This window comes from Aethalodelphis obliquidens, unplaced genomic scaffold (assembly GCF_003676395.1).
Source record: "Aethalodelphis obliquidens isolate GAN/ISIS:26980383/991018 unplaced genomic scaffold, ASM367639v1 scaffold111, whole genome shotgun sequence".
NCBI classification, from domain to species: domain Eukaryota; kingdom Metazoa; phylum Chordata; class Mammalia; order Artiodactyla; family Delphinidae; genus Aethalodelphis; species Aethalodelphis obliquidens.
In genome coordinates this window covers 1,442,826-1,503,773 of record NW_020838055.1, presented here as the reverse complement: position 1 = coordinate 1,503,773, position 60,948 = coordinate 1,442,826, and the positions used below count along the sequence as shown (strand labels likewise).

The 60,948-nt window shown below is 54.7% G+C and overlaps 3 protein-coding genes across 19 annotated transcripts; 2 read left to right on the top strand and 1 right to left on the bottom strand.

The window, feature by feature from the left end:
* Positions 1 to 8,106: 8,106 nt before the first annotated feature.
* Positions 8,107 to 14,471, top strand: PRSS50 (serine protease 50). Its single transcript, XM_027096997.1, is given in 9 exon segments — positions 8,107 to 8,146; positions 8,212 to 8,403; positions 9,718 to 9,811; positions 9,813 to 9,878; positions 10,864 to 11,016; positions 11,018 to 11,142; positions 12,383 to 12,479; positions 12,481 to 12,550; positions 13,059 to 14,471. Coding segments are annotated over 9 exon segments (1,059 nt in total). The 3' UTR covers positions 13,281 to 14,471.
* A 110-nt stretch (positions 14,472 to 14,581) lies between these two features.
* Positions 14,582 to 23,438, bottom strand: TMIE (transmembrane inner ear). The gene is made up of 4 exons (XM_027097062.1): positions 22,925 to 23,438; positions 19,601 to 19,718; positions 16,191 to 16,340; positions 14,582 to 15,886 (listed from the first exon to the last, which is right to left on the bottom strand). Exons 1-4 carry the CDS (start codon positions 23,018 to 23,020, stop codon positions 15,786 to 15,788), a joined length of 465 nt encoding a protein of 154 aa, XP_026952863.1. The 5' UTR covers positions 23,021 to 23,438; the 3' UTR covers positions 14,582 to 15,785.
* A 1,783-nt stretch (positions 23,439 to 25,221) lies between these two features.
* Positions 25,222 to 57,117, top strand: ALS2CL (ALS2 C-terminal like). 17 transcript variants are annotated; one of them, XM_027097049.1, is made up of 28 exons: positions 25,222 to 26,498; positions 27,993 to 28,101; positions 32,141 to 32,266; positions 33,035 to 33,233; positions 33,565 to 33,630; positions 34,079 to 34,244; positions 34,753 to 34,884; positions 35,586 to 35,705; positions 37,150 to 37,208; positions 37,352 to 37,418; positions 37,839 to 38,035; positions 39,110 to 39,175; positions 39,608 to 39,706; positions 39,797 to 39,958; positions 40,698 to 40,809; positions 41,908 to 41,985; positions 42,839 to 42,969; positions 44,168 to 44,341; positions 44,497 to 44,593; positions 44,759 to 44,916; positions 45,506 to 45,574; positions 46,496 to 46,669; positions 47,896 to 47,938; positions 48,537 to 48,566; positions 48,766 to 48,827; positions 48,934 to 49,083; positions 49,373 to 49,469; positions 49,888 to 57,117. In XM_027097049.1, exons 2-28 carry the CDS (start codon positions 28,074 to 28,076, stop codon positions 49,945 to 49,947), a joined length of 2,922 nt encoding a protein of 973 aa, XP_026952850.1. In that variant the 5' UTR covers positions 25,222 to 26,498; positions 27,993 to 28,073; the 3' UTR covers positions 49,948 to 57,117. The 17 variants fall into 17 exon arrangements, 14 of the variants coding, with proteins under 14 accessions (XP_026952850.1, XP_026952845.1, XP_026952854.1 ...); XM_027097044.1 differs by lacking the exon at positions 25,222 to 26,498 and adding an exon at positions 28,926 to 29,047 and having other exon boundaries at positions 27,995 to 28,101; positions 33,013 to 33,233; XM_027097045.1 differs by lacking the exons at positions 25,222 to 26,498; positions 27,993 to 28,101 and adding exons at positions 28,215 to 28,275; positions 28,926 to 29,047 and having other exon boundaries at positions 33,013 to 33,233.
* The last annotated feature ends 3,831 nt before the right edge of the window (positions 57,118 to 60,948 follow it).

Genomic DNA, 60,948 nt, shown 5'->3' with positions numbered 1-60,948 from the left:
TTTATTATTAATTAATTTATTTTTTACTGCATTGGATCTTTGTTGCCGTGCGTGGACTTTCTCTAGCTGTGGCAAGCGGGGGCTACTCGTCATTGCAGTGCGTGGGGTTCTCATTGCAGTGGCTTCTCTTGTTGCAGAGCACGGGCTCTAGGTATGCGGGCTTCAGTAGTTGTGGTGCATGGGCTGTTGCTCCGCAGCATGTGGGATCTTCCCCAGCCAGGGCTGGAACCCGTGTCCCCTACGTTGGCAGGCAGATTCTTAACCACTCTGCCACCAGGAAAGCCCGACCCATTGGTTTTTTAGTAGCGTGTTGTTTAGTCTCCAAGTGTTTGGGTTTTTTTCCCATTTTCTTTTGAACAATCTCAGTATAATACTAAAAGGAAAATCATGTGGTGATTTTGGGAAAATAGACTCTATTTTGCTCTATTTTATTTGTGTCCCTAGAGCTGGAGTTTATATAGCTTTCTCCATATAATTACTGCATGCTGCTTCTTAACTTTATTCCTAGATATTTTATATTACATCTCTATTGTAATATAAAATGTTTTTTTCAGTGTATTTTCCGTTTGTATTATATATTGATTTTTTGTGTATTTACTTTGTAATAAGCAAAATTCCTAGATATAGTGGATATAATGGATTCTCTTTAATTTTGAGACATACCATCTACAAACAATGGTAAATTTGTCTCTTACTTTTCAATATGTATGCCTCTTACTTCTTTCTCTTGTTTATTGCAATGTCAAGAATCATATTCCAGAACAATTGCTCTGTCTTCCAGGAGACACTGTGTTATCTTGTTTTAGGTATGTCTTTTAATAAACAGTGTAATGCTCAGTGCTATATTTTTCAACACATTTGGGAGGCTTTCCTTTAATTCATTTACCAAGAAGAATGTTTCTTTTTATCCCCCTACTTTATGTATTGGTTTGATTTTTTTTTCCACTCCACTTTTCCCCTGTAGTGGTTTAAAAGTTGTCATATCTCAACGTCATTCTACTACAGATATTTTCCACACATGTATTTAAACTTGACTTAACACCTAGAGTTAATCAATGTCTACTGCTTCCTCCTTAGCAGGACAAGAGCCTTCCTTTTCACTTGCCTCATTTCCATCCCCCAGACTCATCTTGTTGAAAACATCTGGGAGTTCAGCTCACTGAACCCTTCTATTATATCCAAGAGTTTTTAATTCACTCTCTTGGGCTTTCCAGGTTTATGCCCATATGAGCTACAATTAGTGATGATTTTGCCTCTTTCGTTTTCATGATTTTTACTTTTTTCATTATTTTGGGTACTGCTCCCCAAAAGCAACCTGGAATTGTAGCTCTACTTTTTCTTGTTGCTTACCTTCCTGGAAGTTCTTCCCACACTTCATCATGAAGCATGTTGCTAACATGGCATATCATCTGTCGAGGAGAGAGCCATTCCTTTGTTTCACTGTGGCATTTTATTTCAGGAATGAATGCTATGCTTCGTAAAATGTGGTTTCTGCAGCTATCACGATGACTCTACACTCTAACTCAGCTAGAGTGAGTTAGAGATATGGTTGACTGGACTCCATATCTAGAGTGCTGAGTCAGTTCCATGAACAGATTCTTCATGTCCATTTACCCTGCCTGCCAGGATTAGCCCTCCCTGGTCATGGTGTGCTTTGGTTTCATTCATCTGTTGGATTCAGATTTATAATACCGTTTTTTAGAATACATTTAATTTATTTGTTCATCCAACAAGACACCCCGTGCTGGGCTCTGGGCCAGGCACAGGATAGTGTTGGTGCATGGCCCAGGAAAGGTACTGGCCCTGGAACAGCAGTCCTATGAGACACCCTCCACGCAGCCTTTGCGTTTTGTTTTGTCTTCCTCCAGTGAGGCTGGGCTCCACCGAAGGTGTGTTGAGGAAGGCACCCACTTTGTCAAGTTATAGAATCACAAATATACTTCACTTGAAAGCACAGTCTATGTTCTGGAACATTTGAAATAACATAAATTATCTGCTCCTTGAATGCTGGATAGAAGTTGCTTGCGAAACCACATAGGCCTGTTTTCCTTTGAAGGGGTAGTTCTTGAGCAATACTTTAAGTTGTTTTGTCCATGATTATTGGATTTTCTTAGAAATTATTCATTTCATCCAGATTTTAGATCCATAAAGAGAAAGTTATAAATAGTCTTCAGATACTAGAAAGTGTACTTTCCCTGGGTCTGATTCTAGTCTCTTTTCTACTTATACCACAAAGTATTTGAATTTTCCTTCTCTTTGAGTTTTTCTTGGTAGGACTTACAAGATATTTATTTTGTTGTTGTTTTTTAAGTACAATTTATTGATTTTATTCCTCAAGTCTATGATTTTTTTGCTTTCTAATGCATGACACCTGCTTTTTGTCTTTATTAATTCCTTTTCAAGTGTCTTCAGCTGAATGTGCAGTGATAAATAATTGATGATGACAATAAATAATTTATTTTCATTCTCTCTTGTTTGGTATTAAAGTATTTAGACTAAGACTCTTCCGTGTGAAATTCAGGCCCGCATCCCATGGGCTTTGCAATGTATGGCCTTCTTATCTTTCTACACTCTAACTGTAGATTTTAATTCTGTTTTTACTTTAACATTTTTGAAAGTTAATTTTTTTTTCTTTGATGGGGGTGGTTCACATTTTGTTACTGGATTCTGGCTTAATTTCATTGTGGTAAGAGAATGTCCACTTACAAGATCTTTCTCTCTCTCTTCTATTTTCTCTCTCTCTCCCTCTGAGTTCTCTTTTTCTCTGGATTGCCAGAGTCCAGTCAACCATATCTCTATCACTAGCTTGATTATCACTGGCTTGATTTTCCCCTTCATCTTCCATTTTCTCTCTCCACAAAAGGCCCCTACTGAAATCTGTTTAATACATGTCTTTAAAGAAGTCTGTATCTTTGAAAAATGCGTAGTGTTGCTATGTGTATATTTTACTTTGCATAAATGATGTTGTGCTGCAGTCCTCTCCTGTATTTGTTTGTTGAGGAATCTCAATTTGTTCGAGAATCCACATTAAATAGTTTTATTCTTTCCAGTCATTGCCCCCATATGCCCTGTGTCAAATCTTCTTCCCTTCTCCAAACATCATTTTGGGCAGAGCTCATAATTTTCAGTTACTTTCAGTTATTAAATACCTTGTCATATTATAAGTCTCAATTTAAAAATCAATTTGATTGGAACTTCCCTGGTGGCACAGTGGTTAAGAATCCGCCTGCCAATGCAGGGGACACGGGTTCGAGCCCTGCTCCAGGAAGATCCCACATGCCGTGGAGCAACTAAATCTGTGTGCCACAACTACTGAGCCTGCACTCTAGAGCATGCGAGCCAAAACTACTGAGCCCGCGTGCCACAACTACTGAAGCCCACGCGCCTAGAGCCGGTGCTCTGCAACAAGAGAAGCCACCTCAATAAGAAGCCCAGGCACCACAACGAAGCGTGGCCCCTGCTCACGGCAACTAAAGAAAGCCTACGTGCAGCAATGAAGACCCAATGCAACCAAAAAATAAGTGAATACATAAAAGTCAATTTGATTTAAACTTTGCCAAGCCCTACTCCATCTCCCTCCTCTGGAGCATGGGGGTCTGGACACTGGGAGCTGACAACTGGGTCAGCCTAGACATGGAAACCTTCAAGTCTCCCTCAACTCACTTTCTCTGCTTGTTAATTTTCAGGGTTTCCTTAGATAGGCTAAAATTGACCTCTAGTTGGTTTTAGACAGAGAAAATGCCCTATCTTAATTCATCATCTATCTTCAATGAGATTTGGTGTCTTTCATTGAACAGATGGTCTTAACTTTGATGTAATTAAGCCTAACACATTTGCCCTCTTCAGGTTTGTGGGGTTTTATCTTATTTTAAAACATGTGCTTCATCCCAAGTCATAAAGTCATGGCCTTACATTTTTAATTAGCTTTATCTTTCTCACTTTTCACATTTAGAGTTTTATTTCCTCTGGAGTTTTGTTATGGCAGGGTCCAACTTCATTTTTCTCCATCAGTTTCTCCACCATCTACAGCAGAGACCTCCTTTCTCAGTCATGACACTTTCTGGAGCATGTGCCAAGTTTCCTCCACCTGCAGGCATCTGGCTGGCTCTCCATTGCCCCATTGGTCTATTTTTCAGTTTCTATGCTAGTACCGTGGTTTCTATAATTATAGCTCTGAAATAGATCTAACTCTGTTTAGATGTTTCTCCAGTCCCCAGCCTCTCCAATTTGCTCTTTTTTTCTCAAACCTGTCATAGAATTCATGGACTATTATCCTTCAATATCAATTCTAGAATCAGATTGTCAAGGTCCTGAAAAAATCCCGCTGACATTTTATTTGGAATCGCTTGAACTTTAGAGGTCAACATAAGGGGAACTGACATTGTTATAATTTTTGACTCTTTCACTCTCTGTTGAATACAGATAAAAGAATATTTATAAAATGTGTATGGAGAATAAAGAATAACACAACCAACACCAATACCCTCAGCACCAAGCCTATAAAATAGTGCATTACCAGAAACTTGGAGGCTTCCACGTGATGATTACTGAATCTCAAACCAGGAAGGCTCTGATGCTGCTTTGGTTTTTCTCTGCTGGCTGGCATTTGCTCTTGGTGCCTCAGCTTCCCTGTGTGCAGGGTGATGTTCTAAGAGGACATGTTCTTTAGAGTGTTTTTTTTTGTGGGAGTTCGCTGAAGCATGGCTTGAAAGTGGTTTCCTTCAGTCAGAATCTATATTTGCTTCTGCCAGATACCTGGACATAAAACCAACCCAGGACCTCTTTAAATGACATTCTTGGCTCAAGTTTTTTTAACCACCCAGACAGTGTGAATTCAAGTTGCAAGTTCACATGAGGGCAGGTGTTCCTAGTTTATCGTCACTCGGAAGGTGTGGTCCTTTCTGGGAGGTATAGTTTTTTGCAGGAGGTTTCCTCTTGGGCTCTCCTCCTTGGGCAGGCCCTGGGTTTTGCCTTTCGTCTTCTGCACCCATGAATGAGGCTGTGAAAACCAAAGCTCAGTTTCACTGGGTTTGGCCTATGGCTTTGGGGCAAAAGTCATCTTCTGGGCTTTGCTGATGGCTCTGTGTTTTAGCCCTCCCTTGGGTTTTGCACTCTGAGGAGTCTATTTTCTTGCTAGCTCACCCATGCATTTAAAATCTCACAGGTTTAGTTATCTTCAGCAAGGTGGGAAAGGGGATCTAGTCTTCCATACTGTAGGAAGCCAAATGTTGAGAACTGACTTTTTTACATTGTTTTAAGTTGCCTCATCTAAGAACAACGGTATATCTGTACATTAATGTGGGTCTTCTTTTGTGTTCTTAAGTATAGTTTTATTATTTTTTCCTTACATGTTTTATGCACTCTTCATTAGATTATGTCTTATAAATCTTGGTTTACACTACAAGAAAAAATATACATATATGTGGGGGAGGGAGGGAGGGAGGGAGGGAGAGCATGAGCTGTTTTTCAGATTTATAAAACTTTTCAACAATACAGAAGAATGTAAGAAAGTTTTAAGAAAATCATAAACCCACCATCAGCAGAAATAACAGCTACTACTTTTTGATGTATGCTGTTGTAAACATTATTCTTATACATGCACCTGCTTTGCACAAAGAGAGAGGGGGCAGGTTTGCATTTCAAATGGCTCATTCTGTAAGCAGGATTGTAGGAAAGAAGAAAGTCAAGGGCAACACCTTGGAGGCCCACCACGATTTAAAGAGAAGGCAGAGGAGGGGACCGGCAGTTATGGTCAGAGAGTTAGCAGGAGAATGCAGAGAGAGCCCATTGTGATCCTGAACTTGGGCCCCAGTGCAGTGCTTCCATGTCACAGAGCAAGTTCATAGCCATGCGTTGATATCAGGGACAGCACGGGCCTAACACAGCTCGTGCTAAGGATATGGCCCCGGAAGGTGCAAGTTATTTGTCCAGGACTTGCAGGGAGGCCTTCCTGCTGCCTCCTTTATGCCTCTCTTCCTCCCCTCCACAGGGTAATTCTGGCAGTTCCCTTGTCTGCCAAGTGAACCACACCTGGATTCAGGTGGGGGTGCTGAACTGGAGCTTTAGCTGCAGCCGGCACCGCTTCCCGGGCATCTACACCAGCACCTCCCACTTCACCGACTGGATCAAGAAACAGATCAGTGATGTGAGGTTCGTCAGTAGGGCCGGGCCAGGCTTCCTGAACCTGGTCTTCCTCACTGGCTACATTCTGCTGGTTTCCTTGGGCTCCCCGTGGCTCCTGTGAGTGATGTTTCCAGGGCAGTCCCTCCCGGAGGCCACTTCTTCCTCCCCTCTGTCTGTCCTCAGGAGAAGTGGAGGCTGGAGGAGCACAGGACATCAGGGCAGAGTACTCTGGGGGAGGGTCCCAGAGCCACTGTTTTTTTTCAGTTGTTCAGTGAAGATGCTCTTGAACTTTGTGTCACTGAAGTCATCATCTTTCTTCTTGATTATGGCCAGACCCTTCAAAGCCTCCCCTCCCCCAAGAGGCCTGGCTGTCCTCTCAGGGGAGCCTCCCTGATAGTCCTCCTTGTACTTGTGCTCATCATGTTCCCCTCTCTGGGCTACAGTTTCCTCTTCTGCCAAATATGGAGCTGGACTTTGTGATCTCACTCCCTGCTTAGTCATCCCAGCACTCCAGCAATTCCCAAGTCCCCATGACTCTCTCCTGGGTCTCTGACCCAACAGTTTTCCCTCAGGCCTTACTGTGAGGGTTGGCCTCTTCCCAAGAAACTCACAATGACCAGACCTGCACTTGTGGACCTGGTTCCAGAACATGTGGGTCTCTCCCAAGCCCTCATATCACCCTAGGAGTCTACAGAAACTGACTGGTTCCTCCTCTCTCCCTGGCAGGGATGGGTGATGATGGGGGGCAGGGAGGGGGGCAAGGCAGAGTGCCTGCTTAGGTGATTGTGTGAGGTGACGGCACCCTGAGCTCCTGAGCTGCCTTAGTCACCTCCATCATACTCTGAAGAGGAAGGACAGGCACAAGCTAGCCAGACTGAGAGGGCAGAGCTCTGCCACCCTTGTGGAAGGTAGCATGGGCACCCCCTCAGACCTGGTAGGCCTCAGGTTCACAGTGGCCAGCTACCCTTGCCCTTGGGGTCCAGAGTGTAGTAGGTGTGGTTTGCAGGAGATTGGAGTCCTGAATGGCCAGCCCCATCGTCTCTCCCAAGACAGCAGGACCTGGCAAATGTTAGACTGTCCTGGCTTGATTTAACTTTCACCTTACCTTTCATTAGGCTAGAATTTTCCAACAGCTTTGAACCAAAGCTTCTCATAGGATTTCCCCAGACTATTTTTTAATTGTATTATCCATCTGTGTCACTGAGCCATCAAAATGCTCCCCAAATTCCAACATACCAAGTGGCCTTCTGCTCCAGAAGGGCCCAAGGGTTACTATCCCTCTTTCTCTGTTTATGGAAACCTCACCTGTGTCATCTTTCTAAGCAGATGGATCTGTAAGGGAAGGGCATTTGCTGAATGGCGACAGTGCTTAAAATTATGCACTCTTGAAAAATTATTATTGAAAACATTTTAATCTGCTTAATTTCAGTGCCCTGGGGCAAGGCCCCACCGTAATTACCAGGCTGGAGGGCAGGTGGGATGGCTTGGAAATCCCGGATGCCAGCCCCAGGGGTTGGGCCTTCATCTCACCGGGTAGGGATGGAAGTGGGCTGCCGGAGGAGGAGGTGCAAGAACCGGCCGAGGTGAGGTTAAGGGACTCCAGGAAACTGCTGGGCCAGGCCGACTGGGAGACACGGGGTCCCAGGAGGGCAGAGGCGTGGCCAGAAGCCAGGCAGTCCTGAGCACCAGCAAGCCAGACAGAGGGCGGCTGGGACACCAGGAGCACCATCGCGGGGGGGCCACTGGGGGGCGCCGCGCGGACGGGGTCGGGAGCACCCGCGCCCACCACACCAAAGAAGCTGCCGCTGGCTGCCAATGGGGGGCGCCGTCGTGGGGCCAGCCCCGGGAGCGGCATCGCAAGAGGAGCGCCGAGGCTTATTCGCTGCTTCTCGGGGATGGAGCTCTGGTGTGGGGCGCTGGCCGGCTGGCGCAGTCCCCCGCAGCCCCCGAACGTCCGCCCTTGCCCACGCCGGGCTCCCGCTGATGCTACTGCTGTTACTGCTGCTGCTGCTGCGGCCCGCGGGTGCCGCCCCTCCGCTCCTCCCACAGGCCTGGCCTCCACCTCTGATCCTCTGCGTCCTTCCACAGGTTGCTTGGGCGCTGGCAAAGTGCCGGGGGCACTGTCCACGGATGCCCCCGCCGACCTTGACGCCCCCTGTGCCCCCAGTGCCACCTGTCCCTCAGGCGGACGTCGCTTCCCCCGGCAGGCTGCCACTAGCCAGCCGCCCAGGACCCTGCAGTACTCTGCTTCTAAAGCCGACGAGGATGAGTTCCTTTCCCGTGAGTACTGGGAGGAGGGTGCCCAAGCAGCCTGAGGACCTTAAGGGGCAGCGGAAGAAGGGGCACGGAGAGTGAGAGGGGACCTTCCTTTTACCAGTGCTTATTGAGCACCTGTTGTGGGCCAGGCCTCCCATGCTGTCGAGGTAGGAGGCAAGGAAGGTGGGGGGAGCCTGGGGTGTGCTCATGTCCTGCCTCCCTGATGGTCTATGGGGACAGCACCTCTCCATCCGGCCCAGTCCCTGATCCAGGCTCCCAGCCAAGGCCTTAGGGGGTCTCCAGCATGGCTTCAGGGAGCCTTCCCTTGTGTGTCTCGGGGCACACCCACAAGGCATTCTCTCCATCAGTGGCTTCCAAGCATGTTGAAGTAAGACCCACATAAGAAATACTTCTCATCCTGGAACTGAGTGCACAGAATTTAACTGTCGCAGAAAGTCACACACAGGACCCAGCTGCACCCTGCTGTGCTATTCCCTCTCCTGCGTTAGCCTTTACAGCCGCTGGTGACAGCCCACTTACATTGATCTCACGATCCTCTAGTCCATTTGGAACACGTAGGAGCGGGACTGCTGTGGTGTTAGATATGTGCATCTTCAGTTTAAAGAACTTTTTCTGTAAAATCTTTTCCAGGGTGACTGCACCCATTGACCTTCCCTCCAGCAGTGAGTGAACAGTCTGGGGCCCTGCTCCTCACCAACACTTGTTATCAGGGATATTTAGTTTTGCCTGGCAGGTGGTGGTGAGCAGAACCTCACTGTGACTTAAGTCCACACTTCCCTGAGGACTAATGGGGCTGAAGAGCTTCTGCATTTGTTTGCTATTGGGGTTTCGTCCTCAGATGTATGTGTTCTTGCACACTACCCATTTTTCTCTTAGGTCACCTGCCTTTCTCTCACTGAATCACAGGAGAAGGATCCTAGAGGAGGGGGAGGGGTCTTCCTTGGCTGAAGTAAGGGAACCAGATGGAAACACAAATGGGTTTGTGAAGGGCCTGGCCAGAGCTGATGTCTGCTTGACCAGGACAAAGGAGCTAGTGGCGCACCAGGCTGGTCAGCTGGGAACGCCCTGGGGCCTAAGCTGTGGGACCAGAGAGAGGGATACCTGGGGAGTGCTGAGGCCCTTCTGAGGCTGGAGACCCCAGTCCTCATGTGAACAACATCATTATGTGATGACCAATGAAGAAGGAGAATCATTGGATGGGTGCAGGCCATCTAGAGAGGTGGGAGATCAGGCTGAGGGGAGGAGGAGGGAGAGGTGCTGTGGGATGTAGCTGGAAGGGCCCATTCGTTATCAGGCTCCTTTCGTTTTCCTCCTTAGCCTGTGGCTTCTCCTATGAGCGGGACACCACCCTCAGGGATCCGGAGGCCATGGCTCGGCGGTGACCGTGGATGGTCAGTGTGCGGGCCAATGGCACATATCTGTGCAGGCACCCTCATTGCCTCCGAGTGGGTGCTGACCGTGGCCCACTGCATGATCCAGTGAGTCGGGGCCTAGATGGATGGGTGGAAAGTCATTGGAGCCACCAGGGCCCCAGTCATCTTGCCAGCTGGCCCATCAGTGGCAGACACCATAGTCCTAGCCCCACCTCACCCTAGCTCTGAGCAGGTGGGGGATGAGTCCTGCAGATTCCTTCCTGGGAGCTGGGGGTTTCCTCCCCTCACCTGGCCCCCTCCAGTCCTGTGCAGTCATTCCATAGATAGGAAACGGAGGCTTGCAGCCACTGTCTAGGCCTCCTTCCTCCTATCCGCAGAAAGAATGTCCTAATTCTTCTGCTCCACACCCTTTGTTTCACTTACTCATTCCTTCCTTCATTCAGCCAACAGCCTTGGCACTCTTTGAAGCCAGGCCTGGCCTGGGCACTGGGGGCAGAAAAGGGCTGCACCACTCCTCTCAGGTTGCTGGGGAAGACAGACAAGAAGATAGATGCTCACAGGGGAGTCTGGTCAGGGTGGGAATGAGAGAGTGGGCATGCCCATGTTCTGGGGCCAGGGAGCGGCCTGAGGGTCACATCTGGCCATGAGGGCTGACCAGTGGAGAAGCGAGCTCCAAGCCTAAGGGACACGCTGAGAAAGTAGGCTGGAGGGCAAGGCAGCGCTGATTGCACAAGGTCTCTGTCACTTCCAGGGCCCAGCATGGGATGCTGGACAGAGTCCAGAGTTTGGAGCCAGAGAAAACTGGGTCCACGTCCCAGCTCCACACTTCTTAGCTGTGTAGCCTTGAGTCAGTCACTTGAGCCCCATTTTCCCTCTCCATAAAATGACGGGTTGTTGTGAGGACTGGACCACACAGTGTGTGTGCAGGGCCCCCTTCACATCTGTTGTGAGGAGTGGGCTCTGGGGCTTGAAGCAGGTGGGTGGCCTACCTGGATTTGCTCAGGGTGCAACAGTGTGGTGGAGGGTAGGGGGTGCAGGCTGGGGTGGGGTTCTTGGAGCTGATGGAGGACTCTCCTTGCTGTTCCCCTAGGAGTGATGTTACCTATTCAGTGTGGGTGGGGAGTCCATGGGTTGACCAGATATCCAAGTCTACTGTCGACGTCCTGGCGCAGCATGTCATCGTGAACAGCCATTATCGGTCCCATCGGTACTGGTCCGGGGTCGGCCGGGCCAATGACATTGCCCATTAAGCTTGAGCGGCCACTCAACTACAAGTATGTCTGGCCCATCTGCCTGCCTGGCTTGGACTCTGCGCTAAAGGACCACGCCCTGTGCACCGTGACAGGCTGGGGACTCCCCAGGGTTGATGGTGAGTCGGAGCCTCCCCACAGCAGGGTGGGTGGTGTGGGAGAGGACCTGGGTGCAGGCCAGGGTCTACCGTGGGCAGATATTTCTGAGACACCTCCCCCAGGGACCCCATCCCCACCCCCATCAGGCTCTCATCTCTGAGGTCTCTTTCCCTTTGAGGGTCTCAGCAGTGAATGTATCATGGCCATTTAGGCCTTAGGGGACCCAGATTGCCCTTGAACCCTCAGGCCCAGGCCAGGGTTGTAAATAGGACTTCCTTGAAGGTAGAGGGGGCACAGAGTAGTATCTTGCTGTCTGCACACAATCCCAGGGCATCCGTGTCTTGAAGCAGAACAGCCAAGGTGAGAGGAGCAGGATTCTGTGTCTGTAAAAGGCTCCCCAGAAGATCCCATGTGGCTGGCTAAGGGCAATCTGCACCCAGAAGGTGGGAGTCACTGAGGGTCCACTCATGGCTCCCTCCCACAGCAGTGGCCCTCAATCCCTCATCATCCCAATTTAGGAGCCCAAAGGGTAGGAGTGTTGTCCCAGGGCCGTCCAAGGGACCATTTCCTTATGAGCCCTAGGAATGTCCATTTCCTTCAGGGAACCCCTATTCTTTTCCCACAAGAGAGGCGCCCTTCCTTGTGGCCTCACAGAGCCAGCTTGCCTGAAAGCACCCACAGGGTCTCCAGCCTAGGGTGGGGTGGCTTTTTGTCATGCCTTCCATGGCCTATCTGAGGAATGGCTGGGAATGGTTGGAAGTCACCTGTCCCCTAGGAGCTCAGACTAGGGACAGAGATACAATTGAGAGAACAGGGAGGGGAGTAAAGAGTGCCTGAGATCCACGGAGGGGAGTCTAGGGAAGCTTAGAGAAGGAAGTAGGCCTTTGGGGAAAGCTTGAAGAAAAGGCAGGATTTGGACCTTAGATGGGCCTGGTAGGCTTTGGGGATAGAAGGAACACAAGAGCCAAGATGCTGAGATCAGAATGGACTCAATGGATAGTACTCTGCAGGATGTGAGACCAGGTCCAACAAGGCCAGATCATGGGTAGCCTGCTCCCAAGGTCTCTATGTCAAGGGGCCCTTGGGAGGCATCAACTGGAGTGGTGGGTGGCCTATGCCTGGAGAGATCTCCAGAGCTGCTGTGTGGCAAGGAGAAGGGGCTAGAGGAGTGGCGAAGAACAAAGGGAAGATGGACACAAAGCTGGCGGCAGTGGGCAGGAGCGAAACCGCCAAGCCTGAATGGGGGCCCCTGTCCCACAGGTGTGTGGCCCCAGTTCAGGACCATCCAGGATAAGGAAGTCACTATCCTAAACAGCACGGAGTGTGAAAGCCTCTACCACAGGTTCTCCAAAATCCCCTCTGATTCAGATCATCAACTCCCAGATGATTTCTGCAAAGGACGTCAACAGGAACAGTTTTGCTATGTGAGCATCTCTCCCCCTTGCTCACTTGCCTCCAAGGGCACCTGGCCAGGAATGGGGCTGGGGGAACAGGGAAGCCAGGACCTGCGGGGAGGTGGGGAAGGGGATGGGGATGAGCAGGGCTGACTGAGGGGGAAGATAGGAAGATGGGGGAGGGGAGACTTGATGAGGAATGGAGATTGGGAGGAAAGAGATGAAGGTTGGGGTGAGAGAGATGGGCAGAGGGGATGGAGGTTGGAGATGAGGGAGAAGAATGGGAGGCAGTGGGAAGATGGAGGGTGGGTATTAAAGAGATGGGGGATGGAGAACTGGCAAGAGAGAGATGGGAGGTGGAGCCCTTTGAGGAAGGTCTCCTGGGTCAGGACCTCAAGGGCACCCCCTCAGCTATGTGACACTCGGGGGCTGCAGGGAAGGTCTGATGTGAGGGCACCCTGCTTCTTCCTGAGCTGGATTAAGTCTCCCTTGGACTACATCTGGCCTCCTTTTTTTGTTTCCCCCACCCCTCCCCACAAGAGATAAGTGGTGAGCCCTTGGCCTGTCCTGTGGAGAGCATATGGTACCTGGTGGGAATGGTGAGCTGGGGCCCAGGCTGCAAGAAGAGCAAGGCCCTGCCCATCTACCTACACATCTCCTCCTGCCAGTAGTGGGAACGCCTCAATGGGCAGACGCTGCCAGCCCCATCCAGGGCCCTGCTCCTGGCACTCCTGCTGCCCCTCAACCTCCTCGCTGTCCTCTGACACTCGTGCCGTTGTCTCTGGGTGCACCCTCCCTTGCCCAGGCCCCTCCTCACCCTCTGTGCAGCTCTCACAGCCTCATAAGGCAGGGCAGAGACTAGGTGCTCAATTAAATGTTTCTCTTCCCCATGCTTCCTCCTTCCTGGGCCTGCTACAGTGGGAGATGAGAAAACCAGACAGGGGTGGGATGGGCAGTTTATACTGAAAAGTACAGAGCCCCAGGATCTGCCTCCATCCAAAGGTTCAGGGTGGCTACCACAGAAGGTGGAGGGAGTGTGTAGGGATGATATTGGGGTCCGATGATGGAGGGCCTAGATACTGGGGTCAGATGATGGAGAGTCAGGCTGAAGCTGGAGCTGCCAGGACGCAATGTGAGGCTGGGAATAAGGGTGCAGCTCTGTCTGGGCTGGGGAGGTAAGTGTGTTCTCCTTGACTTTGGCCCATCTTCTGGCCGGTGGCTAGAACATACCCTGTTTTTGCCCTGAAGCACTGTAGTGGACTTTGACCTTCCAGCCCTGTCCCCTGTCTGGAGGCTGGGGCAGATGCCCACTGGGATCAGATATTATCCCCACCATCATCAGACATGCCTGTCCATAAAGGGCTAGTGGAGGCCCAGGTCAGAGGTCAGGGAGGCAGCTGGCAGGGCAGATGTAGCCCGGGCCTGGACTTACCCCAGGCATTACCAGCTGCTTCTCTGACTTATAGTGGCTCCTGCTCCTCTGGGCTTCTGCTGCCCAGCCAACAGGAGGGCTCTGGCTTGTATGAGTAGAATGATCTTTGCCACAGCCATATGTATGAGAAGCCCATAGGCTGGAGCCCAAGGGCAGAGTCAGGGTTCCCACTTGGTGGCGCAGTGAGTACTCAGCTTCCACAGCAGGGCCTTCTGTAATCTCTCTGCTCCCTCATGGCTGTAAGACCCCATGCTCCTTCCCCCATGCCAGCCTGGTTCCCTCTTCTTGTGTAATAATGGTCCAGGTCCAGATCAGAATCCAGGTTTGACTCCTCTGTGTCCCAAGCACCCACTTATTGAAACCCAGGGTGTGGAGCAGAGGCAAGTGGAGAGCAGGCAGCTTCCTCCCTGGTCCTGCTGCCCTGCCTCAGGGCTAGGCCCCACTGGCTGCAGCTGACCCTCTGCCTCTTGGCCACCACCTCTCCCTCCAGCTCATCTGAATTCAGGCTGGGAGAAAAGTCAGGAGAGGGAACGTCAGCCTGGCCTACACCACCTATCATCGATCACTGCATCACCCTCCACATAAGTGCTCCAGGGATGGGGCATCCTGAGGGGTCATCTCAGGTCACTCGGGTATGAGAAGGCACTCAGCTTTATTTACAAATCTCTGCAGGCTGCAGAGTCAGCGTCAGCTTTGCCAGCAGCTCCCCCTGGCTCGGAAATCTCCGGTGTCTCCTTAGTCTCCAGGCCCAGGTCTGAGTACCTCAGTTGATGTTCGCTGCCATCTAGAAACCCTTCTCTGCATCTGCCCTCCCCAAGGATTCAGTCCCCAGGTCAAGTTTGAGCCTTCACCTTCTGGCTAGCAGTGCTTCTTTTAGGCACCGTTGTTAAGAATGGAAGAGGAAGCTCTGGGCTGTTATATTCAGCACGTGGAAGGCTGGTTGCTACCTCAATCCCTAACTGCCCCCTGCGGTGATCTCCTGGGGTGCTGACACCTGCTACCACAGCTGAGCCTAGAAAGGGCCAGCAGAAAAACCCAAAGTCCCCCTTGGCTTCTCAAATTTTCCCTGTATTCCCAAGATGGGGCCCTTCTCTCTCTGGCCCACTGGCCTCAGCCTTCTGCACCCCTGCAGCCCCTAGCCCTGAGCCCATGGGCCTCATGCTAGGCCCTCCAGCAGCCTCAGCTGCATCACAGCGTGTAAGACAAGTGTACCCATTGCTTAGAGCTCGGTATCTGCTATGCTGGGGGTTCTGCTTCTGGTCTCCCTCTGCTCACTGCCCTGGGACAGAACCCCTGCCAGGCTTGGGGCAGCCCCCTCATCACCAGAGCTGCTATCCAGCTAAGTTCGAGAACCTTCTGCTGCCCCTGCTTCCCCCAGTGACCCTCTCTCTCCTCATGGCCAGCCTGGTGTGGCCTCACATCTAGCCCATCCGGGTCAGCCATCCCCTTCCAGAAGGAAACCCACATCCCATTACCCCTTTAGCCACTGCTGTGCCTGGCAGAAGAGGGGACAGAGGCATGTATGGGTGGGTAGAGGCCACTTTGGGTCTACAGAGGGACAGTGGCCCAAGACCACCTCTGCTGAGTGGCCACTTGGATGGGGTGACAGGAGTGGAGTCCAGGCTGGGAGGCAGCACACCTAGTGAAGTCATATCCTTGCCCCAGTAGGCTCTAGGACAGGGTCCTGGGCCTCAGCAACCCCCTCTGAGCAGGGAGAGGGTGTTCTGCAACCTCTATGGTCCATGTATGCGCTTGGAGTCTAAGATGTCCGGACTCTGGCCAGGACTATGAGCCCCAGGGCCAGCTAGCCCCAGCCTCCACCTCCAGGAAGCTCTCTTCATTTCTCTTCTTTCTTCTTCTTGGCCTCATTCTTCTCATCCTCCTCTACCTTGATGGCCACTGTATCCACACTGTCCTTCTTCTTCTTCTTCTTATCACCTGTGGAGCAGAGGAAAAAGGGTGCAACAGGAGTGAGACAGGGTCCTAGGGCCTGCACCAGAGCCTCCCAGTCCAGCCCTTCATTCCTTCTTCCTTCCAAACCTCTCCTACCTGCAGAATAGCTCCTTGTTTTCCCTGCCTCACTCTGACCCATTTCTTTGCTCTGGTCTCCAAAAACAGGGCTGGGTCCCCTCCCTGAACCAGGTGGAGGGGAGGAATAGGGCAACTCTGGGTGGCAGGATGGAGGAACTGGCCAGTGTGGCAGAGTCGGAGGGTGGCGGGGCTGGGGGCCAGGCCTGCTCACCTCCAGGGACTTCTGTGAGCTCATCGAGGGGTGGCACAGTCTCTAGTTTGTCCGTGTATATCTTGGCTGCCTTTCGCTGTAGGTACCGGGCTTCAATCTCCTTCCGGGTCCGTGGCACGCGGCAGTTGAAGACACAGCAAAGAGTGATAACTACGGGGAAACAGAGCAGGCTTGGCAAGGGCCAGAGCTCAGACACCCCAGGAATGGTTCCCAAATTTCAGGCCTGTCTCCATCTACCTATGTGTGTCCCACCCAAGAGACCCTCTCAGGAGGCTCCACATTTTGACAAAACCCCTGTGGGCTCTGGGATTTTCAAAATATCTTTCCTGAGCCGGGCTGGCTTCACATAGTAGGCCCACTTTCAGGAGGGCCTTGTGCTTGGTTTGTTATTCTGCTGTCACTTCCTTGAAATTCTTAATGATTTTTGAACAGAGGAGCTCACAATTTCATTTTGCACTGGCCCCGTATATTGTGTTACCAGTCCTGGTTCTGGTGGGTCTTTCTGACTAGACTGAGAGGTCCTGGAGGGCAGGCAGTGGGCTGGACCATGACTCAAGCTACAGCCTCCTGGAGGGTGTCCTGTGCTTCTAACCCAGGCCTCTGGGCTCCTGTGCATCCTAGTTTTTCCTCCCCAGGCTCCTGAGAGCACCTCAGACCCTGGAGGACATGGCTGCATCCTCCTCAACCTCCCTGAGGACAAGCCAGGGCTGCTCCTGGCTGTGAGAGCGTGAAAGAGGGCACAGACCTTGCCCCGGCGCGTTCACCTTAGACAGGGTTATTCCAGGAGTGGTTTTCTGGCTCAGGGCAGCTGTGCCCACGCAAGCTGGCCAGGGCATGGAGCTGGCCTGTCTAGGGATGGGCAGGGCAGGGCTGCCAGGACCCGGCTGGACTGAGTTTATTTTTCTAAGGCCCCTACAGTCTGACCACCTTGGCCCCAGCCTCAGGGGAGGGGATGGAGCTGCTTCCTATTATAAATCAGATGACCAGACATAACTTCCTGACAGACTCCTAGGGGCAGGAGGGCCAGGCGGACAAGTCAGGCCTATTTTGGGGAAGATAGATCAGACCCATGTGGCCTGGGCTGGAGCACCCCTTGGGGTCATCTTGTGCAACCCCTTCAGCCAATGTTGTGGTCCCACTGAGTCTCCCCCAGACTCACAGAATGAGAGAAAACAAATGAATGAGGTGGTTTCAAAGCCTTTGTGGCTGAGGACAGGACTGGACTCCTGAATAAATGGATGGGGTGTCAACAGCATCCAGGAACACATGGTGGGGGGTTAGTTGTGCAAGGGTCCCAGCAGTAGGTCTGCCTTTCTTACCCAAAAACCTGGGTTCTGGTCCTCTCCAGACCCCTGTATGCCAGAGGTCCAAGGTTGGACCTCCACCCTACTGGCTTGGACCACCTCTTCCAGCTACCCCACCAGGTGCCTCCTCAGGACCATGCCCATGCTCTCTGCAAAGGCTGGAGGCCTGGGCTTTAAAGGGAGCTCAGCCACAGCTATTGGCAGTCAGAGCAGGACTCCAGCACTGCCCCTCACTCCAGGCCTGCCCCACCCAGCCTGGCCTGTTTGCTTCTCTTCAAAGAGGAGAGAAACAAAGTTCCTTGGATCGAGTTCCAGGCCCAGGCAGGGGCTTGGGATAGGAGTCCCCAGGCTGGAGGGGACCCCAAAGAGGTACCCCATCCAACTCCAGCTCTCTCCACAAGGTTCTGGGGGTGATGCTCCACAAACAGCTGTACCACCTAGGCCCAAGCAGACAGGGAAGTGGGAAAGATGTTTCCTCCCCAAGAGATGGCGTTCCCTACTCCCTAGAGCCCTGAATAGAGGGTAACAAATGCTAAACTGTTGCTCAGAGGCCTTTGGGACTATCCTTTACCTTTCTCTAGGAAATGGATTTAGGAGAGGAAGTCAGTCTGTGTGGTTGAGGTCCAAGTGCCTTTTTGGGCCTGACACTGCAACTTTCCTATGTGGCCCCAGGTACTTCTACCATCTAGGGCCAAGCAGAGCCCTGGAGAAACCATTGTGTGTCTTGAGGCCCCATGGTGCCCTCATCCCTGCTTCTTGGGGTGCCCCAGAGCTGCTCCTTGGACCTGCACCCTGGATTGCTCCTGTGGCCCCTGCAGGGCAGATACCTCCCCCAACCCTGCCTCTTGGTACTGGGGGTTATTCCCCTCTCTGGACACATGAGCTGGGGCTGCAGCCACAGCTGTTTCTCTGTGGGGCCTCCACTCAGAAGCCTGACTGATCATTGGCCGTGGCTAGGAACAAAATGCAGGCTCTTGCTCTCACTCCAGCCGGGAAGACATGGGGGCGTGGAAGGGCACTTCTGGTGCCAGGAGAAGCACATGCAAATTAGAGGTCCTTGCCTCCCCTGGAGCCCCCGCATCTGGATGGGCCCTTCTGGTCAGCCCTGCCCCCAGGCTAGCTCCAGCTAGGACTTAAATGCTCCTTTAGCCCCTGACCCGGGTGCACTCAGTAAACGTCTTATGGGGGTTACCTGAGACCTGTGTGGAGGCCATTTCCTTGCACCTCTGCCCACACTGTACCTCTGCCTGTAATGCCTTTCCAGCTGCCTAACACAAAACCACTCATCCATCCTACCTATCTACAGCTTGGAGGACCCCTCCTCCATGAACTCTTCGCTGGGGGAGTGTGTTTTCTTTCTCTTTACTGCCTGTGCCCCACTCCTCCCTTTGGCCTGTAGGAACCTCTGTCAGACTCTGCTGTGTACCTGGCGGCCTCTGCCATCCAGTTGGCGTTTCTCGGCCCCCTTTTCCCCAACTCCAGACCCCAACTCTGGAAGGACAACTGAAGGGAGCATGCCAAACCGGCTTCTGTTGCGACTTCGCATCAAGCAACTCCCAGGTCCGAGAGAGGAAGGGGGTCTCCTGCTTTTGACTGAGGTAGGTGAGTCGTTCCAGGGAAATGGTATTTGACAGTGCAGGGTTTGCAGCCTGGGAGCCACATTTGCTGGTGTCTGGGGAGCCTTTGGGCTGAGCTGCAGCCAAGGGTGGCCTTGCTGGGGCCCCTGGGTGTGGGTGTTTTAAGCTGGCCAAACTGCAGAAAAAGCATGAGGAGGCCAACGATAGGGAAAAATGACACGTCTTCATCCTGGTTCAGTGGAGTCCCCTGTAATTACCATAATTGCCGTGTGGCTGCATCGCTGGTCAGGCAGAATACTTCAGGTCACCACCGGCCTGTCAGCCCTCCACAGGGACTTTGTGTGGATCAGGAGGTGCCAGAAACCACAGCGGGCCTCCTGTGGGCGCCTGGCCTGCCTGCACTGCCCGGAATTGCTGCTCTGAGCCCCTGGGGGTGGAGCGGGGGGGTGGAGGGGTGATGAGGTGGTGCCGGGCTCCTGCTGTGTTGTGGCAGCGGCAGGGGGCGGTGATGGGGGGAGCAGCTACTCACTGATGGACAACACGAAGAGCGAGAAGATGCCCACCACGTGCCACAGGCGCATATCCCAGAACACCACCGTCTCCTTGGTCAGCGGGGGCGGCTTGGGCTTGGGTGGGGCCGTGCTGGGCTGTGGGTCAGGAGAGAGTGGAATGAGCCAGGCAGAGGCCAGGGACTGGGACGGGGCCGAGAGAGGCCCAGGTCTCAGCAAGCACTCACTCAGTCCAAACATTTCAGAATCTCCTAGAATCAAGTGTCTTAGACGTTCATAAACAATGCCTCAGACCTTGGGAAGTTCCAGATTTAGAACGGGAAGAGGGTAAAGCCCCAGAACCATGGAGCTGGGAACTTGGAGTGCAAGGGTTGATGCTTGAGGAAACCAAAGCCCAAGGGGCAAAGGTGGATGGCTTGTCCCAGTCAGGTTCAAGGGCCCTTCTCTCCTCCTGCTCTGGCCCTGGGCTCTTCCACACTGGCAGATGGGGTCTCAGGACCAAGGCCAGAGACAAGGCGAGTCCTGTCCTGTGGGACTTTGTTCACATGTACCTCCAGTGTGGGGTGGGGTGTGGAACTGGAGTCAGGGCTCTGTGACTCTGTTACTTGACCAGGACTCCCACCAGGTGGCCTCAGCAGTCACCTGTCCTACCTGAGTCACCACCTCTGACCAGGCTAGGCCAGAATCCTCACAAAACGGGTCTAGATAATATGTCTGAAGTGCAGTAGCGACACCTGGAGGCCAAAAGCTGTAAGCACGGCTGGAGCAATCGTGAGCAGAGCACAGCGCGCCACTTCCCACCTTCCCAGTAGGACACCACCCTGTCCTGGGAGTCTGAGGGGACATGGCCCTGCTCTGGTGGGTGGGAGCAAGACCTATGCATGACCTGTGGGGCTGAGAGGGATATGACCCTATCTCTGTCACCAAGTTTGGCTGAGGGGTGTGGATGGGGGTTAGTACTTGGAGGGAGAGGGGATCCTGGGGCATCTGTGCAGTGCCTTGTTCCCTGATTAACCAAATAAGGACAGACATGAGGAGTCTCTTCCAGCTCTCTGGGAAGGAAAAGCAACCCGCAGCTCAACCATCTGTCCAGTCTTTCCTCTGGTGCATAAGCATGGATGGGGCACCTACCAAAAGCCACGTACTTCTTCATCTAATGGACACCACCCTTCGGCATGTATTGGGGACACTTGGAGAGGATCAGCAACCTGTCCCAGGTAACCCAGAGGATCTGTGTGCCCAGGAGTGGTACATGATTCCTGGCTCTTTTCTCTTAACCAAGGCAAACTGGGGTAGGAGACTTCTTTTCTCTAGGCCTCGGTTTCTCCATCTGAGTGGGATGGTTCCAGCAGTGTCTGGGAAGCTCTCTACACAACCTGAGTGGTAAAACTGACAAGCTATCCTTCCTCAGCATCATCCCAGGGGCCTGGACCCATTTGCGGGCTCAGACACATGTCTGTGGGGTCTGGCCCATGTGTGTGGGGTTGGGGCACACATATGGGGTTAGGGCTGGGCACTGTGGGTATAGGGCACGTGCGGTTGGATACACATGCATGTGGTTGGGCACCCATCTGTAGAGTCAGGGCCAAGGTCTGGGCAGTGGCAGGGTTCCCTGAAACTAAGGCTCAGTGTGTTGGCCCAGTTGGGTTATATAACTGGAAGATTCTGAGGGCCACGGTAAAGGTCTCAGATTCAGAGCCTGGGCAGCCAAGAGCTCACTTCTTACACATTCTTGTTCCAGCTTTGTTCAAGACACCCTGATAGGGGTCGTGGGTAGAGGGAAACACGTAACAGTTGGGCATCTCCTTGTGGGCACTGCTAGGGGTCTGAACTCAAGCTTGGAGGCCTGGCCTCCAACAGAACCTCACAGGCTGATGGAGGGTGATGCCTGTGGGTGGGGTGGGTGGTGCCATGGACCCTAGCCCTGCTCATCTTTCTGGTGCTTCCCTGGATCGCCTGGACTCAGCCAGGGCCTCGTTCAGGCTGTAGGCAGATGGCAGGCAGATGGACTGGAAATGCAGTTTCCCTTGATGGGCTGGGAGAAGATGTTTTCCTGGGGGCTGAGGGAAGAATCCTTGGCTCAGAAGTGAGTTGACCCCCACGCTCAGGCTTCTCCTACACCCAGACCAGCTCAGTTTCTGTGCCTGAGGCCTCAGGGCAGCTGGTGAGGGGACCAAGTATACTCCATGGGGCTCAAGCCAGCCTGGCTCCCCTTACAGGGACACTAGAGCTGACATCTGACTCCAGCCCAGCCTTCTGATCACACCCCCTGGTCAGCAGCAGGAACAGGGGGTGCAGGGCTCTGTCTCCATGTACCTCAGACCCACCAGTTCAGGGCTGTGTCCCCTCAGACCCCACGGAACAAGTGCCCTGTTCTCCCTCTCCCATCTTGTCCTCCAGCACCTGCCCCTTGCGGGCTCTCCTGGGTGCTTGGCTGTCTCTTACACTTCTGTTTCCCTGCTGTCTCCACTCTGCCACTGCCTACAAGGCTCTGACCCCACTCCTCCCTTGTCCTGCCTCTTGGGCCTTCTCCCTCCAGCCTAATGCTCCAGAATTTTGGGTCTGGTCAGCCTCTTTGACTCCCCTTCCTGGCTTAGCAGGAATGGGGTACAGAGGGGCCAGCCAAGGAGGCTGCAGATGGCCCCCACCCTTCCCTCCCTGGCCCCAGCCAGGCTCCTGGCCAACCCCCCAGCCGTCCTCTTCACCTCTTCCCGGGCGATCTTAGCAGCTCCTTACAGTTCTCCCAACTGTGTGCCCTCTTCTGATTTATTCTCCTTCCAAACCAGGACTCATGACTCTTGCCCGCTCAGAAACGTTTGCTAGCTCCCAGTTATCACCAGGACCAAGTGAGACCCTGAGTCCTTGGGCCCTGCCCTGCTTGCCCCTCCCCTCCAGGGCCTAGTGTGCAGCATGGAGTCTAACTCAACACATGGCTGCTCTAGGAAGGATGTCCTCACCCTCCTGCCTCCCACCCACCACCTTCGACCTCACTAGACCAAAGATTAGAATAGGGGCTGAGTGTCCCCCATCAGACACTCGCTGATGCCCGGCTGTATCTCCAATCAGACCGGGAATCCCTAAGGTCAGGGTGAGTCTCCCCCATCAGAATAATGTTCCTGAAATCAGAGGCTGTGCCCTCCCATCCGACCAAGGACACTAAGATTGGGGGCTGGGTCTCCTCCACAGCCTGGAAGCACGTGGGATAGAGCTGTGTCTCCCCATTAAGTCAGGTCCTCTAGGGCAAGAGGAAGGGAAAAATGAGCTGCTGGTCAGTAAGGCGCCCCCCAACCCTCTGCCTGGAGGGTGACAGCCACCCCGAGCCCCTCCGCGCCGCCCCGCCTCACCTCCACCAGCTGCCCGGCGACCCCCGCGAGGCAAACCCCCAGGGCGGCGCCGCCCAGCGCCCAGAGCGGCCCCACGCCTAGCCGCTGCCCCGCCATCTTCGCGCGCTCCGCGCAGCTCGGCAGCAGGTCAAGGGGAGCCGAGGGATGCCTGCCGGGCCGCCTTGGCTCGGTGACTAACCCCCGGGCCAGCCGGCGCTCGGCGGTGGCGATCTGGTCTCAGGCAGGCTGCGAGTGGGCATCATTTATTCATTGTCGGTGTCTGGTTCCTGTGCTGCCCGCTCCCACACCACTCTGGGTGGAGGGCCCGCCCCGCTGCGGAGATCACACTCCAGACTCCGCACTCCCCTAACCCGACCGAGACCGACATAGGGCCGGGAGTGGGTGGGAGGGAGGGCAGGATGGGGTCAGGTCCTTGAACAACAGGTCCCACCTTCCCTTCCCCACTCCGGCCTCAGTTTATTCATTTGGGACAAAAGGGAGGGGCTGGAATCTGCTGATCTAGGAGGCCCTTCCCATTCTGACGTTCTGAATTTGAAAAACTGTACTGGACCCAGATTGGGGGTGTTGGGAATGGCATGGCAGGCAGGTTGCCATGGTGACAGGTGCTCGGGGATATCCTGGGCTTTCTGGGCTGGCTTCCTGCCCAGAGGCAGCTCTGGTCACCCTGGACACCAGAGCAGGGGGGAGGGAGAGGGGGAACAGGGGATGGCATGGTCAGAGTAGCCAGCTGCGGGTGTGATGGAAGGTTCCTGAAGGAGCCAGCATCTGTGACCCCACAGGACAGGGTGGGCTCACCCTGGAAGGGCTGGAGGACCATGTTCTGTTTCTGATTGATCCTCAGCCTCTGCCCCAGCCTGAGCTCTGACTCTCACTCCAGTCTGAGCCATGACCCTGACCTCACACTGAACCTGGCCCTCACTGCACTCTAGTCCTGACCTCAGAGTGAGCCTTGACAACCCAGGGACTGAGGGAGGGAGGCTTGGAGGAGCTGTGGAGACCTGGGGAGGACTTTGGAAGAGGAGTGGGGAGGCCTGCGATAGGGAGACTCCTCTGATCCATCCTCCCCCTCTCTCCTTTCCTTCCTTCCTTCCATTATTATTAATCTGAGAAGCAGCCCAGGTGTTGGACCCCTGCATTCCTCATCACCAAGGGCACCAGTGGAGACCTGTGCAGGCTGGGGTGCTTTGGGCCTTGGGCCTGCCCTCAGAACTGGGGACCCTGTAGATCCAGAGTCTTTTGCGGCTCCTGCCTGGTGGTGCCGTAGATGGGCAAGGACCAAGGCAGGCTGCAGCAGAGAGGAGAGGGCCAGCTGCGGACACCTACAGGCGTCAGGGCTAGGAGATGACAGGGCAGGCAGGAAAATGAGAAAACCACTGGCAAAGGACAGCTGGTCCATCGAGAAGACCCTTGACAGTGGGTGGCAAAGTCTGGGGACTGGGTGGGCTGGGCCACCCCACACTCCCCAGGCTTGCCCTCGTCAGGCAAACCACTTGCTGCAGCTCTCTGCCCGCCATTTCTTCAGGCCATCTGTTAGGAGAGCCACACTGACCAGCCAGGGACAATGGGGTCAGAGAAGCCTGGCTGGACTGGGCTGAGGTTAGTGAGCCTGACAGTGGCCTTGAGTAAACCATTACTCCTCTCTGCTTTGATGTCCTCACCTATGGAATGCAGAGGGCAAGACTCTCATCACAGAGCTGATGGGAGGATTATATGATCTAACGATTATGGGAGTGATGAGTACGAGCTGGCTCTCCTTGATGGGACAGCTCAACCCAGGAGGGGAGGGTGTCGTTGCTTCTTTCCATCCAAAAGGTAGGGAAAGCCCAGTGAAGAAATCTGAAAGGGAATACAATCACGTGTGTCCGCAGTGTCCCCTGATATGGCCTCTGCTCCAAGTGTGCTTTACCTCTCAGCAGGCTGTTGAACACAGCTGAAATGTCACTGTATGCTATTTATCATATACCTTTTTCCCAATACAACATCCTAGATCCCCACATCCCCCAAACACAGTGTCAATACTGTCATGCAGGCTTTGGAGTCAAACTGACTTAAAATACCAAGATGGCCCAAAAGGCTTAGTGCAGTTTTAAGCTTTAATAACCTCAGAAGTATAAAACTGCAAACTTACAAGAGACACCATTTGAAAGTTTAATTATTTAAATTTCCTTTTTTGCCCTTTGGAGATGGCAAAACTTGACAGAAAAAAATTAAAGTTATCCAAAATTCACGATGAAATTAGCATAAAGAAAATATAAGGAATGAAACTTTCAAATTATGTTTCTTATAAATTTGTAGTTTTATACTTTATAACTTCTGAAGTTATTAAAGCTGAAAATGGAGACTTATGGGTCATGGTCATATTGACAGCTGTGAGCTCTTAGTGGGCTACTGAACCTCTCCAAGCTTCAATCCCTCATCTGTAAAATGGGTATAACTACAGTATCATGGCACCTGCACATTACAAGCCTTCAGTAAATGCAAGTCGTTATGATTATTGCTGTCACTGTTGTTAAAGGCAGTGTGAAATTACATTGTATGAAACCCAACTATACTTGGTTCATTCAGTTCCTTATTCTCGAATATTTGCGTGTTTCCAGTTTTCCAGTGTTAAACACCATAGTGAGAGGGACATCCTGAAAGCTAAAGCCTTTTCCACCTTTTTATTCCTCCCCCTGTTTACTTGTGAAGAATTGAGGCCCAGAGAGGGGTTGTGTCCTACCTAAGGTCACTCAGGAACTGGGGCCTCAAACTCAGTTTTCAGCTCCTAACCCAGAGCTCTGCTCACTGTCCAGTACTGTTTCTACTTCTTATGAGGGTCCCCATATATTCCTGCACCCCACTCCCAGTTGGGCCCATCAGGTCTGGGGTGGTGGAGCTCTGGACACCCATGCTCTCCAGCCTGGCTTCCCTGGAAGACAGTGTTCCCTCCATGCATGGTGGCATGAACGCTGGCCTGCAGAATCCTGTTTGTCCCTTGTGTATTATTTTTAGTTCCTTTGGGTTTCCTGTAGGGATCCAGTCCAGCCTCCAGGGCCTCTGGGCTGGAAGCTGTGGCCAGAGTCATTTGGCAGGGGCCAGGGGATCCTGTAGACATTCTCTTCTGGAGCCTGAAACCCCAGAGCTCAAGGTTCAGCTCTGGGGAAGCAGGGGGTAGGGAGCGAGGATCCCCCTAGTCACAGAGCCAGGCTGAGATCCAGTGCATCTTGGACTCAGCCTGGGCTGGGGTTGGGGGCTGGCTGGCCTAGGCCTGTGACACAGTGGCTGGGGCCTGTTGGGAGCTGGCAGTCTCTGACCTTGTTGGCCTCGGGCCTGGCCCAGAATAGCTGTGGGGCTGAGCTGGGCCTGGGTGAGACCTGTGTGTTCATCAGCATGTGTTTATGTCCCAGGGCACTCAAGTACGTGGGAATACACATGCACTCTGCACTGGCCTCTCTGCATGCCTGGGTCTCTCAGTGCACACTCCATGGAGCAGTGTGAGTCTGCACACACGCACGTGTACAGAGCTGCCACCCAAGTTATGCAATATGGAGGCCCTGCCAGTGGCTTCAAGAGCAGATGGGTCCGTGTGACACAGGTAAGTGTACACACCACCATATTCCTGTGACTGTGGAGTCATGTATGTGTGCAGGGGGTGTAGGAGAGGTGCAGGTGGGTGTGTGTACATCTGTGGTGGGGTTGGGTAAGGGCCCTGGGCTGTACTGTAGGGGGTCAAGGGCAGGTGGACCAAGCGGAGGCTGTCTTTTGGGCACTACCGGGCACTACAAATTACCAACAACGCTGGGAGAGAGGCTGGGCAGGTTTTGCCCCATTTATCAGGTGTAAAACGGCTTGGCAATGGCTGTGACGCTACCCAGTGAGTGGGGAATGAGTGAGGGAAGACCAGCCCTCAGCCTTCCAATTCCCCTAGATGTGGCTGAACAGGAAATCTAGGCTCTGGGGAGGAAGTCAACAAGGCGCTTCTCTTCCTGCTTGAGCCCAGGCAGCACTGCCTTCCCTCAGCTACAGGTACAGATAAGGAAACTGAGGCCCAGAGAGGGGGAAGGGCTGGCCCAGAGACACCCAGCACAAGATTAGATCCCTCCTGCTCAGGGCCTGGCCTGCCTGCCCTGTTTGTTGCCAAGTGGTGGGAGCATACGCTCCTGGATCACCTTGCTCTCTCCACCTGTGGCTATGGCCACTCTTCAGCCCTTGGCCCTTCCTTCCAAGGCCCAGAGACCTCTTGTCTGCCCACCGCAATGTGCCAGGCCACTCACAAACCCGCCAAGACCCTGCTCATCTGTGAAGGAATGCTTGCAACCCGCCATGTACTCCACTGGGGATCTCTCTTCAGCCTGGCAGGACGGGGCATGCCTCCCACCAGCTCAGACTTGAGTAGAGCATTGGTGGGCCATCCTTTCTGCATTTCCACTGCCTGTCTCTGGATGGGGCCTCTCGGCCTCAGTGTTGTCAGCCGTGAAAGGGGCAGTGACGTGGGTCATTCCCTGGAATCCGCGTGCCTCAGTAAGTGAATGGAGAACCGGAGGCAGGCAGCAGACTCCTTTGTTACAGGCTTGAACCGTGGGCCCTCCCCCTGCCGGGAGGTCCGCTGGAACAAGGCTTCCCCGCCACCTTTGCCAAGGTCGGAGGCCCTGGCGCGCAGACAACCGCTGGCTTCATGCTCTACTGGGCCATGTTGAGACTCAGGAGTGCGGGCAGGGGACTTCCCCAAGGTCACTCAGGAGTGGCCGCTGGCCACGGACACCCTGCCCACCGCGGGTAGCCTCGGTTTACCCTACTCTCGGCCACAGGTTTCATGAACCCACCTGGTGCTCCTCTTGTGCCGGCCCCTGTGACTGGTGCGGGCGGAGGAAGGTTACCGGGCTCTACCTAGGCCTGCAGAGAGTCAGAATGAGGGCGGAAGGGAGGGGAGGGGAGAGGGATTGGAAAAGACCCCGCCGGGACGAGGAAACCAAGACTGCTTCCTAGACACACCCAGGCTCTCCTGGGCGTGAGCAAGAGCGTGTGCGTGTGTGTGTTGGGGGGAGCGAAGGGCGGGTCAAGCTCCCACCTCCTCTCCTCCTTCTCCCAGCCCCCCACCGTGTCCCAGGAGACTTCAGACCCCGGAAGACAGCAGACTGAGACTTCAGGAGAGCCCTAGTGCACGGGGCAGATGGACGCCAAGCCCCGCCTACTTCCAGGCAGGCCCCCGCCCTTGACTCGGAGCGGTACCCGGAGGCGAGGCGGGGACGGGGGGTGGGGGTGGAGTGGCCTTCGGGGTGGGGCCTGCAGGGGCGGGGCCGACGTGGGGCGGGCGTCCGCGAGAGAGCTACCGCGGCGGCGGCTTTCCCGGCATGGGACCCCGCGCCGCACAGGTAAGGGAGGGCTGGAGGTCTCGCGTCTGGGGTAGAGCCCTTCTGCTCCCCGCCCCTCCTCGCTCCAGGTGGGACTTTAGTCTCCGCGTCCCCTCGGGCCGCCGCGCGCCGCCCCTCCACGACTCCTCGGTCCCTGGCAGCATTCACACCCGGGCCGTCCGAGTTTGTCCGAAGGTCCCTCCCTCCCAGCGGGGTTCAGCTTCGTCCTCCCTGCCCCTTGGTCACCCTGTCACCACGGGACAGCCTCCCTGGGCCCGTGCCTGACATGAGGGCAGACAAACACGTGGGCAGTGCCCAGGGGCTTGGCCTGGGCTGTGGGGTGATCCCGCGGGGCCTCAGCCAGCCTGAGAGACTGCCAGGAGGAGGTGACGCCGGCTAGTATTGCTTGCAGTGAGAAGGCATGGGCAAATGCCTGGTGGTGGGAAGTGGATCCCATGTTTGGGAAATTCCAGTGACTACTTAGAAAGAGGAAGGAAAGCTGTGAAAAAAGCGACCAGAGAGATTGGGAAGGTGGGGGGTGGGGTCTAGGACAAGAAGCCTGGAGCCACGGAAGGGCAGAGGAAGGGTGCCGGGGTAGGGTGGGGGGAGAGGCCCAGGTGGAGGCTGGGACCCGTCAGCTGTGACAGTTCAGCGCCCCCTCCCTTGGGCAGCCCCTCCCTCCTCTGCCTACCACTGAGTTTGCTGGATGATCAAAGGGGTTCCAAGGCAGCCCAGGAAAAAGCCTCCACAGCAAGCAGCACTTCCTTGCCTGTCCAGACCAGGAAATAACAGAGTGAGTACCATGACAGGGTGTGGCCCAGGGGCCTGAAGGGCCAGGCCTTGGAGGAGGCAAGGGAGAGAGGGACCCAGCGTGGGCAGAGGCCTAGAATGCAAGAGAGAGAAAGAGAGAGAGCGCGAGAGAGAGCGCGTGAGAGAGAGAGCAGGTCTGGCGGCTGGTTAGATTGCCACGGGGACTGGCAGCTGACTCACCTGGACACGCCAAGACTAGCCAGTCTGTCCTCACCCCGCCCCAGGGTGAACATGAAGCCTGCCTGGGAAGCCTAGGTACTTGCTGTGGCAGCCTTTCAGGTGAGCTTGGTGGGACTGGGAGCCAGAGGCCTGGGTCTGAGCCCTGTACACGCTCTACAGTTAGTGTTTCTGGGCCCTCCCATGCCCTTCTGGGCCTCAGTTTCCCCATATGTACAGCATGTGCAGTCTACTACTAAGGAACCTTCGAGCTGGATGGAGTGAGAGCGTGAGGAAGCCATGCCCTTAACCAGAGAGGAGTGGGTTGGAGGTGGGACTGGGGTTTGAAAGGGGAGACTTCTGCCGGGTCCCTGTGGTGTTAGGTTCAGCACCTCTTCCTCCTCCCTCGCCAGTATACACACTCAGGCGCACTCACGCCTGGCCTGGCCCCTGCCCTCACACTCTCCTCACTGCCTGCGGGATGAAGCCCCAGAACTCCCTAGCCTGGGAGCAGAGGCTCTCGGGGCCAACCATACCAGATGTCTAGCCTCAACTGCAGTCTTCTCCCCACCCGCCGTCTCACCAGCCATGTTTAACCTCTGGCCTTTCCTCTGGGCAGTGCGACTCGGTTTCCTAGGGTTAGAGATCCTTTTGGGGCCACAGACCTGGCCAGTCTGTGTTGCCAGCGTTGTCAGTTTGTGTCGGTAAGACTCATCGTCAGGGGCCCCAGGCTGCACTGAGAGATAAGGGAGACTGAAGAGCAGGTCCCCATACCCAGAGGAGCTCCCCTCCACCGGTTTATGCTTTCTAGGGAGGACTAAAATAGTTTGAAAAGCTGTGATTTAGTCAGACCTTCATTTCACAGAGGAGGTGATTGAAGCCCAGAGAAGAGCAGGGCTCTGGATAAGCTGGGGCATGGCCAGGGCCGAATAGCTGGGCAGAGGTCAGAAGGGGGTCCTGTGGGAGCTACTGAGGTGTGAGCCATGGGTCCAGGGTAGGGGAGCTTCTGCCAGCCCCATGGGGGCAAGGGGAGGAAGCCTAAGGGGGAGAGGAGTGCCCTGGGTGTGGCATTGGTTGGGGTGGGCCCCAGGTAAGTGTCGGGGATCTGATGTGCAAGGCCTCCCAACAGTGAGTTATCTGCTGCAGGTCCCCAGCTCACCCTGATCTGGTTCCTAGTCTGTACCTCCCATCCTGGCTGCACCCTCCCCCCTCCACCTTTAGCTGGTGTCCTCACCTCTCAGCTCAGACCCCGACAGACTGCCAGCTGAGGGTGGAAAGGTCACTTCCCAAAGGGTCTTTCCATTCCACCAGTTTCTGGAGATATGGGTGAGGGTCAGATGGGCCCAGGCCGCACTTGCTGTACCCCTGACTCCTTGGCTGTGTTGTCCTGGTATTCTGAGCTGACTTGGAGCAACCCTACCCCAGTCCTCCACAGGGGGCTGGGGCTGCTGCAGGGGGCCAGCAGAAAGAGAAGCCTGCAGTTGGGTGTCCAGCCATTTCTCCTTCCTGCTTCTCTCTCCCAAGGCCTCGCCCTCCTGAAGCAACAACAGCAGGAAAGGTGGGGCAGGAATGTCCTGGGCCTGGGCCCTTGGCCAGAGATCTGAGGCACTCATCTCATTCTGCCCCAGAGCCAATTCTCTGGGAATTGTAGGCTCTGTCAGGAGCCTGGAATGCCCTTTGGTGTCTTTGGGCTTGGGTGGGGAGGGATGAGACCCCTTCTCATTTGATCCTTTGGGTCTGTCTGTATCTCCTCATATTATGTCTACAGCCCCACCGAGGTCAACCAACTCAGAGCCTCAGAGTGTCAGAGTCGGAGAGAGGCCGAGTCTGAGGGTCTGGGGTTAAAAGACTCTCTAATTCTCAACCCTGAGACGTACAGTCACGTAATCTGGGCAGATGACCTTCTTTGCCAGGTCTGGTAGGAGAGGGCTGTGTCTGATTGGAGGATGCAGCCTGGCTATGGGGATGGGTTCGAACCCAGGCCCCTTGCTCCCCCTCCCTCCAGTCAGGAGGCTGCGTTCTCAGGTGATCCTGCTTTCTTGGAGGGTCCCACTCTCCAGGGAAGGAGGTCCAAAGACCTGCCCACCCCCATGGCCCCCACCTCTGGAGTAGAACCCGTCCTGCAGCTTGCAGAGGGGCATGAAGTGTCTGGCTCCTGCCCACACTCACCTCACCCTCTCATGGCTTGGAATCATCTCCTCTGAAACTGTCACCAAGTCCATGTCCCCAGGTCTGACTTTGAATCCCATCACTCCCCCACTCTGAGGCCCTCCATGGCTTCTCTGTTACCCACTTAGGGAGCTCTTGGTGGGCCACCTGCAGAGCCTGGGCCTTCATGCCCATGAGCCTTTGCTCTCATGGTTCCCCCACCTGCATGCCTTGTCCTCTTCTCTGCCTCTTTATTTCTTGCCCATCCTTCATGGCTCCAGCAGGATATTTCCCACTTCTCCCAGACCCCTCCTACATAGCCCTATTGGGTGACAGGGAGTCCTGAGCCATGGCCTTGAGATAAAGGCTGTGCTCCTCCGAGAGTATGTCCTTGTTTCCAGAGAGTCAGTGGAGAGAGGACTAGGTTGGAGCACTACTAGATGTTACTCTGAGCTCTTGGGAGCCATGGTGGGTGTTTGAGCAGAGGAATGAGCAGGCCAGAGGGCTTAAGGAGCATCTGCCTTTTGGGTAAAAAATAGATGCTTCCCTTGCAGTTCTGAGTCCTCTTTCCCACTCCTTCAGGCTCCCCTCAGCTGGGCCCAAGTGGAGCATGAGCAGGGGTCACTGGCCAGTTCAGAAACTCCCCTTTGGGGTGACATGGGCTCCTTGCTCAGTTCTGAGGTAGGGTGGTCATGGGCCTTTTGGGCATATAGCCTGAGAGGGCACCCTGCTCCCATGGCTGCTATTCGCTCTAATCTTGCTTGGTTCTCAGGCCCTGAGTCTGGCACCCTGGCCATGTGCAGCCCTGAGGAGGCAGCCCTGCTGCGGCTGGAGGAGGTCTTCTCAGCCACACTCGCACGCATCAACAGCTTTGTCCTCCAGCCCCTTCTGGAGGCCGGTGAGTTGAGGGGAGGGTGGGGGATGCAGGAACCGTCCTAGGGACAGGAGTCCTCCCTGTTGGACCTTCTGAGCTACAGCTTTCTCAGCTGCAAATGGGAGCGGTGACATTTGGTGTGGGTGTCTTTGGATGGATCCAGGGCCCTCACCCCCAGTTGCTGGCTGCTTCCTTCTCAAAGGGACCCCAGGGAACCAGGCTGTGAACCCCATTCTAGCCCAGACCTTCTGTGAACGGAGACGATGTTCCACCCCTCCCAGGGCACAGGCCTGGATTCTCTGCCTGAATCCTCATCTTGCTTTCACCCAGGGCATGACTGGAAGGCAGGATGCCCGGTTTACAAAATGACCTTGGGCAGGTGCCTTCCTCTTGGGGGCTCTGTTGGTGCATCTGTGAATGGCAGGAGACTACAGGACCCTATGGGCTTCACATTCTGGACCTGAGGAAGCTCTGAAGCTCAGGGGGGATTCTTGTACTTGGTGGCCCTAGGTCATCAGTGCTGTCCCTGTTTAGTGAGGAGGTGGACACGTGCCCCTGTTGAATCCACAAGGGTGCTGCCCACTGCTGTAGCCTGCCCATCCCTTGCTGAGCTCAAGGGGGCACATGGGCTTCCAGTTCTGTCCCAAGGACCCCAGGGATGTGAGACCCTAGCTGCAGCTCCAGGGCTAGGGGTGCTGCTGCCCCTCCGGTGACCACCCAGGGCCCCTGCGTGCTCCCTGGAAGGTGGAGCGGCCCTGTTCCCCTCACAGTGTGCTTATGCTCCTGCCCCAGCTCCAGAGCCCTCAGATCCCTGGGGCAGAGAGTGCCTACAGCTCCTGCAGCAGCTGCACAGGAGCTCCCAGCAGCTGTGGGAGGTGACGGAGGAAAGCCTGCACTCACTGCAGGAGAGGCTGCGCCACCCGGACTCCATCAGTCTGGAATCCCTGCTGCTGCTGCACAGCGCTGACCGTGTCTTGCAAGTCCACCTGGAGTAAGATAGCCGAGGCGGGGCTGGGGCCGGCACTGGGACTCACGTGGGTCAGGGCTTTGGCAAAGGTTTGGGTTCAGCCCTGGGTTTGGGTGTTAGCCTGGTGGCAGGCTCAGGCACCCCAGATCTGAGCCTGGTGGCCTCCCAGGGAAAAGAGACTTTGAGTTAGAATTGTCTAGTTGGGTCAGTTAAGACTCAAGGTCACCAGTGCCCAGAGCCAGGCCCTCAGGGCTGCAGCCACTCAGTGGGTGGGATCTGGGGACACCAGAAGGGCAGGGGCTTGGGTCTGGAGCTGAGCGTTGGGCTTGCTGGGTGTCCCCTGTGCTACCTACAGGTACATCGGGTCCTACACAAGCTGTGTGGCAGTGCAGGCCTTTCAGAAGGTAGTAAAGAGGAGGAGGTGAGCATGGAATGCTGCAGTGGGCCTCTGAGTTGGGGGTGTCTGGGAGGGAGGGCTTGGGGAAGCCACGTCCCCAGAGCAGTGAGTGTCACGGCCCGGGACTCATCCTGAGCAATCCTGGCTCTAGCAATTGCATGCTGCTCCACACTGAAGAGAGGGAGGGAAGCCTAGTGAGGCTGTGAGCAGAATCCATATACCAACTGACGGGAGTGACCCTGGGGCGGGGAAGCATTCCTAATTGCTACTCAGGGTGGGCTTTCATCTCTGAGATACTGCTACCAAATCTCCAAGAGGGTCACTCAGCCACTGTTTTTCTGATGGGAGAGAGGTTTGGGGTCTGGGACTGTCCTGGGATCTGAGAGATTAGCCAGGGCAAGGGGGCAATGGTGGCAGGTGTGGGAACAGCGGGGGGGAGAGTGAAGGGGTGTGCGGCCCTCCCTCCACTCAGCGAGTACTGGCAGGGCCAGCGGAAGGCGCTGCAGCAGTTCCTGTCGGGCATGAGCTCAGAGGGCTCGGTGGGCACCGCGCTGGTCCAGGCTCTCCGCCAGCCACTCACCCATCATGTGCGGCAGTGCATGCTCCTCCTGCTGAGCCTCAGGGACACTGTCGGGGAGGTAGGTAGCAGGGGTGATGGGGAGTGGGGGGTAATTGCTGGTTATCAGGCCTGTCTCCCGTGGGGAAGCTGAGGGATGGGAGAAACGGGCCTCTGGCTCAGGGAACCTGCCTACTCAGGAACCCTGGTTTGAGAAGGACCTGGCCATGCCCTGGGGACATGGTCTTGTTCTGGGGGGTTTGAAGGAATATGTCCTTGCCCTGGGGTATCTGAGGTACATGGCCCTGCCCTGGTGGAGCCAGCAGAGACCCAGAGAACAGATGTAGAATCATGTACTGGGTGTGAGGACACATGGCCCAGCCCCAGCTGGGGGAGTCATCGAATGGTCCTAAATCCCCTGGAAGCATCCTCCTACTGCCAGAGGAGGGGCCGGCAGGGAGAAAAGGGAAAACTTAGACTTAGACCCAGACCTCCTGACCGGCTGGGGCCAGGCCAGGGCTGGGGCAGTCATCACAGGGTGGGAGAGGATTCTGATAATACCCCACCCCGGCTGCTCTGTCCCCCTACAGAGTCACCCCACCCGGGAGCTGTTGGTGCATGCAGCCACCATCTTTGGGAACTTGCAGTCCTTCATGAGGCAGGAGCTGGACCAGGCCATGGCCACGCAGGCCCTCTGGCACACTCTGAGCAGCCGGCTGCGGGTGAGTTCGAGGCCTGAGGGGCAGTGAGGGAAGGGGTTGCCATCCGGCATGGGCCCGTTGGGTAGCTTGAGCTGCCTGCTGCCTGCTCCATGCCCCAGCTTCCCCACCTGGGTCGGGGGGCAGTGGCTAAAGCAGGTGTCTGTGACGTTCCCCTGTCCAGCCATCCTCACCCATTTGCTGAGCACCTCCTGGGCTGGATGTGAGCTTCTGGCTCTGGGGAAGAGTGGTCAGCAGAATCGACCCTCTCTCCTGGGATGTCACTGAATGATTGCACCCCCGAGTCACTGCCCGTATTGCCCCTGCAGGAGGGAAAGTCCCCTGTGCTCTCACAGGGCATGACAGGCTTGGGGCCCAGTGCAGCAGAGAATTAGGAGGACAAGTGAAGGGAACAGGAATTGCCAGAGAGAGGCAGGGATTGTAGAACCCTGGGTGAAAGATGATGGGGGCTTGACTGGGGCCGTGGCCTGAGATGGGTTGGAGGAGGACAAAGTAAGGCTTCAAGAGAAGTTGTGCTGTCCTTCTGGGTATAGCCAGGAATGAACCCCCCCACCTTGGAGCCCCAGTGCCCATCACTGACCTGGGAGCCTCCAGGAGATGCTCAGAGTGGGGGAGGTGCCTGGGGCAGAGGCGGGCCGTGGAGTGGCCAGCAGCATCCAGGACAGAGGTCCCTGAGCCTTGCACCTCCCTCCTCGCCTCACCAGGATGTGCTCTGTACCCCCGCTCACCGACTCTTGCAAGACAGCCAGGACATACCTGTGACGGTCACCCCGCTGAGGGCAGAGCGTGTGCTGCTCTTTGATGATGCCCTTGTCCTGCTACAGGTAGGGTGGGGCTGGCCAGAGGTCGTGGGGTCACAGTGGGGGTCTGAGGGCTGGTTGAAAAAAGGAGTGGGAAAGAGACATGTGGCTGGGAGCGAGAACTTGGGCCTGGGGAGGTGATGGGGGCAGAAAGGCAGAGTGCTAGGGTGGGGGCAGCAGGTGGAGCCATCCCTGAAGGAGTATGGGCTATGGAGCAGGGCTCTTCCAGTCTCAACTCTCCACAGCTCGTATCCCTGTTAAATGTCTTCCCCTCAGTTTCCTTACCTGTAAAGTGGGACACTTGTCAGTTTGTGCTTCAGCAGATGGCAGACAACTCCTAGTTGTCTTTCTCCAACAGGAGAGGAACCTCAGACAACGGTCATAAGTGGCCCATAGTGGCTGAGGAGGGCTGCGTGAACCATTCAGGGCACATGCAAGGCTTCTAGAGAGGAGTTCCATGTAGCAGCAGTGCCCGGGCTCTCGGCCTTACAGAAGTCAGGAGGCTAGCCAGTACTAGGGTTTGGGATTTGTTATGTGGCCCATAACCTTGGCTGTGCCTAGTTCCCCCTGAAATTATATTGCCCCTGTGATAGCCAGAGCACTGTCTTCTGTATCCCCCTGGAGTGTCAGCCTGGAACTCCCCTGCAGATAGGGAGGCTGAGGCCTAGAAGGGATGCTACTTGCCCATCCAAAGCTGTGTCTCCTGAAGCCTGGTTTTGGGGTTTTGATTCAGTTTGAGTTTCCCTCCACTCCCGATTTCACCCTTTGTGCTCCAGGTATGCTGACAAGATACTGTCACTAAAAGGTGCTGAGCCCTTTCCCACCTCTGGACCTTGGCACGTCCTGTTGTCTGTGCTGGACCCTCTCTTGTCCTGGCCCGTGTCTGGCACACTCCTCCTCCCCTTCAGGCCTGGGCCTGGTGCCGCTTCCACCTGTGTCTGTTGCCAGGCGAAAGGTCACTCCGCAAAATCTTCCAGAGGAAGGGAGGTTTGGTCTGTCTCTCAGAGCAGGGATGACATTCCAAGTAGAAGGAAGAGCACATGCAAAGGTTCAGGCTGAGGAGAATTTGTGGCAAACTGGAGGAGGCCCAGGCAGTGGAGGGGAGTGGTCTGTGTGGTCTCAGGGGTCAGGCTCAGCCGTAGGGACCTTAGAGAGGTTTCCAGCAGGGGCTAACAAGATCCATGCTGCATTTCCAGAAGACCACTCTGGGGGCCCTGATGGAGCAGAATGTCGGGGGTGCGGGAGGCTTGTCCTGGGTTTCTGGCCAGGCCCTCGGGTGGGAAGGGAGGTGGAGGACCTGCCCTGGAGATGGGGAGCCGGCAGGGGTGGTGTGGGACTCAGTGCTGGGCGTGCCGCACTGAGCATGCTGGGGACACCCAGCGGTGAGCCAGCGAGCTGCTGCTTGGGGGCAAGGCCAGACCGGAGAATAGGTGAGCGTCTTGCCCACCTGTGCCCCCTCTTCTTCCAGGGCCACAGTGTCCACACCTTTGATCTGAAGCTGGTGTGGGTGGAACCTGGGCAGGACGGGTGAGCATCCCCATCCAGTGACACCCCAGGCCTTCCCTCCCTCTACCCCTTGTAACCTGCCCGCCCCAGGGCTCTGACTTGGGCCCTCCCTCGGCACCCTCCTGGACAGAGCGGGAGCCCACTCATTAGCTCCATCTGTCTAGGTGCATGTTTCACCTCCTCACGCCTGAGGAAGAGTTCTCCTTGTGCTCCAAGGACCCACAGGGCCGGGTGAGTGTGGGCGGACTGTGAGTCTGGGGAGTGGGGTCAGGGGAGTGAGGGAAGGCGACAGGAGGGTAAGGGGAGGCTCGTTGGGAATGTCAAGCCTCTGGAGTCAAGGTCAGAGTGAGTCAGGGGTCAGCCTGGGCTCAGGCATCAGAATGCCGACGAGAACACGTGTTTTTCTCTGTGAAGCCAGGGTTGGGGCCTGTTCGAAGGTTCTGTTTGGCCTCTCTGGGCAGGCCCGAAGCTGCAAACAAGTATTCGGGTCTGAATGAGGCCCCAGGGAGCAGCACGGGAGCCGTTGGAGGTCCCTGCAAGTGATAAGAGTGGGTGTGGGTAGGGTGATACCTGATGCCGCCCCAGGAGGCTTCCTAGAGGGGCTGCCTCCAGCAACAGTGGCCTGTCCTGTGTTTCCCTGTCCCCCCGCAGGTGGCCTGGCAGCGGAAGGTCACCCAGGCTGTGTGCCAGACCTTGCGTGGGAAGAAGGACTTCCCGGTGCTGGGGGCGGGCCTGGAGCCTTCTGAACCCCCCACCTGCCGCTGTGGAGCATACACCTTCCGTGCGGAGGGCCGCTTCAGCCAGGCCACCTATGAGGGCGAGTGGTACGGTGGCAGGCCCCATGGCAAGTGAGTGACCGAGGAGGCTCTGGGCCAAGCGAGGCAGGGATCCTCCTGGGAGTCTGAGGGGCAGACAGGACCCATATGGACCTAATTGCCTCGGGGCATGAACCAAAGGCTGTTACCCGCCTGTGGTGAAATCTGTTTGTCCCCCACAGTCTCTCTTAAGTCCTCTTGGCCAGGACCTGGCCCACTGTAGGTTTGTGCCAGATACAGTCTTGATGGCAGTGAGGCTACCGAGCGTGGGGCAGACATCAGGAAGCTGACCTGCAGGGCCCACGGTCACCATTCTGTTCTCAGGCGGGTGGAAGAAAACTCTCATGTCTACATAGCATTGTCTGGTGGTGGTAGAAATGTTTTGCAGACGTTCTGTCTTCATCAGTCCTTACAAGAATGCTCTGGGGGAGTGTTATCACCCCCTTTAGGTGATAGGCCCAGAGACTGGCATGACTTTCCCCAGGCCTCAGGGCAGGTTCTAGGGTGAACCTGGCCTCAGTTGCAGGTCGACACGACCCCACAGGCAGATAGGCTTTTGAAGAACATGGCCCCAACTTGTGCTACAGCTGGCGAAACCAAGGCCCAGAAAGCAGAAAGGACTCGCCAAGGTTACGCTTGCAAGCATTCCACTCGTTTCTGATACCCTGCCTGCTTCCAGAAAGGGCTTGAGGAAGCTTATGAACAAAAACACAGAAAAAGCAATGCTGTGTCAGAAGAGGAGACAAGGATGGTAGAAACCCCACTGACTAGCACTTGGCTTGAGCTTGAAGGTTAGCTCTGAGCTTCCTGTTGGTCAAGGGAAAAAGGCAACCTGGATGCTTCCAGAGCTCTCCCTGCTGGGTGTGGAGCACACTCTGTGAGGCTGCTGGGACCATTGTGCCAGGAGTAGAGAAGGGCTGAGAGCCCATGTGGGGTCATAAAGCTCGGAGAAGAAGACCGAGTTGGGGCAGAGAGTCCAGTCCAAGGGGGATCGAGGCCTCGGAGAGAGTCTGCGGCGGAGGTTGGCTGGGGGTCTTGTGTGTGTTGAAGGTCTGGTGGGTCTGATGCCCATGGACCTGATGCCCGTGGACCTCGACTGTGTTACAGGGGAACCCTGAAGTGGCCAGACGGGCGGAATCACGTGGGGGATTTCTGCCAGGGCCTGGAGCACGGGTAAGGCTGGGGCTGACACAGGACTGTGTGGTGGGCAGGCAGAGAGTGGTTTCCACCCCTCTCCACTGTCACCAGCCGGGCCCCATCCTACATTCCCAAACCTCAAGCAGAAACTTGGAGGCCATGTGGTCCAGCTCCACTCATTGTCCTAAAGGGGAAACTAGGCCTGAGGAGGGGGGCAGGTCATGGAGGGAGTGGTCCAGGGCCAGAAGGCCCTCCCAGAGTGCATGGGGGTTGGGGTGGAGTTGGGGTATCCTGAGGGGCTCTTGGGAACAAGATGGGGCTCAGCACCTCTCAGATTCTCCCCATCGTCTGAGAAGGCCCCTTGGAAGAGCAGGGACACTCCTGGGCATGGAGGGGGTGTGACAGGTGTCTTGGGCCAGGGCTGTGGCCCCAGTGCTGACTTCCCTCCCTGCCCACCCACACTGACAGCTTTGGCATCCGCCTGGTGCCCCAGGCCTCCGAGGATAAGTTTGACTGTTACAAGTGCCACTGGCGGGAAGGCAGCATGTGCGGCTATGGCATCTGTGAGTAAGTGACCCTTGGCCTGATGGTAGGACAGGCTCGTGGGACAGGCTCGTCCTCTGGGAGGCAGGGCCAGCCATTGGTGACCCTCCGCAGGTACAGCACCAGCGAGGTGTACAAGGGCTACTTTCAGGAAGGCCTGCGGCATGGATTTGGGGTCCTTGAGAGCACCCCGCAGACCCCTCAGCCCTGCAGGTACACGGGCCACTGGGAGAGGGGCCAGAGGAGTGGCTATGGCGTCCAGGACGACGGCGACAGGCGAGTGCTCTGCGGCCCCGTACCAGGATTGAGGGGCAGAGGGGCCTCACAGGCCAAATGCCTCAGGGCCCGGGTTCCCTGTCGTCACTGGGTCCGTTCTGTCTGTCCCCCAGAGTCTCTCTGAAGCCCCTCACTTTCTTTCCATTCCCTCGGTTGTTGCTGAGGCTCAGGATGAGGGACCCCGACCTTGACTGCAGGAGCCCCCCCAGCTCTGGCCCCTCCCTGTGCTTTCAGAGAGGAGTTTCTGGCCCCCTCTGATCTGGTCCTATCAAAGGATCACAGCCCTTCCGGGCTCTCTGGGCTGAGACAGAGCCCAGTGTCCTTGGCCCGACATTTGAGGCCTTGCCTGCTCCTCTGACCTCATGCCTGCCATGCCACCTGTGTACCCCCTAGCCTTTTAGACCACTGAACGCCCCCATGTATCTATCGTACACTCCTGCCTCAATGGCTTTGCATATGTTAAATGGCACCCTTACTTACTCCATCTGTCCTTCCTGCCACCTCTCCCGGGAAGCCTGCCAGGATGCCTTCCCCCAGGCAGGCTCCCTTCCTCCTCCACCCTCGTTCCTCCTGCGGGTCCTCACCTCACCTGCCCTATGTCTGACTTGAGTGGATTCAGGCCATGTCATTGCTCCTTATCTGACCCCTGCCCCCACCCCAGTCCCATGCCAGCAGAACACACAGAAGGTGCATGGGAACAATTCTGATCCAACTCTGGCCCTACTCTCTCCTCCCCCAGGGGTGAGCGCTATATTGGCATGTGGCAGGCTGACCAGCGCCATGGCCCAGGGGTCGTGGTCACCCAGGCGGGTGTCTGCTACCAGGGGACCTTCCAGGCAGACAAGATGGTGGTGAGTGCAGTGACCCACGTGTGTCCTGAGCTACCCTTTCCCTGCTCTGGGGGCTCCAAAGCTGAACTGAGACTGGTCAGGGGTGGATGGGACAGGAAGCGGGGTTCCGACGTGCTGGAGGGAGCCAGAACCTGGGCAGGAATCCAGTTCTGCCACCTACCTACCCTGGCCTTGGCCAAGTCCCTGCCCCTCCCAGCCTCAGTTTTCCCATCAGCAGCTCAGGTGAACTACTTATCGTAACGACTCACTAAAATAGCAACAATGAAGTGCATAGTAATGAGGATGCCAGCAGCCTCTACCACCCATGTTTATAGACCCCTAACTGGGTGTCTAGCTCTGGGCTAAGCCTCCCAACATGATCTCATGGGATCCTCCCAGTAGCCCTGGGGTCATGTCATTGTCCCTAGTGTAAAAGTGACAAACGTGAGGCTCAGAGAGGTCAGAGAACCTGCCCACTGTCGCATTCTGTTGAGCGCAGGTTTCCCGTGCCCGGGCATAGCCCTCACCTGCCTCGCCCACACCCTGCCAGGTGCTTGGCACATAGTGCGGCTCTGGCCTGATGGCTGTTACTGATATTGTGGCTTGTTTGTTTATCTATACTTTGTCCTGGAAAGGATTGAAGGAGGAAGAAAAGGTAAGAATAGGCACATAAGATAGATTCAGAAATAAGTAGAACACGAATTGTATCCCATTTGCTTCTGAGCTTCCTGGCAGCCAATGCAGCACAGGAGCCTGATCAGCTCCACGGTCCCCGGGGTCAGTGACAGGGAAGTGGGGATGGTTCAGGAAAAGCCCAGTACTTCCTGAGCTGTAGGTGGGAAGGAAGGGTCCCCCAGGAGGCTTCTTGAGAGAGGCTGCTGGAGGGGAGGAGCCAGGTCCCAGGGTGTCGGTCAAGGTAACCCAGGGTCGAGGTCCATGGGCCTTGTGCTCAGTGCTCAGAAGGCCAGGGGCTGGCATCCCACCTAGGCACAGTCCTGGGAGGTATGGCAGGGCTCAGGACCCTTCTGCCCATGGGTCACTGCCCACCTCCCCTCCCCACCGCCAGTCTTCTGGCCCTTCCTAACCCACTGCTCCTACCCTCCCCGCTTCCTTCCCTAGGGCCCAGGGATCCTTCTCTCTGAAGATGACTCCTTGTATGAGGGCACCTTCGCCAGGGACCTGACCTTCGTGGGGAAGGTGAGAGCCACAGAGACCTTACTCCACTCCCTGCTGAGACCTTGGCTGGGGCCTGTAATCTCCCTGCTTGGATTTAGGGCTGAGGGTAGGTGGAGCAGGTAAGGGAGGGCCTCTCCCATCTCCACTACATCTAGGGGGTGGATACAGTGACGATTCCCTGCTGCGGAGGTGTGATTTGATCGGGTGGGAGTCAAGAGGGGATAGGTAGGCTTGCCTTGGGTGCAGAGGGTGCTGGTGGTCTCCTGGCTGTGTCTCCTCCTGGCCCCCAAGAGAGGGATCCACCCCCTCCACCACCACCATCAGTGCCTTGGGCAGGTGCCCCTGGAGGCATCGTCCTTCAGTATGTTTCTGCCTGAGCTGACCTCGCAGAAGGTATCCCTGCTGTATCCCTGCTGGGGCCTTTGGAAATGTGGGGGCTATTTGACTGGGGGGTACTATGGCATCTAGTGGATGGAGACTAGGAATGCTGTGAATGGAACAGTCGCATGCAGCAAGGAATTGCCCCTCCTCAAGGCCGGTAATGCCTCATGTCCTCCCGAGGTCTCTGCCTACTTCTGGACCCAGTGGTGGTCCTCCCCACTCTGACCTGTGAGTCCCTTCTCTGTCTCCCTCGCCGTTTCCTGCCTCAGAGATGAGCCCCTTGGTGGTGGGCACAGGCAGGGGCTCCTGCAGGGGTGGAGGATTATGAGCCCCTTGGGGTGGGGCAGATTGAATGGATGGTGGGAAGGCCATCCATCAGTTTCTAGCCTCTGTGACCTGGGATGGACAGGCGTGAGGCCTGTCATGATGGGATGGAAGGGCAGCTGGACAGACAGATGGACAGACATCCCTGCATCTGTCTCCCGGCTTCCAGGGCAAGGTCACCTTCCCTAATGGCTTCACCCTGGAGGGCTCTTTTGGCAGTGGGGCAGGGAGAGGACTGCATACCCAGGGTGTGCTGGACACAGCTGCCCTCCCTCCAGATCCAGGCAGTACCCGCAAGAGGTGAGAGACTGACTGTCTGGCCTGTGTATTCTGAAGCCTTTCTGGGGGGGGTGTCTGTGTGTGTCTATGTTTCTACCCTAAAGACTCAGGTCTCATTAGAACGGCTTTTCTGTACCTCCTCTTAGCTCTTTGGAGAGTTCAGAGAGCTCAGGTCACATAGCCCTTGTCAGAGACTCTTGGAATTAAGGGCTATGTGACGGTAACTCCACATGCCACAAAACTGGAGAAAAATACTATGTGTAGGCTTTGCTTAGACCCTGCTTTTATTCTAGGAAGGGTACAAGACAGTTTATGAAACAAAACAAACAAGAATAAGATAGAAAATTAAAGTGTGAGTTGAGCTTACAAGAAAGGGAGGTGCAGATAGGCCTTATAATCAAGCATTAGCCTGGCTCTGAGTTCCCTGGCAGCCAGGGTAAAGAAGGAAACTTACTAAGTGGAATCACTGTCCCTATCCTGGGGTATTTGAGAAGAGGATGGACTTCTTCCCTATGGGGACAGAGTTCTTCCTTGGAAAACCGTTGTTCAAGTGGTGACTCTTACTATGTCTGTTGAGGTGAGGGTGGTGGTTCTAATGGTGCCAGCCAGCATTTCACATGTTGTTTACTTGACACATTGTCCCTGCGTGTTTCTTTTCCCTGACAGCAGGAGCTAGAAGTGGATGGCAAACCCTAGGGGTGTGAGCCCGGGTCGGGTGCAGGTGTAGGAAAATCTATGAGCGTGACATGGGAGAGCAGTGCTCCATTAGACACTGCACCAGACACACACACGGCCAGACCCCTAAGCCTATTGGCTGAGACAGGATCAAGCTCAGGAAGGACCCAGGTGTGGTAGGAGGGAGAGCGGGGTCCCGTGGCGGGGGCATCCTGGGATTTGGGCCCTGGTCTCTCTTAGGCCAAGACCCCACTCTCTGGACTTGGCCTTCAGCTCTCCAGCTCTTTCTGTTTCTTTTCCAGTGCTCTGTGTGCCCCTGTCTCTTTTCTCTACCGTGGAGTAGATTCTCTCTGACCCTTCTCTGCCTCCCGTTTCTCCTCCTGGAGCCTTGGAGGTCAGGCCGCTCTGCATCCCCCACTCCACCCACCCCACCTGGGCCCTGACTCTGGGCCAGGCTGGATATCCCCACCTCTCCAAGGGCTGATCAGGGTCCTGCCCAGCATGGCTCCATCCCTATCCATGTCCCCCACTGCCTCCATCGCAGGCAGCTGGGCCTGGGCGTCTTCCCCGTGGAGAGCCGCTGGCAGGGCGTCTATGGCCCCTTCCAGGACTTTGTTCAAGCCGGCTGCCCTGGAGACCTGCAGGAGGCCCTGCTGGGCTTCCACGTGCAGAGCTCAAGGGAGCTGCGCAAGTCCCAGGAGTACCTGTGCTGCGAGAGGTGAGGCCCAGGCATGCGTGGGCGTGTGTACCCATAGGGCATCCTGAGCTCAGTGTTGGGGTCAGTGGGGCTCTGAGTGGGCCAGGGGAGGAAGGCTTCCCAGAGAGGGCAGGCCTGGGCGTGGGTGAGAGACGTGTGTGTGTGTGGTGCCCCAGGACCCACCCCGAGGACCACGCAGGCAGAATGGAGGACATCCTGGAGGAGCTGCTGCAGCACCGGGCGCCCGAGGCCCTGCAGCAGTGCCTCAGGAAGGTAAGGGCTCCAGGGGAGGGTGCTGACCAGAGGGGACAGGCCTGCCTGTGGGCCCTTGCTGAGAGTGCCTCGGTGCTCCCATTGAAGAAGTGGGGTCCTGCGTGGGCATGCTGTGCTCCAGCCCACGGTGCTGAGTATCTCTTTGTTGCCTTTGCACCTGCCCAGGCCCTGAGCAACTCTCTGCATCCCCTGGGAAAGCTGCTCCGGACTCTGATGCTGACCTTCCAGGCCACATACTCAGGCATTGGGGCCAACAAGCACCTGCAGGGGCTGGCACAGGAGGAGGTGAAGCAGCACGCCCAGGAACTCTGGGCCGCCTACAGGTGAGCTTGGTGGTACATGGGGACAACCACTGCACTGTGACCCCAGAGCGGGGTGTGGGGGAAGCTCTGCCCTTTCCAAGCATCAGCTCTGCCTGGTGCCCTGGATAGGAAGGGTGCCTTTGCCTTGGGTCTGGATTGAGAAAGAAACAGAGGGTGGGTTGGTTAATATGCAGCTGGTGAGCATAGGGGTTAGAGGGTGGGGAGGTGATAGCAAGCCCTGACTGCAGCCAGAGTCCAAGCCCCAGCCAGGCCCCGGGCTAGCCCTGACCCCAGGAGAACTCTAACCCCACTGCAAACGGAGCCTGACCTGGGCTCAGACACCATCTCCCGTCCTGTCCCGGCTGAGCTGTGACCTCGTCAAACGCTATAAACTGAAACCTTAGATGCTGCAGTTAGTGCTGTGGTAGGGTTCCAGGACACTCAGGCAGACATCCCGTACTCCCAACCTCCTCGCTGCTGGGGTTTGGGCCACTGGGCTCTGCAGTCCTCAGGCTCCATGGTTCTGGGGGTGGAGCCCACCTGCCTGGCCTTTGGTGACTCCCATCCTGTGGGAGATGGCAGCCACGCTGCCCCTCCCTTTGGTTTGCAGGGGTCTGCTGCAGGTTGCCTTACAGTGCAAGGGCCAGGTCCCAGAGGAAGATCAAGATGCAGAGACAAGGTGACTGCCGCCATTAGGTCTGTGGGGTTCTCTGCCCTGGTGCAAGCAGCCAGGCTCGGGTCCTGGGAGTCCGTATACCTTTGCTTCTGGGTCCTCCTTCGGGGGAAAAGGGTATTTCTTGGGAAGTGTTAGGGGTTCATGCTATTGACCAAATATTGCTCATTGACCATTCAAGAATCAGAATGATCCATGACCTCTCTTCCTTGAGCAACCTGGGGAGGGGCCCTGCCACAGTGCATCAAGTGCGTCTTTGTTCTAAACGTGTTATCCCACACTCATCTCTTGGGTGTATGGCGGGTGAACACTGCCTCAGGCACCTCCTTTTCCCTGTGCACAGATGTGGAAACTGAGGCCTGGCAGGGGCTGAGCCTGAGGTCACACAGAGCAGGAATTAAGTGGGTCATTAAATCTGTCTCCCCAGTCCCCCGAGACCAAACCTTACAATTTGCCTTCAGATTCCAGGCCCAGAGATCCTGATCAGAGAGGTCTTTCTGTTACTGCATTGAAGGAGGCATGGGAAATGGGGTTAGACATTAGGGAGAACTTCCCCCTGAGTCCTAGGAAGCACAGAAAACTAGGAGGCAGAACTGGACTAGCTTGGAACGGCTGCTGAGAGCTTTGCTGCAGGTCACTCATCTATCAAGGCCCTGGTTTTGCTTTCAATTAAATGGGGATCAAAATTCTGCCTCAGCTGCCATATTGGTTCTCAAAGTCAAGTGAGAGTGTGAGGTAGTCACAGATGACAATTGGTTGTGAAATGACTGAGAACAGGCTGGGAAGGGTTTTCTCCGGGATGGAGGAGGCTGGAGGCAGGAACACTGTGGCGGGACGAGGAGTTCTGTGGACTCTTTGAGGGGCAGCCCAAGTAGATCCCCACGCCCACCCTGCTGACCCTGACCTGTCCTGGTGGCTCTCACTCAGGGACCTGCAGGTGCACAGATTGATGCTACCCCTTGTCCTGCCCAGCTTCTACTCGGAGCTCTTCACTCTCTACCTGCTTCTTCATGAGAGGGAGGACAGCCTCTACAGCCAGGGCATTGCCAACCTTAGCCTCTTCCCCGACACCAAGCTGCTTGAGTTCCTGGATGTACAGAAGTAAGCCTCCCTACCATGCCACGATTGCCAGAGTTCTTGTGTAGCAGAGGGTACAAACCCAAATTGTCTTCAGCAAAAAAGCGGGGAGGTTAATTGGCTCGTGTACCCATGAAGTTCTAAGGTGTGGCTAGATTCAGGTGTGGCTGGATCTGGGTGTCCAGTTGCATGATAAAGGAAGCAACTTCTCTCATTCTCTGTTGGGCTCTCTGGCTCCCCCCGTATGGTGACAAATATGGTACCAGCCACTCGAGGTTTATATTCTCCCAGCTCAGGCCCCACAGGGAGCTGGTGTCTCCTTCCCAGCAGCTCCAGAGCCTCTGAAGTTCCTCCCGGGCTTGGCTGGGGTCTTGAATGTGTCCCTGAATGCTGGCTGTGGCCCAGATTGGCCAGGCTGGCCTCAATATCTACCACTGGGGCTGGGGCAAGGTCGCCTGCTCCCAGCTCTTGGACTGAGAGTGGGAGAGGGGAGATCCTCAAGGGGAAACTGAGGACTGTTCCGGAAGTAGGTCAGAGCCTCCCTTCCGCCCTCAGTCATCAAAATGTTCTTTCTCCTTCATGCCCCTTTGATCCATTGATACTACCAGTGTTGAGGGCATGAACGCACTCTCTCCTCCCACACCTGGTTTCCTTTGTCTCAAGGTGATGGCGCTTCCCATTCCCCTTCCTGCCGAAAAACCTTGTTTCCCCTTCCGATGTGGTGAATGTTTCCTGTATCTGACCAGGCACCAGCCCAGAGACCTGGTTGTCCATGGCTTTGCAAGAGTCCCTCCTCCCCACCCCTCCTGCTGCCTCAGTGCCGCCTCCTCCATGCTGGCCTCCCTGCTCCATTGGCTCTACTTGCCTTGCGTGGCATCCCTACTTCTCGCCAGCCTGGGCCCGCTCACTGAGCCCCTGGAGCAGTCTCTACCACTGAGCTCTCTGGCCTGACCCCCAGGACTTTGCCCAGGAGGGTCCCCTGGCCTGCAGCACTGCCCCTCTGTCTCCTCATTGTGTTCCAGTCTCGCTCGTGTTTTGGGGCTGCATGGAGGGCTGCCCTCTCAGGGAATCCCTCCTGCCCTCCTCTTGCCTGGGCTTCACACAAGCGTTCCCAGATGCCATTGTGCATCCCCTGCCCCTCTCCCCTGCTCAGCCCTCCTGGGGGACATGGAGGTGCAGGGAATTTGCCCTCTGACCTCAGACCCCGCACCCTGGTCCTGGCAGAGCTTCCCACCTTCCTTTAATTTCAGGCACCTGTGGCCCCTCAAGGACCTCACGCTGACGACCAATCAGGTGAGAATGTGGGCCCATTACCTGCCCAGGAGAGGGAGGTCTGAGCCTGAGCTGGGCCCCCAGGTTTGCCCAGGCTTCCGAGCAGCTCTCTGCCTCATGGTCACTGGTCAGAAGCTGCATAGGCGGGTGAGGGAGGATATGGTAGGCTTTCTGCACTGTTCTGATTTCCCATGTGGATGAGTGTACAGCCACAGTGACCAGGTTCAAGCTTAGGTTCCACCCTTGTACTGGCTGTACGACCTTGGGTGAGATGCTTGATCTCCGTGCCTCAGTTTTCCCATCTGTGGAAGTAGTCCCTGATGCGTACTAGCACTACCTCCTGTGGTTGTTGTCGGGTGGTGTGGGCCAGAACATGAGGGGCGTTGGTTCTCAGTGTGTTTGCTGGATCGGCAGCATCCGCGTTGTCTGGGAGCCTGTTAGAAAAGCAGATTCTTGAACCCATCCCAGACCTACTGAGTCAGAAACTCAGGGAGTGAACTTGGAATTTGTGTTTCAACAAGCCCTGGGACTGAAGAACCATTGACATAGAACTGGGCGGCACCCAGTGACCATTGGCTGTTATGATTCTTATCTTCTTTTTCCATTTTGATCCTCCCAGCCTCCTGGAGACCATTTACCCCACTTTACAGTTGAGTAGACTGAGGCTTACAGTGGATCTGTGACCTTCCCTGGGTCACTTAACCCTCTGGGCAGAGCTGTCCTGAAGCCAGTGATGGGGAAGGGGGTGGGTGGTGAGGGGCTCGGGGGCCAGCCCTGACCCTGGGAAGGAGGAGGTGACGGAGCTGGGGGGCTGCGGCCTCATCTAACCCACTCCCCCAACCACGCAGAGGTATTCCTTAGTCAGAGACAAGTGCTTCCTGTCAGCCACGGAATGTCTGCAGAAGATGATGTGAGTCCACACCCCGGGAGGGTGGGCGTGGGTGGCAGGAGTGTTGGGGCCCCTGGTTGGGACTGAACCTGAGGGCCTTGATCTGGAGCCGGCTACCCTCCTGCAGCACCACGGTGGACCCCCGGGAGAAGCTGGAGGTGCTAGAGAGGACATACGGGGAAATTGAGGCCACTGTGTCGCGGATGCTCGGCCAGGAGCACAAGCTGCCCATGGACGACCTGCTGCCGCTGCTCATCTACGTGGTGTCGCGTGCCCAGTGAGCCCCAGCTGGGGGTGGGCTGCAGGAGGTTCCCTTCCCACCCTGCCCACCCCCAACCAAGACATACTCCAAAGTCTTTGAACATGGGGGTTTATGGACACAGCCTTTCTTGGTACACATGGGGAAGCTGAGGCCCAGAGAGGCCCACCCAGGGTCCTGTGGGTGCCAAACTCAGAGCGGGGACCAGGTGTCCAGCCACCCAGGCCAGAGCTCCTTCCCTGCTGCTGGATGCGTGTCCCTGATAGGTCCCCTCTTCCCTCTCGTTGTGGTGGCGGTGGTTCTCCAGAATCCAGCACCTGGGAGCCGAGATCCACCTGATCCGTGATATGATGGCCCCTATCCACACAGGAGGCCTGTATGACTTCTTGCTCACGGCCCTGGAGGTGAGGGACAGAGGCGGTGGGCCAGGCAGAAATGCCCTGGCCACTGGGGCAGACCCCTTTCACCCCAGACACCATCACGGGGATAAGCTCAAATTCACAGCTTCTGTGTGTCTCCATGGGAAGGGTCCTCACAGAGCCACTGCTCTTGCCCTTGTTAAAAGGGGCTGGGTGGGGGGAGGTGGGCACAGTGCATCCCGGCCCTCGGATCCCCAGGGCTGAGTGTGTTCCAGGCTGCATCCCTGAGCACAATAGGAGAGGGAAGGAGCCATTTCCTTGCAGACTGTGGCTGAGGGCTGAGTTGGAGACACAGTGGTCCAGGCCCGGGAGGTGGGTGCACCCCAGTGTCAGGCCCTAGAGCCTGTGCATGTGGCTGAAGCGGGCAGGCCAGCTGGCTTCAGCCTCACCTCTCTCCCGCCAGTCCTGTTACGAGCACATCCAGAAGGAGGACATGAGGCTGCATCGCTTGCCCAGCCGCTAGAACTCCAGGGAGCCGTGGTAGCTCAGCTTCTCCTGGACAAACTGCAGAGCTGAGAGGGGCCGCCATGGAATTCCCGTGGAGTGAGCGTGGCCCACTCTGGCCCTTGTGGCCCACAGGACAGAAGGCAGGATGAGCCCTGGAGGTGGCTCTTGGGGGAGATGAGCGTTTAATTTCTCGCAGGGAGATGCTGCTGCTGTCCTGACTGGGAGGAGGGTGAGGGTGATGGGTGTGGCCCCAGAGCTGGTGGTTTCCCCTCCCCCTGCCCCCTGCCACTCTCTAGGCCAGCCTTGGATGACCTTCTTGACCAGCAGCAGCTCATGGACTGGGGGCAAGGAGCTCCTGGCCTCTCCTTGCCTCATCCTTGCCTCCAAGTTATTGAGCCTCTCTGGGCCTCAGTGTTGCCATCTGTAAAATGGTGGACTACATGATCTGTAAAGGGCCTTCCATCCATCTTGCTGACTTCTGGCGTCCTTCCGTAAGTCTGACTTTGGTCTGTTGGGCTGTAACTGAAGTTCTTCTGTCTCGGGTGGTGTCATTCCATTTCTCCTCTCCTGGTCAGAGGCTCCAAGCTGCTAGTGACAGCTCCGTTTATTGGGCTTTTTTCCCATGAGTTGTCTCCTGTGGACCTGCCTTCTTCCCGACTGCCCCAGGGCAGAGCTGGCCTCTCAGGGCTGCAAGGCAGGAACAGCTCCACCTCCGCCCTGACCTGCTGGGTGGCCTCTGGCAAGGCCCTTCCCCTTGCTGGGTATGCAATTGAGAGCGTGGGCTTGGGGGTCTCTGAACTACAGTCCGCATATCATGGCCATGCTGGAGCAGGCTGGGGGCAGGGGAGGAAACACACCTTGCTTGCCTCACTGCCAGCAGGTGCCAAGGGAATTACACACCTATGACCTCTGTGGGCCTGCGTGCAGGAGGGACAACGGAGGCACAAGGTTGGCCTATGCCCTGACTGATAAGCACCTCTGGCTCAGGACCCCAACAGGAGTTGGGGAGGGAGGCATTGGGAGCTCCTTTGCCTTTGGGAGGGGAGGACTTTATTTAAATAGTGGTTCTAATGTGGAACCAAAAAACACAGAACTGGGTCTTGGGGCAGCTTCATCCCTGCCGGGCCTCAGTTTCTCCTCCCCACATGGAGGAGTTTGGGGCAGGTGGCCTGCAGGGGCTCCCCCTGCCCTAACAGGAGATGTGTGACGGTAGGCAGGGCGACTGTGTTCTGAAGTGGTCCAAGGGCAAAGCATGGGGAGAGGGTGGGTTTACGCAGGGGCGTAGCCCTGGAGGACAAGCTGGGCCTAGCTGTCAGGCCCATGCCTTGGACTGTAAGAAAATTGGGTCATACATCTTGGCTCTGGGTGTGCCTTCCATAAAAAAACCCTGAGGGAGGCTCCAAGAAAGCCTGGGCCCAAGGCCGAATCCCCAAGGATTTAGCAGGGGGCAATCCAAGGACCCTCAGAGATACTGTGGGGCATTGAGTGGAGAGACTCAGCTGCCTCCATGCACTGCCGCCTCCAGAGGAAGGGGCGGGGTGAGCTTTCCCTGGCTGTTCCGCCAAATGTGACAGCTTGAATGGAGAAAGGTCCTGGGCTCTGGTTTTGCCACACTCCTGTGGTGTCCCCGCAGAGTCCCTGGAAGAGGGTTGAACTGAGGAAAGGTAAGGATATCCAGGCTGCCGTGGGCATGCACCTCACCCAGGACTATGGCAACTCTCCAACAGTTGTCAGGTAGTTCTTGTCCCTTAACAAGTGACAACAGCCTTGCCCAAGGGCAGCCCTGAGTTGGTGCGATGCCGCAGCCTCACTCCAGAGAGCACCGCACACTCCCCGGCTCCATCAGGATCAGTGCACGCTCACCGCAGTGCAGATTCACCAGGACCTTTCACCCATCCTCTTGCTGGGCCTCCCCAACACCTACTGAACTGGGGCCCCTGGACAGGGCTTCAGGAGATTCCCGGGGCAGCTCGGGCTGTTGTGTCAGACCCTTTCAGCACAACCATAAAGCCAGCAGGGGCCTTCGAATTAGACAGCGAATTGACAGCTGAGGTCAGTTCTTCATTTACAGAAGAGATACCTGGAGCCAGGTAACCCCCTGCCGTGTGGGTGCCTGGGGAGGCTGATGGGGATGGCCACCTGCGGGCAGGCGAGTCCCCGCTCCAGTGATGGCCTCCCCCGGCTGCTGCAGGAGCCCCTTCGCTGCAGTGAGAGCACTGGTATCCACTCTGTGAGTCTGGTTGGGAACCAGGAACTCTAGCGCCTCGGGTGATCCGGATGATGTCAAAAGCAGCCTCTGCGCTCTGTCTTTCTGGTCCCCATCTCTTCTCCAGGATGAGAATTCTGCTTTCAGCAGTGATCGTGAGGAAGTGGTAAAATTCTTCACAGTCAATCTCAGTCAGGACTTCATGATCACCAGGGCCAGAGAGGAGAGAGGCCAGGGGAGATGCTTTTCACTGACGGCGTTCTGACAGGCTACAAAGAGCCACACTGGCCCTGCCCTCAAGGACCTGGACTTGGGGCTGAGAAAGACAGAGACACCTGAGAGTTATTAAATGGCCTCTCAGTGAGCAGATGTGTCCGAGTCACACGGCCCAACCCCCCACTTTTCTCCCCCAATGCAGTCCTGGTCCTGCATGCAGTCGCTCATGCAACCTCTCAACCCCTGCTTCCCCCCCACCCTTTACTTCCCTTCAACAGTCAAACCTATCTGCTGCCACCTCCTGCTCTCCAGCTCCTGCCCCTCCTTGTTCTGTCCCCTAGAAATGTCCTTCTCCAGTTCCACTGGGTCCCAGGCTGCTCCATCCTCGCAGGCCCAGCTCTCATGAAGCCCCGTGTCCCGGGGCAGGAGTCTCCCTGCTCCCCAGCCCTTCTCCAGGGCCCCTTCCCTGGCCTCATCACGTTACTGGTGTGTGACTGGTGGGTGCCTGCTTCCCCCCAGTTCGCCAGGCACACGGCTCACTGTGCATGCTAGGCCGAGAGAATGGGGAGCGGATCCGAGTTCTGACCAAGTCTCTTTATTCAGACCACCCCTGAGGGTGCTGGGAGCTAGTGCACAGTTTGGGCGGCCCCTTGCCCACTGCAGCCCCAGAGATGCTGGAAGGAGTCGGGGTGGGGGGTGAGAGAGCAGTCTGAGCAATGCTATGTAACCCGAGCAGGGACCTGAGTGAGGGCCACATGGCCACACCTGTAGGGGCTCCCAGAGGGATGGCTGCTTACTGTGGGGTCAGCAAATGGCAGGGACTGCCCTCCTGTGGGCACTGGGGAAGGAATAAGTTCAGGGTTAGGGTCAAGGTCAGAGTCAGGGTCAGTGTCAGGTTAGGGTTAGGGGTTAGGATTGAAGTGAGAGTGAGAGTCAAGGTCAGGTTCAGGTCAGCTCAGGGTCCTAGTGCAGGTCGGGGCTTTCCTGGTTGGCTTGGTCAAGAGTTGTGCAGAAGTGAGCTCTGGCTTTTATCTCACCATGAGCAAGAACCAGGGATGGGGACCAGGCTGCCAAGGCCTTGATCTGTCCATGACCTCGGCCAAGTCCCCCTAACTGGGTCCTCTGCGCTGTGTGTAAGGAAGGTTGCTGCTAGGCACTATTGTTCTGCCATCCAGGAAGGAGGAGGAGACCTGGAGCGGAGGAGCATATGTTCTGCTCCTGGAGAAACACAGGACTGAGCGGCTAGGTCAGGATGGGGACCAAACCTAGACAGCCTCACTCCAGAGTGCAAGCTCCACCTGGGGGGTGAGCTGGAGCCCAGGAGTCGGGGCCACCTCCCCTCTCCCCACATGCACAGGAGGTGCTTCGAGATGGGCAAGTCTCTCCCAAAGCCACCTCCGCATGTGCCCCTGGATGAGGCCTGCCCCCTCAGATCCAAGGGGGGCTGGCAAGAGACCGGGAGAGGGGGAGGTGGTCCCGTCAGCAGGACCAGGTGGGGGGTGACGGATCCAGCAATCAGTTCAGTGTAGAGCACTAGCTGTGTCTGTAGGAAGCACACAAGAGAAGTTTGGTTTTGTTCTTGTTCTGACAGTAGAGGGAGACCACAGGGCACCAGCAGTAATAAGATGACGCTAAGGGAGATGGTATCAGCATCTAGAAAATTAATCTTATTTTGTCATTTTGGTGGAGGCCATCCTGCCTCCCCAGTCAATAGTCCTCAGTTCAGAGTGTCCCGAGAGTGGGTGTCCAGGACTTGGATCGAAGGCAGTGGTGATGGTCTGGGATGAGGTTGCCAAAGCATTCTGAGATGACAGGCTGGGCCAGGTGTCCTGCAGGTGAGAGCCAAGTCGCTAATGCCCCCCTCCCCAACGTCTCTGACCTTCAGGAGTCCGAGGTGCCCCTTCCCCACCAGCGGAGCAGCTGTCCTTTCTCGGCTGCACGGTCAGTATATGTATGACCTGTCCCTGCAGCACAGGGACTTTACGCTTTTAGAAGTCCTTGCCATTTCTTACTCCGGCTGGATTCATCCCTAGGAGATTGCTGTGTGGCATCCCTGAACGTGGTGGCCATGCTGGCAGGACCACCTTAGGAGCTGTCACCTCACACTCATGCTCATTATCAGCGATGTCCACAATTGCCTGATCCAGCAAGCATAGGCATGAGGTAAGGGAAGCCCCAGGCTTGTCATCTCAGAATGTTTTGGCAACCTCGTCCCAGACCATCACTACTGCCTTCAGGAAACCAGGCTATGGGACCTGTGGGGGCAGAGCAGAGCTGAAGGTGGGCACAGGAGGGGAAAAGGGAAGCGGGAGAAGGCTCGTTACCTGAAAGGTCCCATGAGTGCCAGATAGTTGTCTGCTGTTGGCACGCGTGACCATGAGGGTGGCATCACCGTCTGACTGGACGTGTTCAGGGAGTTCAAATATGTAGCAGCACATTTAGGAGTTCTCAGATGGTATGGCCTGCGTTTGCTCTGCAAGTGGGAATTGTTGTGTTGTACCCAGAAAGGGTCTCACTGTAGTCAACACCCAGTGGTACCCCTGGGACAAGGGTAAAGGGTTTCTAGAGTCTATTTGCCAGGACTGGCCAGGTCTAGTGCACTGGACCGTGCACCCCAGAGTTCCCTTTGTCACTTGCTGGTGGAGCTGCCAGTCAGGCACATTAGCCAGGCTTCCTTGGCCTCAGGTGCTGGCATTGCCATGCCCTTTGTGATGATGTATCCAGGTGGCTGTGGTCTTTACCTGTGTGATGCAGAATTGGTCAGCATGTCGGTTCCAATGATGTTCATTGCCAAAGCATCATTTTCCATGGGTCATGGACAGAGTGCATGGGTCCTGTGCAGTCTGCTGCCACAGTGTTTGTCCCTAAGGGGCTGGGATTCGATCCCGGTTGTTCGGTTGTCAGGTGCTACACTGATGTCCATTGGCTACTGGCTGCAAGTTGGTGAAAATGTAACAAGATGTGTTCAGTGGGTGTCTTCCAGGACAAGCACCAGTCTGCACCTCTGTCCACGGGCAGAGTTTTTTCCTTTCTACATGCTTTGGCTTTTTTCTGTGGCTGCCCAGCCGCAGTGGACCGTTTAATATAACTGGGCTGACTGTGCGTCGGGCCCAGGCATCCTCTGGTACCTTGGTGTACTGAAGACCCCATGTCTGAGGTTCACCCATTCATGCAGGTGAGAGAGTCCATTGATGGCTGGTTTACTTCTTTCTTGGGTGTACCAGTTTCATTTAATAACAGGTGCTTGCTGGGCAGGGCCCACTTTATCCCATAACACATGTGCCAGGGAGGAGCAACACAAGGGGAGCTGGTCTCTCATCGTCCACCTATGCCCAGTTAGAAGCCAAGTGAATTGGCCCTCACATGGGGTATGCTGAGCCGTGACTGTCAGGCAACTGCCACTCAAAACACCAGGGGTCGCCTTTGCTGCGTGTCAACTTCCTTCTGCCCCAGGCTCCAGGTTGCGTATCTCAGTCCCCCACACTGTCATTGGAAAGGCTCTTTAGGACAATTGGCCTGAGCGGGAGGCAGTCTGTACAGCCTGCTGATTGTTTTCTTTAAGCACTTCTGCGTCCACAGCTTTTTAGTCGGTGTGTGGTGATCTCCTTCCCCGTCCACCCTTGTCTTCTAAACTGCTTTACTGCTACCATGTGGCTGGGCCGGGGAGCCTGGAGGGCACCTGTTGGGCACCAGTCCCAATGTCATTGTCCTGACTGTGGCCTTTCCCCAATGGCAGCATCCCTCACAGTAAGAAGTAGTTCTCATCCTAAAATCTCTATTTCCGCAAGGCATTATTCAGCAGGGTCAGCTACCTGGGTGTGTGGAATGTCCACCAAATGAAACAACACAGGTTAGTTTCAAGCACGTGGTAGGGCCAGTGTTGGCTGAAACGGCACCTTTGTAACCTAAAAAGGACAGCCTAAAGCACTATCCTTGCCTGGAGAGGAGTGGCCAGAGATCTCATCAGGAGCATATAGGGCCACAGCCCCATGGAGTGTGCCTTTTTTCCCTGTTAAGACAACCTTCTGACTGGAGTTACAAATCCAGCACACAGTGATAGCTTCTACCTCAGAAACATAGGTTCCTCCACCTTGTGAGGGACAGCAGTTCTTTTCTTGCTGCCCGAGGGAGGCACCCCCTTCTCAGAGTTCTGGGTTCCTTCCCCATAGGGCCCGTCTTCCAGGTTTCTATATTTTCATATCTTTAGCCTCCCCCATTTCTTCCTCCAGCCCTAGGGAGAGGAAGCTGCTTTATATAACTGTTCGAGCGTTCTTTTTTTTGCCTTTTTAGTTCTTCAGTTGCTGGGTGTGGTAGGCAGAATAATTGTTCTCCGAAGATGTCCACAGCCTAATCCCTGGAAGCTGAGAATAGGTCACCTTACATGGCAGAAGGGACTCTGTAAATGTGGTTAAGTTGAGGACCTTGCAATGGGGAGCTGATCCTGGGTTATCTGGGTGGGTTCAATCTAATTATGTGGGTCCTTAGAAGTTGAGGAGGGAGGCAGAAGAGAATCAGAGGGAGATGTGACCACCGAGGAATGGCCCGGGAGATGGCAGTGTTGGAGCACGGGAATGTGAGAGACTCTAGAAACTGGAAAAGGCAAAGAAATGGATTCTCTCCTAGAGCTTCCAGAAAGGAACACAGCCCAGTGAGAGCCGTGTTGGATTTCTAACCTACAGAACTGAAAGAGAATGCATTTGTGTTGTTTGAAGTGACCAAATTTGTGACAATTTGCTCTCGCAGCAATAAAAAACACATAACTGGTTAATGCTTTTATATTAAATCCTCTTTGTTAATATAACTGGTGAGGTTTCATCCTCCCTGCCCTGGGCTAATTCAGAGACTCCCTCCAACTCCCTCACGTCCTGCATATTCCTGTCACTCCAGATAGTGGGCCGTGTGCGCTCAGGGCAGATCCCATCTCTCCCGCCTCTATCTCTCATGCTGGGTGGCTCTGACATGCAGGAAATTCTTCCCTCTGATGAGCCTCTGTGTGTCTCTAATCTTGTGTGTCCTATAACTGGCCCCTGGATGGCACAGACCCCACAGGATTCCCAGGCTCCCAGGAAGCTAAGATTCTATTCCCTCCTTGCTTGTGACATCTTCAACTTATAAAGTACCCTGTCATCATGTAGGGCCTCCCCAGAGTTGGGGCTTTTGGCCCCAAACCCTCTTCAGCCTTTCACTTTAGACCCTTCTGGTCATGTAGACCCAACTCACTCAGGGCAGGTAACAAACCACATGCCCTCCAGTTCTCTCTCATAAAAAGGGATGGTGTAGCTTCCTCCACAGACCACAAAAACAAGCACCAGATAAACTGAATAGTTAAAAGGTAAAAATAAAACTAAATATATTAGAAGAAGAGATGGCAGAATAAGTCCCCAAATTAGTATGTGAAAGACCATTTTATTTAAGGATGAACATGAACTCCTGTTGATGCTGCCTAATGGTTTTGGGGACCAAATTAAAATAGTAGACCACCTGGTAGACTGTACCAACTATCAGTGCATAGGCTAGAAAATTCATTCAAGAAGTGGAGGGTAAAATGAAGTTCTTGTAAATAGATAATAGATCTAATGTTGGTGAGCAGAATATCCAAGATGACCTTGAAGTTTCAGGAACTGCTGACTGAGCATGGCTGTGCCCCTGGTATACTAGAGAACAGAGAAAAAAATCTTTGTTAATTGAGAAAGAGAAATTATAAATTTGGCTTTGATTCACTGTCTCTATAAAAATGGTGATTCATCTTCATGTGTCTGTTACTCGTCTATTTGAGAGCCATGAGTTAAATCTTTGGAATGCTTATTGGCTCTAGGACCTGTTTTACTCCTTATCCCTTGCAAGATGTTCTTATCAGGACTCAGCAGAAGACTAATATAGCACTTGGGGGCAAAGATTCAGCCTAGTAGTCCTGCACTGGAGGCCGAGATGGAAAAGATCTCCATGGCCACCATGGTGCTGTGATAGACAGGGAAGGATGTGACCCAGACACTGCAGAACACCAGCATGCTTGAACTTGACTTCATTGAAGGTGTCAGGTAGATTCCTGGCCCAGAAAGCCACAGCAGTGCTCCCCAGGGTCAAGGATCCCATATATCCCAGGACACAGTAGAAGGCAGTGACAGAGCCCTTAATGCAACCAGTGATGTGTGTAGGGTCAGAGTGCGTGTTTATTTCAATGAAAGGAGAGAGTCCCAATCTGGTTCTAGATAGTGACTTGGATCAAGGCACAGATGGGAAGGACAGAGTCAGGTGCTCCTGATATCAACCACTGCCTCATCCTTTTCCCTTATGTTTTGAAAGCCAAAACCACAGAAATGATTTTACCCAAAACAGTGGAAATAGCCACAGTAAACACAAATGCAAATGTTGTTTGCTGAGGTATGCAAATGCCTGTGTTGGGAAGGCCAATGGAGAGTAAGAAAGAGAGGGAACCCAGGAAGAGGGAGGTGAGCAGGATGTAGCCGTGGGTTGGATGTTGGCCTTGATGATGGGAGTGTCTGTGCTTCCCAGAGACCCCAAGGACCACAGCTGTGAGAACAGAGAAGCACAGAGCAGTGCAGGCCAGAGCCATCCTCAGTGGGTCTTGATAAGGTAGGGAAGTCACTTTCTTTGGGAGACAGTGGTTTTGATTTGGGTTTGGGTACTGATGATCTGGACACCTCACACACTGGTGTGTACCTGACAAGAAGAGAAAAGATGTGCAGTGTCTCCAGTTCAGGGACTCCTACTAATTCCCAAGAAAAGGAGTCCCCTTTGGGAATTTTGGACATATTGTCCATCCTGATGCACATTCAGACAATAGCAATGAAATTTACAATTTTCCATTGATGCTGTCTAAAGGTTTTTGGAGAAAATGAAAACTTCTGTCACTTATCATTTCCTATGTGTAAGGGAGCTATTTTGTTTCTTTTCACAGGGAAAGTATTATAGATTCTTAGAGATATAAATATTATATCTTCAGGTTATGTCCCGGATCACAATGTTTCCCCACCTTAGGTGAGTAATTTATTCTTGAGAAACATGTTTTTACTGAGGATTAGATAAGTTTAAGGAATGACTGTTGGTTTTGTTAGGTGTGATAACTTTTTACTAGTTATATGGGAAAATGTCATATTTTCAGAGAACTTTTCAGAGAAACCTAAGGAATGAATGTCAATATATCTGTAATTTACTTTCAAAAACATTTGCGGAACAGTAATAAGTGAAGCAAACATGGCAAATGTTAGCAGTTAAAATTTTGATCACATATATACGCATATTCATTATACTTTAAATTTGAAAATGCTTATAACATAAAGATCAGAAGAGGAAAAAAACCATAAACATCATTTGGGGCAAATTCTCCTAAGTTAAAAGCATAATTAATTTTAATTTCAGTGGAAAATTGTTAATTCATTCCAGAGCCCCAAATTTAAGCACTGAGTTAAAATAACACAAAATTCCTTTAAAAGTAGGCACACAGTTATTCCAGGTTTTAATGTTATCTGTCATAAACTGACATAATAAGACAGGCTCGCTTTTATTAACTTACATCTGTCTACCTACACTGCTTCAAGTCCTTTGTGTCTCTTACATATTATACACCTAAATTTCTGCTTATAAATTATGCACTTGATAATCAGTGTATGTTACTTGAGTCTTTCATCCAAGAATCCATCCGAAAACATAGGATAGAATTAAAAAGTCTACAAAAATAATGTTAATAAAGCACCAAGATTGCCACCACAGGAAACCAGCAAACCAGGAGTAAATCAATGAGACATGCTTTTTTTTTTTTAAGTGGAGTAGAGTTGTTTTACAATGTTGTGTTAGTTTCTACTGTACAGCAAAGTAGAGTTCCCTGTGCTATATAGCAGGTTCTCATTATTTATCTATTTTAGGCATATTAGTGTATATAAGTTAATCCCAATCTCCCAATTCATCCCATCCCCCTTTTCCCCCCTTGGTGTCCATACGTTTGTTCTCTACCTTGCAAACTGGTTCATCTGTACCATTTTTCTAGATTCCACAAATATGCTTTAATATACGATATTTGTTTTTCTCTTTCTGACTTACTTCACTCTGTATGACAGTCTCTAGGTCCATCCACGTCTCTACAAATGACCCAATTTCGTTCCTTTTTATGGCTGAGTAATATTCTGCTGTATATATGTACCACATCTTCTTTATCCATTCGTCTGTTGATGGACATTTAGATTGCTTCCATGACCTGGCTATTGTAAATAGTGCTGCAATGAACATTGGGGTGCATGTGTCTTTTTGAATTATGGTTTTCTTTGGGTATATGCCCAGTAGTGGGATTGCTGGGTTATATGATAATTCTATTTTTAGTTTTTTAAGGACCCTCCATACTGTTCTTTATAGTGGCTTTATCAATTTACATTCCCACCAACAGCGTAAGAGGGTTCCCTTTTCTCCACACCCTCTCCAGCATTTATTATTTGTAGATTTTCTGATGATGCCCATTCTAACTGGTGTGAGGTAATACCTCATAGTAGTTCTGATTTGCATTTCAGTGAGACATGATATTGATCCCTCCATCCCCCTCTGTCCTCACTGAAGCTCCTTTAAGGAGAAAGATTCTTAGGGGCG

What these genes read in the sequence shown, in the direction of transcription:
- TMIE (XM_027097062.1), bottom strand. Translation starts at nt 23,020, where the DNA reads ATGGCGGGGCAGCGGCTAGGCGTGGGGCCGCTCTGGGCGCTGGGCGGC. An exon ending in GCTCTTCGTGTTGTCCATCA is followed by an intron (nt 16,341 to 19,600) that starts GTGAGTAGCTGC and finishes GTTTCCCCGTAG; the next exon opens with TTATCACTCTTTGCTGTGTC. An exon ending in GCTCACAGAAGTCCCTGGAG is followed by an intron (nt 15,887 to 16,190) that starts GTGAGCAGGCCT and finishes TCTGCTCCACAG; the next exon opens with GTGATAAGAAGAAGAAGAAG.
- ALS2CL (XM_027097043.1), top strand. Translation starts at nt 32,026, where the DNA reads ATGGGCTCCTTGCTCAGTTCTGAGGTAGGGTGGTCATGGGCCTTTTGG. An exon ending in CTCTGAGCAGCCGGCTGCGG is followed by an intron (nt 34,885 to 35,585) that starts GTGAGTTCGAGG and finishes TCGCCTCACCAG; the next exon opens with GATGTGCTCTGTACCCCCGC. An exon ending in GGTGGCAGGCCCCATGGCAA is followed by an intron (nt 38,036 to 39,109) that starts GTGAGTGACCGA and finishes ACTGTGTTACAG; the next exon opens with GGGAACCCTGAAGTGGCCAG.